At 34.6% G+C, this 72,089-nt stretch overlaps 1 protein-coding gene, 1 long non-coding RNA gene and 1 other non-coding gene across 5 annotated transcripts; 2 read left to right on the top strand and 1 right to left on the bottom strand.

Moving 5' to 3' along the window:
* Nucleotides 1-9,126: 9,126 nt before the first annotated feature.
* LOC127789261 (probably inactive leucine-rich repeat receptor-like protein kinase At5g06940) lies at nt 9,127-12,979 on the top strand. Its single transcript, XM_052318123.1, has 2 exons — nt 9,127-11,797; nt 12,244-12,979. The coding sequence occupies exons 1-2, from the start codon at nt 9,502-9,504 to the stop codon at nt 12,618-12,620; spliced, it is 2,673 nt and encodes an 890-aa protein (XP_052174083.1). The 5' UTR covers nt 9,127-9,501; the 3' UTR covers nt 12,621-12,979.
* A 947-nt stretch (nt 12,980-13,926) lies between these two features.
* On the top strand, nt 13,927-13,998 carry TRNAD-GUC (transfer RNA aspartic acid (anticodon GUC)). Its single transcript has one exon. It is a non-coding gene; the product is annotated as a tRNA-Asp (tRNA).
* Nucleotides 13,999-27,020: 13,022 nt separating this feature from the next.
* LOC127789080 (uncharacterized) lies at nt 27,021-65,277 on the bottom strand. Of its 3 annotated transcripts, none has more exons than XR_008020488.1 (6): nt 64,417-65,277; nt 64,096-64,210; nt 57,577-57,650; nt 57,444-57,483; nt 56,907-57,117; nt 27,021-27,103 (listed from the first exon to the last, which is right to left on the bottom strand). It is a non-coding gene; the product is annotated as an uncharacterized LOC127789080 (long non-coding RNA). The 3 variants fall into 3 exon arrangements; XR_008020487.1 differs by lacking the exon at nt 27,021-27,103 and adding an exon at nt 53,500-53,849; XR_008020489.1 differs by lacking the exons at nt 27,021-27,103; nt 56,907-57,117 and adding an exon at nt 36,512-36,639.
* Nucleotides 65,278-72,089: the final 6,812 nt, after the last annotated feature.

Raw genomic sequence — 72,089 nt, 5'->3', positions numbered from 1 at the left:
TTGATATGTAGATGCAGGGTGTAATTAGAATAAGGAAAAGTTCAAATGATGAAAAAAAAAGGAAATTTACATGACAAAGATATAGATTTGGCATTCTCCTACCCTTCCATACCCCTTTAAACGTGCATCGGCTTCCCCTGTGAAGTGGTATGCTTGGAGCGCATTTTATCATGAAGTCCAGAACTTAACCATAGTTTGCCATTTCAGTTACCTTATACACAATTAGGTTACCCTAGATAGAAATAAAGGGGGAGAGTTAGAATTCAAGTGGTCAACTCCAATCCAATCTCATGGAATAAGATAACGGCCCAATATTTGTTGTTTTTAGCATTCTAGCAGGCATTTATCAGTGTGATGACTTGAGAAGATACCATGCATCAAGCAGGCAGGCAGGCAGGGAGATGGCCATGTTATCGAGCCTCGCAGGGGTGGTTGATTAAAAACGGTTCCTTCTTTTTTTTTTTTTGTCAATTTGTAATATCACCAAATAGACTGTTTGAATTAGGAGCCTTCAAATGGTCCAAATAGACTAAGAAATTAATTCAGACTGATATGATTGATGCTTGCTTGTTTGGCCACCAACCTTGTTTAGTTTTGATTTTTTTTTTATTTTTAATATCAGGTGGAATTGGGGTTAGACATGATTGGATTTATTTATATAAATAATATTATAATTCGTTGTTTGTTAATGTGTCCTTATATTTGTGATTATTTTGTCTCCAAAATTTATGTTATAAAGGGCTGAGGTGAGTATTTAGTTGGTTTGGATATCGAATCAATTGAAATATTAAAATCAAAATAATTGAATTTATGTTAAAAATTAAATTAATTCTATCAAATAAATATGAAAATTAAACACATCCCAAACTAAAAAATTTGAATAAATATGAAAAAATAAATTAATAAAAAAATAAAAAATAATATTTTTGATACTTTAGTTATTTTAATTTTTTCAATATAAAAATTAAATTAAAATAATTAAACTTAAAAATTAAATCAAACTGATCCTTAGTTTGAATTGAATTAAATAGATAATTTTAATTGATTTAATTAAGGTATTTCGATTAAATTAAAATTTTACTTACCCCTACTTATAGATTTTAATATTTTTGATGTATTATAAGTTTTTCATAATAAATGACAATTTAAATACTACTTAAATTATAATCAAATCACCACATATTTTAAATCACTCAAATTATAATTTAGCCATTTGGGCTATTTGAAAAATATAAGAAATATAGTCACTGAAGTTCAAAATTTAATACTCACTTACAATTAAAATAATCTTATGAAACATTAAATATTACAAAATACATAAAGCTCTAAGTTAAAAAAAAAAAAACTTTTATATGTTAATGTGTTCAAATTATTACAACCTTCGGAATTAATGATTGCAGGGGTTTTTTAAGGGCATAGACGATCGATTTTATACATCAATTTATGAAGAAAAAAAAAAAAGTAACATAGTTGGTTTTTTTTTTTTTCCCAAAAAAGGTATTATAAGTTCATTTTATACATAGATTTTGGAATAATCTTATATATATGAATATAGGTTAAAGTCTTAGGACTATATTATTAGTGGAATATCCACTCATTACATGATCTATAAGTTATAGCACCCTTCATATGACTTTAATAGGGTTTTCTCAAATGTCTTAAAAGGAAAAAAACCATAATTTTGTTGCCTTTAGTAGAATGGAATGGAATAGAAAAGAAAAGGGAAGGGAAGGAAGGTGAAAACTGTAAAGTGGGGGGAACATGGGAAGCAGAATAAATAGGAGGAGGCTGGTGCCCCCACTGAGGAATGCAACGCTGCTACTGATTATTGTTATTGTTATTATTGTGATTGTGATGATGGTTGGTTCAAGCTTTCTTCATCTCAATGATAATAACAATAATAATAAGTGGAAATTAATATTTTGGATGAATGATTGGGACACCTTTTTTGGGTCACCCCCCACCCCACCCCCAAAACCTGCATCCATGTCTTGCTTTCTTCACCACACATCAAAACCTATCCTTTCACTCCATTGTCGCCACTCCAGGCTCCTTGTTTTCCAGGGCAGGGAATATTTCAAGTATGATGTTATATGTACTAATAGGATAGTAGGTTCGATGATCGAGTCAGATTTTATGATCGAAACTTTATTTTGGACGATTGAACTTGTTTCATGAAGCTCGATTAGACTTCTTCTAGAGACGACATGAGGCAACAACAAGATGCAACGATGATCGTGCGAGACATTGAAGTAGGGAGACGATAGGATGCAGTTACGATCGCGCAAGGTATTGCAGTGAGACAATAAGAGGATACATCGACAATCAACAAAGCGACGCAAGGCAGAACTTATTGAAGGTAGCCATAACAAAAAGGGGCGGATTTAAGGGGGCAAGAACGGGCTGCAGCCCTCCCTCCCCCAGATTTATTAGAAATAATTAGAACTCCCCCCTCTCCAACCTCATTAATGGCTTATGGATCTGGGGCTAGCCCTCTCCCAGATCTGTTCCTACATTCGCCTCTGATAGCAAATGAGAGAAGAGGTGGCCAAGGCCATCATTACCCATTAGTTTTAAAACTTAAAAATTATAATTAAATCATTCAGTTTCAGTTTTAATCATGATTTTTTTAATTTGATCCATACTTGTTAGGTTTTATTTTTATTTTTAAATATTTAATTAGTTATTTTTATTAATAATTATTTGATTGATAAAAATAAAATAATTTAAGATTAGGTTTTATTTTTATTTGTTAATTAATTTATAAATATTAAATATTTTATATATTTGTAATGCATTAGTCAATATATATTATGTGTATATATAATATAATATATTATATATGTATATTCGGTTCGTTCGGTTATCCACGCATTCGGTTCGATTTTGATTCGAATTTTAGTTTGGATTTAATAAAAATTATAACCGAATCATACCCATTAAAATAGTATTTGGTTTTTTTCCAAACCAAACTATTACCCAATCAAATGGTTTTTAACAGTACTGGCCGATTCGGTTCATCACAATTTCAGTTGTAATTGCTATCCCTAATCTACAAATTGAATAAGGACATTTTTATTATTAAATACCTTTAATCATCTTCTCAGTAATTTAATTATCCCTACCAGTAGCATTTTTCATATTTCAAACACTCATGTGACCCCCAACACCCCCATGTCTCTCTATCTCTGGGGGAATATTACAATACCCACGGAACACAAACACAACACGCCCCCGCCCCCCCTCCCTCTCTATATATAAATATCTTTGACCCACCCAGTTTGGGGAGTGATGGGCCGTAGATTTTTAAAAGGGTAAGATAGTTTTGGCCAAAAATTGTACATTAATTGGGGTCTCTTGTCTTTCCTATATTAAAAATATATATAAATATCACTAAAATGTTATAATTAAGTGTCAAAGCATTTTCAGTTATAATATTTGTTATATGCATTGCTTTGCCACATTGAAATGCTAACAAATGGAGTGCGTACAAAACTTTTTGGAAGGAACAAAAGTAAACGCTTGGATTTTCAAAGGAAACAATTGTTTAAGAGACTTTACAAATCTCAATCAACCATTGCTCACTAAACTACACATTTGGGCACTAATCTTGATTATAAAAAAAGTGCCCTTTTTTGGATTTTACGAACGATTAGTTAATTAGATCCTAAAGTTTAGTTACTTTCAAAGTTTAGTTACTTTCAATAGTGGAACACGATTACCAATTAAACATTCAACCACGAAGAATCTATTTATTTTAGGGTAAATTACATGAAACCTCCTTATATTTAGGGTCATGTGTAACTTATCCCCCTGTGCTTTCGATTGCATCAAAAAATCCTCACGCACTTTCAAAATGTTGCAATCAGCCACAATTTGTTGTTATTTTATATAATTTTGTGTAATTTACTGGTTAATTAATACAAAATTTTATATTTTTTTATATATTGAAATTATGTGTGTAGAATTACGTATTTTATATATGAATTATTATACAAAATTATAAAATAACAACAAATTTTGATTAATTGCAATATTTTGAAAGTGCAAGGGATTTTTTTGATGCAATCGAAAGTACAGGAGGGTAAGTTGCACATGACCTTAAGTGTAGGAGATTTTATGTAATTTACCCTTTATTTTATTATTATTATTATTATTAAAATATAATAATTAATTTTTATAATTATGAGAAAGTATTTATTTTTAATTTTTAGTCTTCGAAAAATCTGTAAAATAAAAGACAATTAAGATGTGAGATGTCTCCCACCCCCATCCTTTCAATGCTTAAGTTTGTCTTAGTTGGAAAATAATTAAGTATTTAAGGAGTTATTACGTACCTTAATCGAAGAGATGATTTTGTATGTATAGAGATTAAGATTGACGGGTGGATGAGCATTCGTGTCTTTTGAGGTAGTTTGTTATTGATCTATAAATAAAGATCTCGTAAATGAATTAATGTATTTTTGATGACCATAATTTAGAGGGTCTCTTAAAGAATATATATTTGGAACATAAGAGTGAGTCTTACGAGGTAGTTTGTTATTGATCTATAAACAAAGATCTCATAAATGAATTAATGTATTTTTGACTACCATAATTTAGAGAGTCTCTTAGAGAATAATATATTTGGGACATAAGAGTGACTCTCAAGACTCAAAAAAGGTCCTAAAGAGGGCTCTTTGCTGTATCGAGAAAGTCTTTAAATCTCTTTTCTTTGAACTTTTTTCTTTTAAGTATGTCTTGAAAGTAGACTCACTTTATTGGACACATCAATTATACAAGTAAATATTGTATTTAATTAAAAAATGATAACACTTTATTGGTGAAAGTTTTGTTAAAATTTGATAATTTTTAAAAAATGTGAAATAAATTATCAGTGCAAAAAAATAAATTATTTAATTTTTAAGCGATTCTAAACAAATTTAGTGCAAATATATATATATATATATACAACTAAGAATTACACACACATCTTATATGTCTTTAATAAAATTAAAAAATTAAATTAGAACAAATATTACAATTTAATAATTATAATAATAAAAAAATAATTTATTAATAAAGTAATAATATAATTTATTTTAGATTTTTTTTTTTTTTGGGGGGGGGGGGGGGGGGGGGTGGTGGAGATACTTTTTCACATGGGAAGAGAGGACAGGTAGATTTAGTCTTGGATTGTTGGCAGAAGAGTGTCATAATTACTTCTGCAAATGTCAAAAGCCTACCCCACAAAAAGTCAACAGTTTGTAGCCCCCTGCTGGCTACTGCCACTCCCCTGTTATATTACGTTTTTGCCCCTCCTCTCCACTCCTTTGTTGATTGGGTAAATCGATATTTTCCCTTGTAATTTAATTTTTTGTGATAATTTAAATTTTTTTTTTATAATTTTAATTCAATTTAATTTTTATATTTTAATATTTTTATGTGATAAATCGAACTTTTGGAACTGGTTCCTATTATAATGTGTAAAAAAAAAATTAAATAAACATTTATTAGATGATATTTGATAGTTATAATTTATTTTTTATAATTTTTTAGACAAAATGTTAAACAAAAATAATTTTTTGATCTTGTTAATGAAATTGATTTTTATTTTTAATTAATATATATAAATAATATTAAAAAAAGACTTTATTAACAGAATATCGTAATACAAAAAGTGGATGTTTGCTTATATAATAATATAGATTATTTATCTATTTGTTTATTTAGTTTTGAGTACACAAAAAATAAATAAAAAAAAATATTCACATTGAGCTGAAATAAAATTTAACTCATAGATATAAATTTATATCATTAACCAAAGACTTAAAGCATCAAAATGTCTCTAAATTTTGTCATTTTGGTTGTGGTACTCTTAATTCAAAATTTGACCCATTGAGCCCCTCAAGTATTTAATTTTACAATAATTAGACGTTTCTCTATCCGCGTAATTGTAAGCATTGTATGATAATATTTGATTAGTATTATAACAAAATTTGTTGAATATTATATTATCTTTATAACTACAAATGTTACATTGATAAATGTCATCAGTCATGTCTTATAGCATTATTTTTAGACAAAGAATAATGTTACAGGGCATGACTGATGACAATCATTAAAATATGTGGTAGTTGTACGAGAGTGTTCGGTTGGTATTATAACAAAATTTATTGAGTATCTTTCTATCTTTTTAATTAAAAATTGTCATGTGACTACTACATGTACCGATGATTGTCATTAGTCATGTTCTATAACATTATTCTTTTTCTAAAAATAATGTTATAGGACATGACTAATGACAATTATCAATATGTATGATAGTCATATAATAGTATTTAATTTAATTAGTATTATAACAATATTTGTTGAGAGCATCTCCAAAGAAAAAGTGTCATTTTAGAGTGTTAAATTACTTATTTATAATTTTGAATAGTATTATAGCACTTCTAAAAAATAAATTTGCTCTAATGGTAAATGCCAAAATAGAAGCATCATTAATATTTTAATATTTTTTTAATTAAATTTTAAATTCAAATAATTAATATTTTATAATAAAAATTGAAATAGACCAATTAAAAATGATGATCGGAGTTTGGATCTCTTTCTTTTTTTCTCTCCAAATGTTGTAAAAATGACACTTCAAGATAGTTGTTGCCATTTTACAACCCCATATTCCACTCCCATTGGAGTGGTTAATTTTTAATCTGAGGTGTTATTTTGACGGTTATAGAAATGACACCCCATATACCACTCCCCATTTGAGATGTTATGTGTATTTTTTTATTTTTTTATTTTTCTAACTAAAAATTCTCATCTGGCGCTGCGTGCGCTACATGTACTGATAATTGTTCTATAACAGTACCCTTATACGAAGGGATGTTTAATTGTTATAAAATTTGATAATTGTGAAACACAATAAGTCAAAATATAAGTTAAAATGGCACACCATGAAAATGACAAAGTTTAGAGCCATTTGTATGCTTTCTGCCAATTTTCTTTAACCGAACAAATGTGAGCCATGCATCTGCGTCAGTCGAATCTAAACCGTTTGATTAAATGGGAAAGCACAATCCAAAAGTGGGCCCCACTTTGATGGAGTCAGCGGTGATCTTGGCCGCATCTTCGTAAGATTGCAATTCATATATTATATAAAATATGATATATTAATATATTATTATTATTACTGTAAAATAAAAATAAAAATAAATTTCATAATATATTTAAATAAATTCAAGAAAAAATTAAAAATTTTGATTATGTCTCTAACCTATTCACAAAAACTAATTTTTAAATTTAAAACACGTTTTTAATATTTTTTTAATATTATAAAATGGACTTAAAATATTTTTAAAATTATAAAAATGGTTTAAAAAAATATATTTTTTTGTGTTTCTCCACCTTTAAATATAATAATTTTGTCGATCATTTTAAGATAAATAAAATATTATTATTTTTTAATATTATATAATTAATATTAAAAATGTATTAATTAAATACAAGAGATTTTGATGGCGTTGACAGGAGCAGGCACAAAGGGGATGGCACGTGCCAAGCAGAGTCCTTCTGCCACTGCTGTGCTGTCGTCTCATCTCATCAGCCAAACCCACTCACGGGTGAGCCTCTGCAATTTTGGATCTTTTCCATTTTATTATTATTATTATTATTATTTTTGTTGTCTTCTGGTGCCCATTTCCCTGCTTAATAATTGGGTTTCGATTTCGATTTTTTATATTTTATTTTAATAATTGGGTATGAGTATTTTTCATTTAGTTAATTTGGTTTAATTTTGATTTTTCATATATGCATAAAATAATTTATTTTAGTTTTAAAACTATTATTATTTTACAAATATATAAATAAAATTTGATCTCAATGCCATTTGGAGCACTCTTTCAAAGAACAAATGATTCGGCCGGGGAATAATTATATTTGACTATTCCTTTAGTTAAATGATTATAGATGGGGGAGCAATTATTTAAAAAGAATTAATTACAAAAATTAATAATAAAATTAAAAAAACAAATCAACTATTCTATCGCCACTCTTATTATTATTATCATTATTATTATTATGGTTTAACCAATTAATTTTAAGATAAAAAATATTTATTTAAATTAACATGAGCTAATTTAAATAAGGGATAATCACACAAATATATATAAGAGATAGTGTGGATGAAGAGGATTATGCATGTGATAGAACAAATAATTCAAATTTTGAGTATATTTATGTTTAATTTAAGTTTTAATTGAAAAAAGAAAGAAGGAAGAAGAAGAATGTGATCGAGAAAGTTAGGAAAAGTTTCAAAGATTCAAGTTCGGTGATTACGGATTTAATTTGATGGTGCTAATTTTTTGCATTTTTTGTGTGAATACGATGAAAGATTATGTTTGTGTTAGTTTGTTTTATGGTTGTTTTTAGTTTTTTTTTTTATTCTTGGTCAAGAATATGCCATAGCATAAGTTATTAATGCTTTGTGATTTTTTCTTTTAATATACACTTATTTACAAAAACTAGTTTTTAATAAAATTATAAGAATTATTTCTAAATCTCAAACCCTAAACACTAAAATTTAAACTGATATAAAACAATTATCTTATCCCGATTAAACCCTTTTAACAACTCCAAAATAATATTTGAGACTCGTATATTACTAACAATTACTTATAAATCTCAAAACCTAAACAATAAACCTTAAACTGATATAAAATAACTATCTTGCCATAATGAAACCTTTTAGCAACTCCAAAATGACATTTAACACTCATGTGCTATTTTTTTGGATTTATTTCAAAGTCTCTAAGACTACAGTTTAAGTTTTAATATTTTTTCATTTTAATCCCCATGTAGTGTAAACATAATCCACTTAGTTACAATATCTTATTTCACAATTTTTTTAAAAAAATTAATAAAAGCGGATATTATATTAAAATGGTGACTTTTTAATTATTATTTTGAATAATAATTGTGTATAATAATTTGATTAAATTTGACAGTCTGGTCTGGCCAGGAATTACATGTGGGTATGCTTTGTCATCATGGCTTCGACCGAAAACAAGGGTGGATTGGTGAGGTAGACTGAAAGTTCATTGTATGCGAGTTACACTGTAGATATACTCCTCCTCCTCCCACAAGTCACAACAAGGTGGGAAAAATAGTAATCTGGTACTGGTAGGTGACTAGTCAAATCTTAATATAATCAAACCTTCTTAGGATCCCCTCTCCTCTCTCTTCATAACCTGTCTGTTATCTTCTCTCACGGATTGTTGCATGGCACAACACCAACAAAAACAACAGTTCAAATCAATGAAAAGTTGAAACCCAGAAACCCACGATTCAATTTCATCATTCATCAATGTCTGTGTGAGGAAGAAGAGGAAGAAGATGATGCCTAGCTTTGAGACTTGAAAGTTTAAGCTTGAAACTACTGTTGTTTGTTTGTTGTTGTCGTTGTTGTTGTTGTTGTTGCTGCTGCTGCTGTTGTTGTTGCCTTTTCGTCTCTTAGTCTGGCCTCCAATGGCTGCCTCCACCGCAGCTTTAGTACTCTTTCTGTCTTTGACATTCTCGTCAGTCTTCGTTCTCAGCTCCTCTGGTTTGTCTGAATCGGATATTCTTCTTGCATTCAAGGACTCCATTGATGACCCATTGAACTATCTTTCAAGCTGGTCTGGAACTCAGAGAACCCATTACTGTAACTGGACTGGAGTGAGCTGCTCAGCTTCACTTTCAGTTTCCTCTCTGACCCTCCGTGGCCTGAATCTCTCCGGAGAGATTTCGTCGTCCATTTGCGAGCTTCCCAATCTCGCTACCCTCGACCTCGCCGGAAACCTCTTCAACAAGCCGATTCCGCTCCATCTCTCCGCCAGCTGTGGCTCTCTGGAAGTTTTTAATGTCAGCAACAATCTTATCTGGGGAACAATCCCGGACCAGATTTCCCAGTTCGGCTCTCTGAAAGTTCTCGATCTCAGCAACAACCATGTCGAAGGGAAGATTCCAGAAGGCATTGGGTCGTTGAAGAAGCTCCAAGTTCTCAACTTGGCCAACAACTTGCTCTCCAGCAATCTTCCTCTGGTTTTCGGTAACTTCACCGAGCTTTTAACGCTGGATTTGTCTCAAAATCCTTTCCTGGTCAGTGAGATTCCGGCCGATATCGGGCGGCTGAATAAGCTTCGAAATCTTCGTTTACAAAACTCTGGCTTCAACGGCTCAATCCCTGAATCTTTTCTGGGTTTAGTTAGCTTGGAGATTTTGGACCTTTCCCAGAACAATCTCACCGGCCAAATACCTCTGAAACTTGGATTTTCTCTGGGAAAGTTGGTTTCTTTCGACGTCTCTCAGAACAAACTTTCCGGGCCCTTTCCGAGCGGGATTTGTAATGCCAAAGCCCTGAGAAACCTCGCTCTCCCCACGAATTTCTTCAATGGCGCCATACCCGGAAACTCCATGGATGAATGCTTGAGTCTCGAGAGGTTTCAGGTTCAGAACAATGCGTTTTCCGGGGATTTCCCAAATGGGTTGTGGTCTTTGCCCAAGATCAGGCTCGTCCGGGCGGAAAACAATCAGTTCTCCGGCGAGATACCGGATTCAATCTCCATGGCCGGTCAGTTGGAGCAAGTTCAGATCGATAACAACAGCTTTACTGGTAATATTCCCCAGGGTTTTGGAATGGTTAAGAGCTTGTATAGGTTCTCTGCTTCTCTTAATAACTTCCATGGCCAAATCCCTCCTAATTTTTGTGATTCCCCTGTTATGAGCATCATCAATCTGTCCCACAATTCTCTTTCCGGCCCCATTCCGGAGCTGAGAAAATGCAGGAAATTAGTCTCATTGTCTCTGGCTGACAACAGCCTAAAGGGGGAAATTCCCCCATCACTTGCTGAATTGCCAGTGCTTACTTACCTCGATCTCTCGGACAATAATCTCACCGGTCCAATCCCGCTGGAGCTTCAGAACCTGAAGCTAGCCCTCTTCAATGTGTCCTTCAACCAGCTGTCAGGCATCGTTCCATCGTCCCTCATTTCTGGCCTTCCGGCCTCCTATCTGCAGGGAAATCCCGGCCTTTGTGGGCCGGGGCTTCCCGATCGGTGCAGTGATGGCAAGCCAAGTCCTAAAATGTCTGGGATATCGAAACTGGCATGTGCCCTCATCTCTGTAGGCTTATCTGTTGGAATACTGATTCTTGCTGTTGGGTTCTATGTGATTCGATTTCGATCCTCCAAGCCAGGATCAAAACCCCGCACTTGGCGCTCGGTCTTCTTTTACCCTCTTAGGATCACTGAGCACGACTTGGTGACCGCCATGGATGAGAAGACAGCTGCTGGAAGCAGGGGAGTCTTAGGTAGAGTCCACATTGTAGCCCTGCCAAGTGGTGAACTTGTTGCTGTGAAGAAGATAGTTAACTTTGGAAGCCAATCTTCCAAAGTTCTCAAGGCTGAGATCAAGACACTGGCCAAGATCAGGCACAAGAATGTGGCTAAAATTCTGGGCTTCTGCCATTCTGACGACGCTATATTTCTGATTTACGAGTACTTACAGAAGGGAAGCCTCGGGGACTTGATCAACAGGCCGGATTTTAGGCTGCCATGGAGTGCTAGATTGAGGATTGCCATTGGAATTGCTCAGGGATTAGCTTACCTTCACAAGGATTATGTCCCTCACATACTGCACCGGAATATCAAATCGACCAATATTGTTTTGGATGCAGATTTGGAGGCTAAACTCACAGATTTTGCTCTTGATCGGATCGTGGGTGAAGCTGCATTTCAGTCTTCGTTGGCATCAGAACCTGGTGTGTCCTGTTATATGGCTCCAGGTATAGGCTTTGCCCTTTAATTTTCTCCCGAATTAACTTGAAATTTGCTTCACATTGCTCTCAACTGGTTACTAATATGGGAATGAAACTTGCTTGACAATGTTAGTCGAACCTACTCCACCTTAACATTTTAGTAATCAAAGCTAACTTTGAACCCGATATGGTCATAGATAGAGATGATCGCCAAGCTAGAAAGACTTCATATAGTTGACGTGCTGCTGTTGTGACTACTCATGGCTAGCTTTAGATTCGACACATAACTAACCAACGTTGGCTATAGTTCAAGTTCTCATAGGCTACCTTTCACTTTCACTGTACCGTCAAATCTCTTCATTTTGATCTCTACTTTGGGGTCCCACTCGATCAAAAGCCAAAAATAGGGACTATTGTGGAGCCCTATATAGTGAAATTAAGGTTTGATATTTCTCAATATTGCTTTCATGCAGAATGCGGATACTGTAAAAAGGCCAGCGAGCAAATGGACACGTACAGCTTCGGCATGGTGCTGCTGGAGCTAGTGACCGGCCGGCCGGCAGAGCGGGCAGAATCAGAGGGAGAGCCCCTTGATCTGGTCAAATGGGTACGCCGGAAAATCAACTTATCAAACGGGGCATTCCAGGTTCTTGACAACAAGATATCAAACTCCTCTCAACAAGAGATGCTGGCAGCTCTCAACCTGGCCCTCCGCTGCACGTCCGTGATGCCGGAGAAGCGGCCACCGATGCCTGAAGTCGTCAGGGCGCTTCAGGTCCTCGACTCCAGAACCGGTCATCTTCCAAACATGGAGTATTCTGCCTCTGATGAGGCCTCAGTTCCAGTCTGAGAACTCTCTTAATTTCAGTGTTGCTCTACTTGAAGCTTCTGTAAATGCAAACTTTGATTCCAAATGGGTTCTTTTTGGGGTAAACCTTTTTGTTTGAGAATGGCCTCTTTCTTGCTGGGAAGAAGGTGGGATTGGGAAGGATGAAGCATATGTTTGGAAATGTTTTTGTTGTTTCCTTACTGTGATCTGTTTGGGGATTTGACAGGAAGAGAACAAAACCAAGTTTTTGCCAGTTTGTTCTGCTACATTTTCACTGTCCAAAGTTGAAAATACACATGAGTTTGGTTATGCAATTGTATCAGCCATGAAAGAGGCTTTTAGCCTCAAATTTGCATGGAGCTTGGTGTTTGGGAAGTGGGAAAATATAAAATCATGTTTTCATATGCTTTCTTATATTATGTTAAGTAAGGAGACTATACGTGAAAACTCCTTGATTAGATAATTTTATATTTTGAAAAACTCAACCGATAAAGTTTCAGAACACTAAAACCTCATCACTTGTTGGGTTTTAGCTATGAATTAGATCTTCACTGATGAGCGCTACCACCAAAAACAAAAAAAAAAAAAAAAAAAAAAAAAAGCCACAAAAAAAAACCTCTTTACCATCAAAATGATGTAAGACAGGCCAATCTTTTTCTCCTCTATCCCTACCTTTCTCACTTTGTTGGTGAAACTTTATAGGACCTTTTCGTGATGCTAATGGAGCCATGCAATAGTCCATTGTAAGTTTTTTTTTTTTTTTTTTTCAATATTTATATGCTAGGTTACACCAAATTGAAAACAAAAAATAATACGATAAAAAAATAAAAAATAATATTTTTTTAAAAAATAGGAAACATATATATGTGGGGGAAACACAAAAATTAAAAAAAATTAAAAATATTTTTTATATAAAAAATTATAAAAAAATGTCATTCAATCTAGAAATAAATATAAATTTCATAATGTATTCAAACAAAATTTTAAAAAAATTAAAAATTTTGAGTTAGAGAATGAAAAATTCTAACTTCGAAACATATTTTTGATATTTTTTTTAATATTACGAAATAGCTTGAAATGTTTTTAAAATTATAAAAACAGTTTGAAAATATTTTTTGATGTTCTAGAAACGAAAACATCTATGTGCATCATCGCTTTTATATATATTAAAAATTATAATAAAAATTTTACTTTATTTTTTCCTAGTGATTAAAATATTGTAGTTTCTTTTATATGTATATATTATATCCGGAAATGAAGATGTTGTTTGTTCACAAAAACAATGTAAGCTATGAAATAATTAGAACTATGCCTTCGATGTCAACTTGTCGTTGTAGTATAGTGGTGAGTATTCCCGCCTGTCACGCGGGTGACCCGGGTTCGATCCCCGGCAACGGCGATATTCTTTTTTGTCTCTCAGAATCCACTCCTCCGAAGTGGCTTCAATGGCGGAATCAGAGGAAGAGAAATCGGACGGTCTTGGTGCTCACATCTATCTGAAATATCAATTAATTTGTCCTCTAGCAGGTGAGGGATTCACGGAAGCCTTGTTTGTTCAAACAATGGCACCTCTTACTTCACGGATATTCCTATTGTTTCCGAAATTCCCCAATTTTGGTGGGTTTCCCTTTGTTTCCTCTCATCAGCAGCGGTCGCCCTCTCGGTAGTGAAGGATCCCTGGCTTTTGGTCTGCATCTTCCTCGTCTTCGATGAGTTCATGGCCTACTTATCTGGTGGCAGGTTGCTATGTGGGTTGCAGCGGTGGTAATCTCCTTCTTCCTCAGTAGCAGCAGCATCACCTCTGTTTATTTAGTCTTAAGAATATGACTTTGTTCTGCCATGCCCTTCTTTTTGGTTCTATAAATCTACTCTAAATTTCTGTACCACAGATGTTTGATCAGTAACATATAGGAATAGTTTTTGAACGGAGCATAACGGGTCCAAACACAAGTTACAATTTAAATATTGGGTTGGTTATGAACCGGTGAGATATCTTGTTGAATTATTAACTACAATCTCGTCTAAAAACTTAAGTTGATATATGGTAAGATAATTTTATTTTTTATATTATTATTTTTACTCGTAACAAATATAAATGTAATCAAGAACTCAATAGTGGTGGGCTTGATGGAAGCTTACTATAGAGGAATGTGAGAGTTTTTGGCTGGTTGGCATGAATGTAAAAAATTGAATCGAGTTGAAATATTCAGTTCGGTTCAGTTCAGTTTTCAATACGGGTCGGTTTGGTTTGTTTTGGTTCGATGTTTGGGAAAACCAAGGAGTTTTGTTTGGTTTTGGATATGGATGTTCCTGAAATGAAAATGGAATCGAAGTCAAAAGAACTGAACCAAACCTGAACCCCTCCATTATTCGTCATTTGTTTTTCATCTGAATTTTCTGATAGCGTTTTCAATTGGTACAGGCAATCAACCACTCTGATAGCATTAAGCTTATTTGATTTGCTATTTTCAGATTCAACTACTAATTAGCAAAATTACTGTTTCATGCAGGAGCTAGGAGACATGATCAGATACGAAGAGAGAGAGAAAGAGAGAGAGAGAGAGCAGAGAAGTTCCTTTAATTTGATGGAAGAATGGGTTATCGAATGGGTTATCTCCTTTCTCCATCTTCCATTTCAAAGTACAGTTCTTCTGTTTCTTGAATAATTTCTTTAGCGTGAAACTGAGTTTTCACTGTCTTTTATAGATAGTTGATTTGCTTCATTTTGTTGATGGCTTTCAGATTTTTAAGGGTTTTGATGTTGAGCTAATCTGAAGAAATTCTCATTTCTCCCTCCAAGGTGTGCTGCACTTGAGTTTGATTTGTTGTTCTAACATTTCTTTTCTTGAAAAAGTATGGTAATGTATCTGAAACTTTGATTTCAACATCAATTTTGCTTTCAAGAGGTAAATCTTAATATATATTTAGATGGTGATGTATTGGATCCTTTTATGTACATTGTTTTAACGATTGATGTGATGCTGTGTGAAGGGGGATGAGGTGGGAGATTCTTAATAAACCTTTTATAAAAAGTTCATGCCCTCGTAAGAATGTTCATTGATTTCGTTTGTTTAGTTTAGAATTTCAATTTTGATTTATATGTTGTATGATCAAAGTGGTTTCCTCCCCTCCTGATCGCCGCAGATTGATTCACCTCTTTCTCCCTCATCTCCTTCTGATCAATTCCTCATTCCATCCTGTTCCTTCCACCTGTCTGTCTACTTTGACACAGGCTCACAGATCACCTTTATCCAAGCCCCCTAGCTTGCCTTCACCTCTTCTCCCTGCCCCTGATCAAGCCCCTTCCAACCTCACCTCTGATCACCTTTGTTATACTTCGCCTTGCTTCTGGTCAAGAACCTCTCTTCTTGTCTCTAGTAACCGTTGGAAAGTTGGCATCTGTTCGAGATCTTCTGCCCTGTATACTGATATGTCATCTAGATTTTCTTAGCTTTGGTTTAGATCTGGTGATTTGGCCATGGGATCCAGGGATAGATCTAGTGATTTGGCTCCTGTTATCGAAACCTGACTATGACAACACTACATTTGAAAGTGATTCCAAAAAGATGGTTTGGCATAGGAAAGTAATGTAGTCGAATTACTGGAAATGCTTCTGAAAATGGCGTTATATCGCTGAGAAATCCTTGCAAACGTCAACTGGATGATGATTATTCATTGCTCAAAGTACTGAAGATGGGAATTCGATATTGTAATAGGCTCAAAACAAATCCCCGGAAACAGCTGAACAATACCAACTCAACCAGTTCTTGCAAGTTTAACATCCACATTTCTCCTTTTCAATTTAGATTTGTGTATCTTTTCCTATTGAATTGCTAAGAAATCTTTATGATCAGTCCTTTTGGGGTAGGGGGTGAGCACTTTGCTTCCATACCACAGCACCAAGCATTCAGTTCTCAGCCTTGGCCAACCTTGGAATCAACAGGCATATTTCTTTTCTTTTTGCTATTACAATAGGTGATTTTTAAATACATTTCTTTTTTGAAATATGCAGGAATTATTCAAACATAGTTAAAGGAAAAATAGGTTATCATTTTAATTCGATGGTTAACATGGTTTTATGTCATTTCATGTTTTTTGTTTTCACTTTCAATTAGTTATCTTTTAATTTCTCTCATGGTTTTGATTTTTTCTTTTGGGCCACTTTATGTAGTTCTTTTCTTCATGGTTTTGAAAGCAAAATGTTTTTGCAACAATTTCTTTGTTTGTGTCTTTCTTGATATGACAGCTTGTGGATTTGAAAGAAAGAGGAACCTGCTGGGGTTACAAGAGGTCTTGACGCAAGGAGTCTTCTTCAACGGATAAGGTAGCATGTTTCGATTGACTCTTAATTCAGTATTCATTCACAAATTGAAAGCTAGAATTCACTGAACTTCTCTTGTCGCAGGCATCAAAATCTGAAGATGAACTTCCATTTCTAGGTAAGCTCTTTACTGATCAAGTATTTCTTTAGTTCTTGTGAAGTAGTAATTGAATAGTCTGGTTCATTGCATTCCTTTACATTTTATCTCATGAAACCATCACCAAGAGTGGATACTTAATATTGTGAATTCATTAGAAAAATGATTGATCATTAAGCATCCATTTTTGGTAGTTCTTTTAATCATGGGCCACTCTAGTGAAACTAGGCATCATCAAATCCAAAGATAAATGCCCATGTAGATGCAAATGGTCGTTGATTGATAAGAATAGATTGGTCGAAATTATTTGCTACTACATTGTGTAGACATGATAATTGTTTTTCTTGCACAAATCCAGAAGTGATTTTTTTGGGGTCAACATGAAAAGAAGTATGGTCATCTATTTTTTCTTTCTGCCCAATACTATTATGCTTGGAATTGCTTTCATTGTCTAAACCGTCAAGTATGACAGCAAGACCAATTTCAAGCTCTAACTCTAGTCCTTCAAAAGTACTTTTATGCTCTAGACCCCCGTAAGTCTCTGTATCGTTATAGGACACAAGAGGAGACAAATGATTTTGAAATTCAAAAAGATTATCGTTTTGAAATGGTGGATCATTAACTGGTGTAGATCGTCCAGTGGAGATTTCTAGAATTTGGGAAAAATGAAGTCATTTGAGTCCCTGAAGTTTATTGTAATCTTTTATAACATTTAACCCTACAAAGATAATAAGATATTTATTTGAAAGAAGTCTTGCTCTCATACTCGACGCTTGGCAAAATGAAAAAATAGGTGACCATACTTCTTTTCATGTTTGATTCAATGTGTTTTCCTTTCGCTTTCAATTATCGTTCAATTACCCATTTCTTGGTTTTTATTTTTTTATTTTTGTCACTACATGCAGTTCTCATATCTTCATTACTTGGTAATTAAATAATTTCATTTGATATTCACAGCAGACCAGGCTACTTGGTGTAGTGTTAACCTTTTTATGCTTTCTTTTTGGGGCGAAAAATGCAATCTTAAATGTTCATATTTTTGTGCTACAATCGTGCTCTATTTCCACAAAGTTTAAATTTTTAAGATTATAAATTTTAATTATTATTTTTTTAAGAGAATAATGCAATCTTAGCAATTGATCTTCTTGTGCGATAGTCGTGCTCTACCTCTAATAAATTTAAAATTTTTAAGATTATAAATTTTAATTCTTATATTTTTGAAAATAAAAAAATACAATAATGACGTGGGAAACGAGCTCTTTTTTTCTATAATGGCTTGGAGAGGTCAGGCGGGAGAAGGCCCATCTTTTTCTTTTCAATTTTTTTTGTTTTTGTTTTTTATATTTAAATCAAATTAAAAGTATGAATAAAGAAATTATATAAATATATAATCAAAAAAAAATTTGAAAACAAATTATATATAGTTGGCTAACGACACATTAGGTTCTCCAGCAAAAAAAAAAAAAAAAAAAAAAAAAAACCACGTCAGGCTTTAATAGGAATAGCAGTACGATGAGAGTGAGGGGGCGTGGAGGGCTACTGCATTTACCTCTTTCACGGTCAGCGGCTTGCCTAAGTTCAAGGGGGTCAGATGAAGGGTCGAGTGCTTGTGTTGGTGATGTGGAGATGCCACTGGCAGAGGAGCCTTACTAGCGATGTTTGACCTCCAGTGAAGGGGAATTAGGGGAGTGTGACTCATCTAATGATGGCATGAGACATAATAATTTAAGTAGGCCTGCAGGGTTTGATGTGTGTCAGATCGGTAAGGGCCAATTGGATATGAAAAGCATCCCGAATAAAACACTCATTTTGTTGTGCTGAGTTTTATCAAACTTTAGTTATTTTTAAAATACATTTCACATATTTTATCATCAAAATTACAAAACTAAAATTTATATTTTGAAATTTAGAGAAGAGTGGGGTTACCTATTTTATCATTTTTTTTAAATTTTTGTTTGAAACTTAAAAAATTCAAAATTCCCTAGTTATTTATTAGATTATTTGAATAAATTTAAAATAAAAAACTAAAATTTGTATTTTAAAATTTATAATTATTAAAGAATTAATTATTTAATATCCCTGTCCACTTCTCAAAATTTTTAGATATTATAATTAATTAAAAATTTGGAAAAAAATGAGTCCCAAGTCTTTAAAAAAATTGCCCTTAATGAATTGGATCAGATTAATTATTGACATGCCCCACACTATCAAAATTGCAATAACAATTAATTTGTAAAAATTTATAATTTGTAAATATTATAATTAATTTAAAATAAAAAACTAATCCCACGTTATTCTTCTATTCTATTATCAATCAATTATTCGGTTCTACTATTTAAGTAAAAACCCATTTTGATATAATAAAGTCTTAAATTCTTCAAAGTACCCATGTTAGTTATATATTAGATTAGATAATAGAATAAAATTAAAATTTAAACAAAAAACTAAACTTTGAATTAGAAATTTTGCTATTTTAAAAATTTGTTACAATTTAAAATTTTTAAAATGCCCAGTTATTGGTTATATTAGATATTAGAATAAATTTAAAATTTAAATAAAATGATAAAATTGACAATTTTTAAATTTAATAATTTTTTTGTAAATAAGAATTTCATTAAATGAAAAACCACAAAAACGTCTACATTTTTATAGTAGGAGATATCTTGAGCATGACAACAAACGACTAAATATGTAGTGGCTCATTCCCGGATAGTCCCGCTAGCATAGGATATCCGAAAGGAGGTCATCACAAGTGTGATATAGAACAATAACATACAACACTATAATACTATCCTTAGATAAATTCAACGGAAGCTAACATAAAGGTTTACAATATCTTGGACCATAGTCTACACAAAATGAAATACAAGGGCATTAACAAATTTTATAACATAAAATTTTCTCACACATGCCCTCATCACAAACAATAACATGGACCATCTAGTTTGGAAGGTCTCTGTACACCTCTAACACTGGGCTTTAGCCCTATTGGACTCGCCCTTAACCACTGTTTTACATTTACTTGGAATGACATGAGAGTAAACAAGCTGAGTCACAAGGCTCAACAAGTATATTTATGAAGCATGGGGATATAGAATCAAAGGCATGGATAATCAAGATAGAGTAAACAACAACTCTATGAGAAGATATCAGTATAACACAACTCATAAGTTTTCCATTTACGTTAATTTCCTATGCTATGATTATTATACATATCATGTAGTCATTTCCATGCTTACGCACATGCACCAACAATAAGGAATTTTCCACATAATTCCCAAGGCTCCCACAACCAATATATCCATGTATCATGAAAATACATCAACAAAAAATAATAATGTGAGCCTCGCCTACCAGGTTGATGGCTACCTTACCCGCGTCAAGCATTCATAAGATATCATTTCTTACCCACGGACATAGTAACCGCATAAAATAACAAGCATCACATATGCATATCCCAATTTCATATCAATTCTCAATGATTAAGAAAAATCTCAATTCATGCTTATCATGTACAATTACATAAATTAAGATGTGCACTATCTTATGATCACATGGTAAATTTTAATGCATTTATTTACTCATACTTATAGAAATGCGCAACCAATATTTACGGTATATTTTTATCCCAATAATAACCACAAGGAATCAAAATTTATACATGCAAGAAACAACAAATCTTTCATGACACTAGACCCTAATCAAGAAATGTCATTCCTTAAGAAATATAGGGTGACACAAAACCCTATTTAGATTTTAGCAATGTTCATCAAAAAAGCCAATTAATATTGTAAGATTTATCGAAATAAGGAGAATAAAACCCTTTTATCCAAAAATGAGGGTTATCAAGAATAATTCAAAAAATGGAAGAAACTAGACAAAAATCATAATTTTAAACATAGGAAGGATAGACTACATAGGAAGAATTGAATAACAACATTTTTCAGAAATTTCCAGATTTCAAGCATATTTTCAAAAAATCTGATCCAGGCTCAATATTTGGTCAAATACCACAAACGATATACCAAATCAAAGCCTAATGAGTCTAGTTTCTAGAACAACAACTGGATTTGAAATCTGAAATAACCTTAAGGAGATATTCCATAAAAACTGAAACAAGGTAGAATTCGTAAGAGTAACTTACAGAATTCTAGATAGAATTCAACAATGTTGTTATGGGTCCAAATCATAAACAAAAATTTTAAATCTTATACTGAATTGAATCCTATGATGTCTAATTTATATAAAAATAAATGGATCACAATTCGAATGTAACCACAGAGCGTTATACTTCAAAAACCGAAGCAAGAATAGGTTATCCAAAAACATAGCAGAAAATTTTCAGATTCTGGGCAAAAATTAACAAGGATTTTGTAGGCTGAAAACGCAGCCAAAAATTCTAAACAATTTACCAAACTAAGATTATCAAGTCTAGTTTACACAGAAATAAACAGATCTTGAATCGGATATAACCACAGAGAGTTATACCCTAAAGAGTACAACAAGGTTAGTTTACTCGAAAGCAGTAAAATTTTCAGATCTTAGCGGGGATTTATAAGGCTATCACGGGCTGAAATCTTAGTCAAAAAATTTGATTCTTGTGTCTAAAATTAATTTTAAGATGTCTAGTTTAAAACCCAATAAACGGATCTCAATTTGGATATAACCACAAGAAGTTATGGGTCAAAGAACATAGCATGGTTAGTGAATCCAAAAATAAGAATTTAAGAGCAACAACTTAAAATTGAAGGAACTAAGCCTTCTAAGATGGAAACAAGGTTGAAGAACTTGCATTAAAAGATAAACAAGAGAAGAAGAGCTTACACAATCATAAGGAGAAGAAGAAGAAGATCTTGCATATGAAACAAGAAGGAAGAGAACTTGCCTTAGATGGTTGCAAATCCACAGAGATGAAGACACCCCTTCAAATTGGAAATTCTCCACTTGAAGCTCCAATGAAGAAGAACAGTGGAGGAAGAAGAGACAATCGGGAGAGGGAGAAGGAGAAGGGAACAAGAAAGTAAGAAGGAAGAAAATGAGAGGGAAATGGAGGAGACTTGTCTCCCAACACCCTCCAATCCATCTCCCTTTTGGTTTCCCTAATTTACCCCTCATACTAACACACACAATTCAATTATCTCTTACCCCTTTTGGTCATTTTGCTATTTTCTTAATCTTTTTTTCTTTTTAATTAAGATACCATTCTCTATGCCCTTGGTCAAAGCCCAAGTCAAAATATATGGCCCAATCCAACTAAGGCCTAATGGACTTTCCTTGAGATTTGGATTTAACCCAATTCATTTACACTTAAAATTTAATTATTTATCAATGGCCTAATTTAAATAAGGTCTAAACCCATTTAGCCCACAACTTTGAGGCTTTTCCACACTTTATTTATACTCACAAAGACATTGATTCACCTAATTTATCTTCCCACAAAAATATTATTTTAATTAATTTGCTCCATTACCAATGCATATAATATTTTTAACAATTAATTAATAAATGCGACAACTCTATTGTGCAAACTAAAATACCCATAACACCTAAACCCACAAACGGGTCGTTACAAAACAAGCTCACAAAAAAGGTCCTCTACACAAAGAAACAATAAAAAGAAAACTATATAATTACTTACGATAATCAGAGGATATCTTTTGAAAAACTGCCCCAATAAAATTATCAAAATTTAATAGTTTACAAATTTATATTTTTAATTTTATTTTGATTTTATTTTGTTGTTCTTGAAATACATTAATTAAAATTTATAATCTTGAAAATTTGGACTTTATGGAGGTAGAACATGACTGTAGGACAAGTAGGTTAATAGTTAAAATTATACTTTTCTCCCTTGAATAAAAAAGTAATAATTAAAATTTATTATCTTGAAAATTTAGACTTTGTGGAGATAGAGCATGACTGTAGCATGAGAAAATCAATAGTTAAGACTTCACTTTTCTCTCCCACTCGCAAAAATTAAAAAAAAATAAAAATCACAAAAAGGTTGAGGCTACACCAAGCAGTCTATGAAAGATTAGCCATTCTAATCTAGCTTGAAGAGATCCAAACCTTCGTATTTTCTTTTCTAATTTCTTGAAGCTTCAAAAGTACCCTAGGATGCTTGACCCCTCAATGATAGGTTTGCAATTCTTGGTGATCTCCTAACAATTTCTGATTGTATTGAAGTTGCCTTGGACCTGCGGGAGGTTCTTCTTGTTGACTTGCTTGGTACCACAGGCTGCAAGGAAGTGCCCTTAGAGATGGAGATTCCTTTGCTCTCGCTAAAATAATAAGACAAGTTTGAACTATAAAATTAGTAGTTTTCAACAAAGAAATAATATTGCATATGAATTTATACAAGAGGAGAACTCTTGTCACCTCTATCTAGACAATGCAGTCACAAAGAATTACACTAATTAAGGTGACCAATGACAAAAAGGGAACACTAATTAAGAATGTGTGATTAATTAATTTTTTATTAACTCACAATCCAAGTATTTACTCTCTTTAACATGGATTCAAGAGATAAAATGCAAATGAATGCAAGAAACTAGATTATTTACTAAATACTTTCTAAGCACTAAAGTAATATTGCAGTGAAGACCTTATCTAGAGATGAAAGTTCCATCCTGATCAGATTTTGGAGCCTGCAACAAAAGAAGTGATTTAATGAATTTTAACTGTCAATTTGTTAATGGATATATGGAATTAAAATGCCAATCAAGACATATATACTACCTCACTTGTAGGAGAAGACTTGTAAGACCTCTTGCAAGCCTCAGTAGGGTCCTCTTTCTTCTCAAATCCACAGTCTATCATGTTAAGAAAGATGGAGATATAAAAAAGTAATTGTGCCCAAAATATTTGGCTTTCAAAGCTATATATATATATTGCATAACACAACTACTCTAAAAGTTAATAAAAATGCTGAAAAAGCACATGATTGCAATGTGAACTACAAATTGTTTTTTTAAAGGGAACAAAACACATAAAACATTTGCAAACAAAACACATAAAAATAGCTGCAAAAGTTGTTAATCCATTGAAAAATCTAGTGCCAACTTAGTGCTTAAGATGAATGACATAATTCTTGTCCCAACTCATACTATAGTAAGAAGGAAACCTAATCATTTTCTCCAAACGCTTTCAGCACAAAAGAAAATTAGAAAAGCATGGATAATAGCAAGAAAGTTGAGGATAGAGCTGAGCTAATTTCGTGCCCTTTTCAAAAAATAACATGATAAAATTCTTACTCTATTTGTTTTTACTTAATTATTCATTTATTTTTTTTTGTCAAAAATTGAAATTAATTATTTGATTACCAAGTAATGAAGATATACGAACTGCACGTAGTGACCAAAAAGAAAAAAATAAAAATCAAGAAAGAAGTAATTAAACGATAATTGAAAGCAAAAAGAAAACACATTAAATCAACATGAAAAGAAGTATGGTCATCTTTCTGCCCAATACTATTATGCTTGGAATTGCTTTCGTTGTCTAAACTGTCAAGTATGACAGCAAGACCATTTTCATGCTCAAACTCTAGTCCTACAAAAGTACTTTTATGCTCTAGACCCCCATAAGTCTCCGTATTGTTATAGGACACAAGAGGAGATAAATGATTTTGAAATTCAAAAAGATTATCGTTTTGAAATGGTGGATCATTAACTGGTGTAGATCGTCCAGTGGAGATTTCCAAAATTTGGGAAAAATGAAGTCATTTGAGTCCCTGGAGTTCATTGTAACCTTTTATAACATTTAACCCTGCAAAGACAATAAGATATTTATTTGAAAGTGGTCTCGCTCTCATACTCGACGCTTGGCAGAATGAAAAAATAGGTGACCATACTTCTTTTCATGTTGATTCAATGTGTTTTCCTTTTGCTTTCAATTATTGTCCAATTACTCCTTTCTTGGTTTTTATTTTTTTATTTTTGGTCACTACATGCAGTTCTTATATCTTCATTACCTGGTAATCAAATAATTTCATTTGATATTCACCACAGACCAGACTGCTTGGTGTAGTGTTGACCTTTTTGTGCTTTCTTTTTGGGCTAAAAATGCAGTCTTAAATGTTGATATTCTTGTGCTACAATCGTGCTCTATCTCCACAAAGTCTAAATTTTTAAGATTATAAATTTTAATTGTTAATTTGTTTAGAGAAAAGTGCAATATCTTAACTATTGATCATCTTGTGCTATAGTCGTGCTCTACCTCCACAAAGTTTCAATTTTTAAGATTATAAATTTTAATTCTTGTATTTTTGAAAATAACAAAATACAACAATGGCGTTGGAAACGAGCTCTTTTGTTCTGTAATGGCTTGGAGAGGTTAGGCGGGAGAAGGCCCATCTTTTCCTTTTCATTTTTTTTTTTGTTCTTGTTTTTTTATATTTAAATCAAATTAAAAGTATGAATAAAGAAATTATACAAATATATAATCGAAAACAAAACTGAAAACGAATCATATATAGTTGGCTGATGTCACATTAGATTCTCCAGCAAAAAAAAAAAAAAAAAAAAAAAACCACGTTAAGCTTTAATAGGAATAGCAGTACGACGAGAGTGAGGGAGCGTGGAGGGCTACCGCATTTACTTCTTTCACGGTCAACGACTTGCCTAAGTTCGGGGGGTTGGATGAAGGGTCGAGTGCTTGTGTTGGTGATGTGGAGATGCCACTGGCAAACAAGCCCTGCTCGCGATGTTTGACCTCCAATAAGGGGGAATCTAGGGAGTGTGACTCATCTGATGGTGGCACGAGGCATAATGATTTGGGCAGGCCTATAGGGTTTGATGTGTGTCAAACCAGTGAGCATGCTAGCTAGGGCCAGGGCCAATTGGATATGGAAAGCATCTTGAATAAAACACCCATTTTGTTGTGCTAAGTTTTATCAAACTTTTGTTATTTTTAAAATACCTTTCACATATTTTATTATCAAAATTCTAAACTAAAATTTATATTTTGAAATTTAGAGAAGAGTCGAGTTACATATTTTATCTTTTTTTTTTAAATTTTTGTTTGAAACTTAAAAATATTCAAAATTCCCTAGTTATTTATTAGATTATTTGAATAAATTTAAAATAAAAAACTAAAATTTGTATTTTGAAATTTATAATTATTAAATAATTAATTATTTATTATCATGGCCCACTTCTCAAAATTTTCAGATATTATAATTAATTAAAAATTTGGAAAAAAAATGAGTCCCAAGTCTTTAAAAAAATTGCCCTTAATGAATTGAATCAGATTAATTATCGACATGCCCCACACTATCAAAATTGCAATAACAATTAATTTGTAAAAATTTATAATTTGTAAATATTATAGTTAATTTAAAATAAAAAACTAATCCCACGTTATTCTTCTATTCTATTATCAATCTATTCTTCTGTTCTATTATTTAAGTAAAAATGCATTTTGATATAATAAATTCTTAAATTTTTCAAAGTACCCATGTTAGTTATATATTAGATTAGATAATAGAATAAAATTAAAATTTAAACAAAAAACTAAACTTTGAATTAGAAATTTTGCTATTTTAAAAATTTGTTACAATTTAAAATTTTTAAAATGCCTAGTTATTGGATATATTAGATATTAGAATAAATTTAAAATTTAAATAAAACGATAAAATTGACAATTTTAAAATTTAATAATTTTTTTGTAAATAAGAATTTTATTAAATGAAAAACCACAAAAATGTCTACATTTTTATAGTAGGAGATATCTCGAGCATGACAACAAACAACTAAATATGTAGTGGCCTACTGCCGGATAGTCCCGATAGCATAGAATATCCGAAAGGAGGTCATCACAAGTGTGATATAGAACAATAACATACAACACCATAATACTATCCTTAGATAAATTCAATGGAAGCTAACATAAATGTTTACAACATCTTGGACCATAGTCTACACAAAATGAAATACAAGGGCATTAACAAATTTATAACATAAAATTTTCTCACACATGCCCTCGTCACAAACACTAGCATGGACCATCTAGTTTGGAAGGTCTCTGTACACCTCTAATCCTGGGCTTTAGCCTCATTGGACTCGCCCTCAACCATTGCTTTACATTTACCTGGAATGACACGAGAGTAACCAAGCCATTGCTTGACGCGGGTGAGGTGACTCAGCAAGTATATTTATGAAGCATGGAGATATAGAATCAAAGACATGGATAATCAATATAGAGTAAACAATAACTCTATGAGAAGATATCAGTATAACACAACTCATAAGTTTTCCATTTACGTTAATTTCCTATGCTATGATTATTATACATATCATGTAGTCATTTCCATGCTTATGCACATGCACCAACAATAAGGAATTTTCCACATAATTCCCAAGGCTCCCACAACCAATATATCCATGTATCATGAAAATACATCAACAAAAAATAATAATGTGAGCCTTGCCTACCGGATTGATGGCCACCTCACCCGCGTCAAGCACTCATAAGATATCCTTTTTTACCCACGGACATAGCCGCCGCACAAAATAATAGTTGCGCTAATCAGTATAATCAAGCATCACATATGCATATCCCAATTTCATATCAATCCTTAATGATTAAGAAAAATCTCAATTCATGCTTATCATGTGCAATTACATAAATTAAGATGTGCACTATCTTATGATCACATGATAAATTTTAATGCATTTATTTACTCATATTTATAGAAATGCCCAACTAATATTTACGGTATATTTTTACCCCAATAATAACCACAAGGAATCAAAATTTATACATGCGAGAAACACCAAATCTTGCATGACACTAGACCCTAATCAAGAAATGTCATTCCTTAAGAAATGTAAGGTGACACAAAACCCTATTTAGATTTTAGCAATGTTCATCAAGAAAGCCAATTAATATTGCAAGATTTATCGAAATAAGGAGAATAAAACCCTTTTATCAAAAAATGAGGGTTATCAAGAATAATTCAAAAAATGGAAGAAACTAGACAAAAACAATAATTTTAAACATAGGAAGGATAGACTATATAGGAAGAATTGAATAACAACATTTTTCAGAAATTTTCAGATTTCAAGCATATTTTCAAAAAATCTGATCGGGGCTCAATATTTGGTCAAATACCACAAACGACATACCAAATCAAAGCCTAATGAGTCTAGTTTCTGGAACAACAACTGGATTTGAAATCGGAAATAACCTTAAGGAGATATTCCATAAAAACCGAAACAAGGCAGAATTCATAAGAGTAATTTACAGAATTCTAGAAAGAATTCAACAAGGTTGTTACGGGTCCAAATCATAACCAAAAATTTTAAATCTTATACTGAATTGAATCCTATGATGTCTAGTTTATAGAAAAATAAACGGATCACAATTCGGATATAACCAGAGAGCGTTATACTCTAAAAACTGAAGCAAGAACAGGTTATCCAAAAACAGAGCAGAAAATTTCCAGATTCTGGGAAAGAATTAACAAGGATGCTGTAGGCTCAAAACGAAGCCAAAAATTCTAAAAAATTTACCAAACTAAGATTATCGAGTCTAGTTTACACAGAAATAAACAGATTTTGAATCGGATATAACCACAGAGAATTATACCCTAAAGAGTACAACAAGGTTAGTTTACTCGAAAGCAGTAAAATTTTCAGATTTTAGCAGGGATTTATAAGGTTATCATGGGCTCAAATCTTAGTCAAAAAATTCAATTCTTGTGTCTAAAATGAATCTTAAGATGTCTAGTTTACAACCCAATAAACGTATCTCAATTTGGATATAACCACAGGAAGTTATGGGTCAATGAATACAGCATGGTTAGTGAATCCGAAAATAAGAACTTAAGAGCAACAACTTAAAATTGATGGAACCAAGCCTTCTAAGATGGAAACAAGGTTGCAGAACTTGCATTAAAAGATAAACAAGAGAAGAAGAGCTTACACAATCATAAGGAGGAGAAGAAGAAGATCTTGCATATGAAACAAGAAGGAAGAGAACTTGCCTTAGATGGTTGCAAATCCAAAGAGATGAAGACATCCCTTCAAATTGGAAATTCTCCACTTGAAGCTCCAATGAAGAAGACTAATGGAGGAAGAAGAGACAATCGGGAGAGGGAGAAGGAGAAGGGAACAAGAAACTAAGAAGGAAGAAAAGGAGGGGGAAATGGGGGAGACTTGTTTCCCAATTCCCTCCAATCCATCTCCCTTTTGGTTTCCCTAATTTGCCACTCATACTAACACACACAATTCAATTATCTCTTTCCCTTTTTGGTCATTTTGCCATTTTCTTAATATCTTTTCTTTTTAATTAAGATACCACTCTCTATGCCCATGGTCTAAGCCCGAGTCAAAATATATGACCCAAGCCCAAGTCAAAATATATGGCTCAATCCAACTAAGGGCCAATGGACTTTCCATGAGATTTGGATTCAATCCAATTCATTTACACTTAAAATTTAATTATTTATCAATGGCCTAATTCAAATAAGGTCTAAACCCATTTAGCCCACAACTTTGAGGCTTTTCCACACACTTTATTTATATTCACAAAGACATTGATTCACCTACATTTATCTTCCCACAAAAATATTATTTTCATTAATTTGCCCCATTACCAATGCATATAATATTTTCAACAATTAATTAATAAAGGCAACAATTCTAATGTGCAAACTAAAATACCCAATACACTTAGACCCACGAACGGGTCGTTACAAAACAAGCTCACAAAAAAGGTCCTCTATACAAAGAAACAATAAAAAGAAAACTATATAATTACTTACAATAATCAGAGGATATCTTTTGAAAGATTGCCCCAATAAAATCAACAAAATTTAATAGTTTACATATTTATATTTTTAATTTTATTTTGTTGTTATTGAAATACAATAATTAAAATTTATAATCTTGAAAATTTGAACTTTATGGAGGTAGAACATGACTATAGGACAAGTAGGTCAATAGTTAAAATTATACTTTTCTTCCTTAAATAAAAAAACAATAATTAAAATTTATTATCTTGAAAATTTAGACTTTGTGGAGGTAGAGCACGACTGTAGCACGAAAAAATCAATAGTTAAGACTTCACTTTTCTCTCGCACTCGCAAAAATTAAAAAAAATAAAAATCACAAAAAGGTTGAGGCTACACCAAGCAGTTTATGAAAGATTAGCCACTCTAATCTAGCTTGAAGAGATCCTGTAGCGGCCCTCTCCCGGATCATCCCGTTAGCATAGGAAATCCGAAAGGAGGTCGTCACAAAATGGATACAGAAATAATAACTCGAATTTCTCACCAATTCATTTTTTTTTTACTTGCTCACTGATCATCAGGAGCCAAAATAAAACATCTCTATATTTGCTCACTATCAATAGGAGCTCAAATTAAATATTACACACCCTTAACATTATCATCCTAGGCTTACCACCCATACATTTTTCAAATAAAAAGGGCACTAAGGTTCTAACAACAAATTGAACCCTCTATTTCCTATCCTCAACATTACACCCATAAATCTTGAGGCTGGGATATCTCTGTACACAACTAAACTCGGGCTCTAGCCTCATTGAACTCGCCCTTAGCAATAGCTTATCCCTTACCTGGAAAGACAAGAATAAGCAAGATGAGCCACAAGGCTCAGCAAGTATATATATTACAACAATAAGGACAATAGAGTCAAGGCATGGATAAACCAAAATGGAATAAACCCGACTTCCCACGTATGAGTAATGTAATATCCCATATTCGTATAAAGTTGTCACGTAATTTCGATGAGTTTAGGATACCGAAAAATTGACTTAATAGCAATTATTAGTACCGAATCGACTGTAGGGAATGCCTCGGAGTGAAATTGTCTAAGGAAAATTATATGGTTTTGATGAGCATTCCGAGATAGGATTTATGGTATCGAAAGAAATCGAATCGGGAACAGTTTTTGGTACAGCTAAAATGCAGCTGCTATTTAGGCTGCAAAACCGAATCATTGTAGGAGACTCCCAAAAAATTAACGGAACCCTAGGGGGGCTCCGATTTTTCGTAATAAGCAACCCTTCAGTAGTTTCGAGATGAAACAATAGGCCGGTGAGGACACTGGGGCAAAATCGTCCAAATCGAGTAACTTTAAAATTATTAATTTTGCGTTTTCGGTATTATAATGTCAATTAATTCAGAATTTGAGGATATTATTGTAATTAGAGAATTATTCTAATAAATTTATGATAAAATTTGAAGTTTAAAGACATAAAATTGTTATTAATATAATATAATATATATAACATTATATATATATATATTGATATGTATGTACGTAGCAGCGCCTGCAACCTTCATACCTCCAAAAATCTCCATGCCTTGATAACTTTAAGTCTATGCCTTGCTGCAATCAGCCATCAGCCACGTCTCTCCAACATTTAGAAAGATTTTCACGCAAAGAAAATGGCCACGCCTCTGCAAGCTTCGCCCATACCCCTGCCGCAACAGCCACGTCCTCTGCAATTTTCTCCCATTCCCTGCAAATCCATCCCATGTTCTGCAAGCCATGATTTATGGGAGATTTTGTACGCTAAGAGAGTTTTTCACGCAAGTAGGTAGGGGCATGGCAGTGAGGGAGCGGCGGGGAGGCTATAAATTGCAGCAAGGAGAAGTGAGGGAAGCAGAGAGTTTGAGAGAAATGCTTGGCCGAGGGAAGCAGAGGAAAGAGAGATTGAGAGAGGAAGCTTGGGCTGAGCCAAGGCCGAGAGCAAGCGAGAGAGCTCGCGAGAGAGGGATCGACCGAGAAAGAGTAGAAGATCGAGAAGGAGAAGCTAGGGGCCAATCGTTGGCTGCAACAGCTTGCGGCAGCCATGGCCGCGAGCTTCCAGCAAGTAGGCGCAGCCGGCAGCGGTAGCGACGGAGGTTGGTAAGGGCTCGAGCAGCTGTTGGCGAGGCCGCGGTGGCCGGTGACGGGCGGAGCAGGCGGCGGTGGCGGCTGGGCATCGCGGAGGGGCTGGTCGCAGGTGCTGGATGCATGCGCAGGCATTGCAGAAGAAGAAGAAGAAGAAGAAGGAGGAGGAAGGAAGGAAGGAAGGAAGGAGAAGAAGAAAAAGAAGCAAAAAAGAAAAAAAAAAGAAAGAGAAAAGGAAATAAAGAAGAAAGAAAAGAAAAAAATGATGGCATGGTTGCTGGAGAAGAAGCAGTGGCGCGAATAAGATGAAGTGGGGGAAAAAAGGAAAAAAGAAAAGAAAAGAAAAGAAAAGAAAAATGAAAAAAAAATAGAGAAAATGTGTAAAAAAATTCTGAAAAATAGCAAATAGAGTTTTATGGTTATTCCGAAGATTTTGGGTGAGAAAATGATTCGGGCACGTATTTTGAGGATATGACACGCATAACGAGGAAGTCAAAGAAGCTAAGTTAAGGTAAGTAAAATTTCTTAGAAAATTTCAGAAATTCAAGAATATTATTTTATAAATTATCGTAGTGAAATATTTGAGAAAATATTTTAGAAATATTTAATCTGGATTTATTGAGGAAAAATATGAAGAAATAGAGAACAAATTATAGAAAATTCAAGAAATTATGAAAAATTAGGTTTTAATGTTTATTATGGTGATTAGGATACTTTGAGGTTGAAGTTGAAGAAACTCGTGCAAATTTTGAGGTTGGCACGCAAATCGAGGCAAAGCACGAATATCGAGGTAGCCCGATAAGCTTGAGAAGGTAAGTGGTTCTTCCTCGAAAATGTTTTCATCATACTGACATACTTTGATATGTATCCATCACGTAGACTGCATACATGACATGACTATGTAATGCATAAATACACGTTGATATCATTGATCACTCGCATTTGAGGCCGTAGGGAGTACGAACTGGCACCGCTACTTTACCAAGGGTGCACTCATACACCTCAGCTTCGAAAGAGGGGGCCGCAAAAATGGTAAGTAGCATGAGGGGTGTAGTTGACACCTACGATGAAAGACATTGCATACACACATGACATAGCATTATGTACCCTTACTTAGATGGTTCATCATCTAATTTGGGTTTTGCTCCTGGAATATTCAAACGTTCCAGGAGGAAATTGTCGCAGATACAAGGATAAATGAGGCATGAAATGACATTTAGCAAAGTGCAGGAAGAATGAAATGTAGGTTATGTAGCCCATGTATTTTTGATTCTGCTACTTTAGATTCTGAACGTTTTGAGAAATGTCGAACATATAAGAATTTATTTATGATTAATGTTAAGATATCAGGTTTAGATCATTACTTCCGCATTTGATGTGTATAGTGATTCTCTTTCGAGAAAAAAATGATTGGAAGTTCTGGGACCGATTTGAGGTATGATGTGGTTTAGCTTTAGTGTTTGAAAGAAAAAAAATTATTATCCCAGAATTGTCCCAAATTATAACGCGCCCGAAAAAGTGGGGCGTTACAAGTAACATTTCCCATTAGATCCCATTATTATTGTCATTCCCATGCCATTGTCATTATGCATTTCATGCACCATTTCATTTCTCAATCATTATGATCATTTCCATGCCATTGGCATTATGCAATTCATGCATCATTTCATTTCTCAATCATTATGATCATTTCCATGCAGCATATCGGCCCTCAAGGCCTTTCATTCACGTGCATGCATACATATACATAGAAAAATCATTTAGTCATTCACTTGGCTTGAGCATCACCTATCGGGTTTATGGCCACCTTACCTGCGTCACGCGCTCTTTAGGATATCCTTTTCTCACCCTGCGGTACATAGTCGCCGCGCAAAATAATAAGTGCGCAAATAATAATGCCATGCAATACTCATGTAGGTTTCAAGTAAGCATATCAAACATGCTACATTATTAGCAATGTTCTCCTCATAATCATCATGCGGATTTAGCCATTTCAAGATTATATCCTCACATGAGCCAATGATATTTTCATCACATGATTTGGCATCATTCATTGAGATTCATTTCCATACCATAAATAATAATACCATGCAATGTTCATGAAGGTTTTCAAGCAAGCATATAGACATGCTTCATTATTAGAAATGTTTTCATCATGATCATCATACACATTTAGACATTTCAAGATTATATCATCACATGAGCTAATGGTATTTTCACCATGCGATTTAGCATTATTCATTGGGATTCATTTCATACTATTTCTCAAGGTCAAACAAGTTGGTTACATGAATTCACCATTTAAAAACTCATGATTTTCATCTTTAATTCCCACCATTAATTAACTTCCCCATTTTTGGGACACTTACATATCCACGAGATGATTTCGAAGTCAACTAAAACATCACAAGAGCTTTGGGGAAGAATTTCAAGCATTAGAAAAGAATCGGACCAAAAAGAAAGAATCATTGCATTCTATTAGTTAACCGAATAAAAGAGTTAGTCAATCGACTGAGGACTTAGTCAACCCATGAAGAAGGCTTAGTCGACTAAATAGGGACTTGGTCGACTGAGTAAAAACACTTGGTCAACTAACAGAAGTTTAAATTATCACTTGGTTGACCGACTGAAATACTTGGTCGACTAACAGAGGCTTATATTATCACTTGGTTGACCGATTAAAACACTTGGTCCACCGACTGAAATACTTGATCGACTAACAGAGGCTTATATTATCACTTAGTCGACCTACTGAAACCACTTGGTCGACTAACAGCCCACTTGGTCAACCGACTAAAACACTTGGTTGATCGACTAAAATACTTGGTCGATTAACAGAGGCTTATATTATTACTTGGTCGACTAACAGAGGCTTATATTATCACTTGGTCGACCGACTAAAACACTTGGTCGATCGACTAAAATACTTGGTCGACCAACAGAGAACAAAACACATATTTGGTCGATCGATAGAAATACTTGGTCGACCAACAAAGGCTTGAAACTTAAAAATAACAACGATAACCCACAAAACTCAACCTCCCGAGCAAGATACACCAAATCTTGCTTCTCTAACATTTCTAATCAATTAAGTGTCATTCCTTTCAGAATTTAGGGTGAACTAAACCCTAATGAAAACTCACAAAAAGACCCACCAATGATAAAACACCAAGTTAAGGAAATGAGAAAATAATCCACCAATCAATATAAACTCATGATTAGATTTTCTAATAAAATAGAAGAATTCGAAGACAAGGAAACCAAGAAGGAAACCAACTTGAACCAAGAGGAAAAAGAACCAAGGCTTACATTAACAAGGAAAATCAACATGAACTTGCATGGAAACAACATAGAAGGAATAATAACTTGCATTTAGAATAAGAACTTACCTCTAAAAAGAATCAAGGAGGTAAGAGAACTTGTCATGAAAAAGAAATAGAGAAGAAACTTGCATAACCAAAAAGAAATGCAAGAAGAACTTGCCTTTGATGAAGAAAAATCCAAGGAGAAGAATGCACCCAACTGCAACTTCATTTCAAGCTTCCATGGACATCAAAATGGAGAAGAAGAAGAAAAGAAGAAGAAGAAGAAGAAGAAGAAGATGTTTCTGCCAAAGAGAAGAAGAAAGAGGAAGAAAAGAATGGAGAAAAAAATAAAAGAAAAGAAAGCACGGGGGAGGGATGGCCACCCATCAACTTTCCAACCACTTCCTTGGCCAATTTACAACTTTGCCCATCTTGCACACTCACACAATTCAAAATATCAAATGCCCATTTTTGGAATTTCTCATTTTCCTTATTTCTCTCTCCTTTTCTTTATTCAACCTCATTATGAAATTCCATAATTGCCCTCACCTTTTTCAATAAAGCAAGGACCATTTGGTCATTTTGTATTTTACAATTCTTTTCTTCTTTTCTTTTAATCCACAAAATACAAATATATATATATATAATTTCATTTATTAAATTCCATCTCTCATTTTTACACATGGGCCTAACCCCAATTCAAAAATCCACTCATACACTTACATAGGCCCAAGCCCAACTCATTGGCTCAATTAATTATAATGACCCATTTCCATTAGCCCACCAAAAGGGCCTCAACATAACATTAAGCCCAATGGGCTTCACAACCATACAACACTTGCCATATACAAAGTCTCCCCTTGGGTTCAACCCAAGTTTTCAAACACCAATCCATAAATTTAATACATCATTTATTTATATAAATTTTTTCACATCAAGATATGCACACACATACACACACACACACACACACACATATATATATATATATATAATGCCCATGCCCACTTTACTAATTGCCCAATTCATTTTAGGCCCATGGGATTTCTCTAAACCCATCATATTTATGGACCTTAAACACTTGGCCCAAATGGACAACCCAATTCATGAATTTAAATACATAAATTTTGACACTAATTAAGAATATTTCCCAACATTCAATTTAATAGAGCAAATCTCCAAATTTTCACAATTAAAATATTTATAAACTTCTAGACCCATTAACGGTCGTTACAGATCTAAACCTTCGTATTTTCTTTTCTAATTTCTTGAAGCTTCAAAAGTACCCTAGGATGCTTGACCCTTCAATGATAGGTTTGCTATTCTTGGTGATCTCCTAACAATTTCTGATTGTATTGAAGTTGCTTTGGACCTGCGGGAGGTTTTTCTTGTTGACTTGCTTGGTACCACAGGCTGCAAGGAAGTGCCCTCAGAGATGGAGATTCCTTTGCTCTCGCTAAAATAATAAGACATGTTTGAACTATAAAATTAGTAGTTTTCAACAAAGAAACAATATTGCATATGAATTTATTCAAGAGGAGAACTCTTGTCACCTCTATCTAGACAATGCAGTTACAAAGAATTACACTAATTAAGGTGACCAATGATAAAAGGGAACACTAATTAAGAATGTGTGATTAATTAATTTTTTATTGACTCACAATCCAAGTATTTACTCTCTTTAACATGGATTCAAGAGATAAAATGCAAATGAATGCAAGAAACTAGATTATTTACTAAATACTTTCTAAGCACTGAAGTAATATTGCAGTGAAGACCTTATCTATAGATGAAAGTTCCATCCTCAGATTTTGGAGCCTGCAACAAAAGAAGTGATTTAATGAATTTTAACTGTCAATTTGTTAATGGCTATATGGAATTAAAATGCCAATCAAGACATATATATACTACCTCACTTGTAGGAGAAGACTTGTCAGACCTCTTGCAAGCCTCAATAGGGTCCTCTTTCTTCTCATATCCACTGTCTAACATGTTAAGAAAGATGGGGATATAAATGAGTAAATTGTGCCCAAAATATTTGACTTTCAAAGCTATATATATATTTTGCATAACACAACTAGCTTAAAAGTTAAATAAAAATGCTGAAAAAGCACATGATTGCAATGTGAACTACAAATTGTTTTGTTTTTTAGGGGAACAAAACACACAAAATATTTGCAAACAAAACGCATAAAAATAGCTGCAAATTGTTAATCCCTTGAAAAATCTAGTGCCAACTTAGTGCTTAAGATGAATGACATAATTCTTTTCCCAACTCATACTCTAGTAAGAAGGAAACCTAATCATTTTCTCCAAACGCTTTCAGCACAAAAGTAAATTAGAAAAGCATGGATAATGGCAAGAAAGTCAATGATAGAGCTGAGCTAATTTCGTGCCCTTTTCAAAAAATAACATGATAAAATTCTTGCTCTATTTGTTTTTACTTAACTATTCATTTAATTTTTTTTGTCAAAAATTGAAATTAATTATTTGATTACCAAGTAATGAAGATATATGAACTGCATGTGGTGACCAAAAAGAAAAAAATAAAAATCAAGAAAGGAGTAATTAAAAGATAATTGAAAGCAAAAAGAAAACACATTAAATCAACATGAAAAGAAGTATGGTCACCTGTTTTTTCTTTCTACCCAAGACTATTATGCTTGGAATTGCTTTCGTTGTCTAAACCGTCAAGCATGATAGCAAGACCATTTTCAAGCTCTAACTCCAGTCCTTCAAAAGTACTTTTATGCTTTAGACCCCTGTAAGTCTCCGTATTGTTATAGGACACAAGAGGAGACAAATGATTTTGAAATTCAAAAAGATTATCGTTTTGAAATGGTGGATCACTAATTGGTGTAGATCGTCCAGTGGAGATTTCCAGAATTTGGGAAAAATGAAGTCATTTGAGTCCCTGGAGTTCATTGTAACCTTTTATAACATTTAACCCTGCAAAGACAATAAGATATTTATTTGAAAGTGGTCTTGCTCTAATACTCGACGCTTGGTAGAATGAAAAAACAGGTGACCATTACTTCTTTTGATGTTGATTAAATGTGTTTTCCTTTTGCTTTCAATTATTATCGTCCAATTACTCCTTTCTTTGTTTTTTTTATTTTTATTTTTGGTCACTACATGTAATTCTTATATCTTCGTTACCTGGTAATCAAATAATTTCATTTGATATTCACCACAGACTAGACTGCTTGGTGTAGTCTTGACCTTTTTGTGCTTTTTTTTGGGGGCAAAAAATGCAGTCTTAAATGTAGATATTCTTGTGCTACAATCGTGCTCTATCTCCACAAAGTCTAAGTTTTTAAGATTATAAATTTTAATTGTTAATTTTTTTAGAGAAAAGTGCAATTTTAACTATTGATCTTGTTGTGCTATAGTCGTGTTCTACCTTCACAAAGTTTAAATTTTTAAGATTATAAATTTTAATTCTTGTATTTTAAGAAATAACAAAATACAACAATGGTGTTGGAAACGAGATCTTTTATTCTGTAATGGCTTGGAGAGGTTAGGCAGGAGAAGGCCCATCTTTTCCTTTTCATTTTTTGTTTGTTTATATTTAAATCAAATTAAAAGTATGAATAAAGAAATTATATAAATATATAATCAAAAACAAAATTAAAAATGAATCATATATAGTCAGATGAAGGGGAGTGCTTGTGTTGGTGATGTAGAGATGCCACTGGCAAAGAAGCCCTGCTAGCGATGTTCGACCTCCAATAAGGGGAATCAGAGGAGTGTGACTCATCTGATGGTGGCACGAGGCATAATGATTTGGGCAGGCCTATAGGGTTTGATGCGTGTCAGACTAGTGAGCATGCTGGCTAGTGTAACGCCTCGCTTTCCCTGACGTGTTATATCTTGGGACAATTTCAAGACAATAATTTTTTTTTCTTTCAAGAACTAAACCTAAATCACATCATTCTTCAAATCCGTCCCAGAATTCCCATACATTAATCTCGAAAGAGAATCACTTACACATCAAATGCGGAAGCAATGATCGAAACCTGATATCTTAACATTAATCATAAATAAATTCTTACATCTTCAACATTCCTGAAAAAGTTCAAAATCTAAAGTAGTAGAACTTAAATACAGGGGCTACGTTACATACATTTCATTTCTCATGCACTCTGCTAAGTGCCATTTCATGCCTTATTTATCCTCGTATCTTCTACAATCTCCACTTGGAACGTTTGAATATTCTTGGGGCAAAGTCCAAATTAGATGATGAATCATCTAAGTAAGGGTACAGAAAACATATTTCGTGCATGAATGCAATGTCTTTCATCATAGGTGTCAACCGCACCCTTCATGCTACCTACCATTTTTGCGGCCCTCTCTTTCGAAGCCGAGGTGTATGGGTGCACCCTTGGTAAAGTAGTGGTACTAGTTCGTACTCCCTACTGCCTCAAATGCGAGTGATCAATGATATCAACGTGTATTTATGCATTTCATAGTCATGTCATGTATGCAGTCTACGTGATGGATTCATATCAAGGCATGTCAATATGATGAAAACATTTTCGAGGAACATAAACCACTTACTAACCAAGCATTTTCTATAAAACTAACTTCAATTGGGGAGTATCACTTACCTTCTCAAGCTTATCGGGCTACTTCGATATTCGTGCCTTACCTCGATTTGCGTGCCAACCTCAAAATTTGACAAGTCACTTCAACTTGTTCCTCAAAGCATCCTAATCACCATAATTATTTAAATAAACATTAAAACCTATTTTTCCATAATTTCTGGCATTTTCTATAATTTTCTCTCTATTTCTTCCTATTTTTCCTCAATAATTCCAAATTAAATATTTATAAAAATATTTTCTCAAATATTTCACTAGGAAAATTCATAAAATAATATTCTAAAATTTCTGAAATTTTCTAGAAAATTTTACTTACCTTGACTTAACATCTCTGACTTCCTCGGTATGCGTGTCGTATCCTCGAAACGCGTGCCCGAATTATTTTCTTGCCCAAAATCTCTGAGATATTACCGAAATATAATTTTCTATTTTCTGGGATTTTTCTAAGAATTTTTTGACATTTTTCTCTATTTTTTCTAATTTTTTTTTCTTTCTTCCTCCACTATTCATCTTCTTCTTCCTTCCTTTCTCCTCTGTGTGCAACCTCTTCTTCTTTCTTTCTTTTTTTCTTCTTCTTTTCTTTTCTTTTCTTTCTTCCTTTTCTTCTTCCCCTTCCTTCCTCATCCTTCTTCTTCTTCCTTTTTCTTTCCTCCCCCTGCTTTTGCGTGCGCGAACCAGCGCTTGCGCGCTGCCATGGCTGAAACCAGCCATCCCGGCCACCTCCGATCACCCCTGCTGCCTCTGATCGCCTCCGCACCGCCTGCCATCGCGGCCGCCTCCACCGCTCCCGCTGCCTGCGGCCATGGCCGCTCCTGGTTGCTGCAACAGCAGCTTCGCGGCTGCCATGGCCACACCTTACTGCTCCATCTCTCCCTGCTCTCGATCTTTTTCTCTTTTCCCTCAACCCAAGCTCTCTCTCTCTCTCTCTCTCTCTCTCGGCTGAATCTCTCATGGCTCACTGCCACTTCTTGCTTCATTTGCTTCCCTCAATTTCTCCATTCTTAGTCCATTTATAGGCTCACCCCACAACCCTCACGCCTGTCTCAGCCATTCTCTATTGCGTGCAAAATCTTCCTTGCGTGTAAAATCTTCCAAATCATGCAGAGACGTGATTTTAATCTTGCAGGGGGCGTGGCTGATTGTAACAGGGCATGGGTAAAGGTTGCAGGGCATGGACTTAAAGTTATCTAAGGCATGGGTTGCGTTTTACAGAGGCATGGCCTCTGCCATGCGTGTACACATATATTATATATAAATTGCATATAAATTACATTATAAAAAATGAATATATATTTAAATGCCCAATTTAACCCTAAATTTATTAAAATAATTCTCTAATTACGATAATATCCTCAAACATTGAATTATTTGGCATTAAAATACCGAAAACACAAAATTAATAATTCAAGATTACTTGATATTGGCAATTCCATCCCGGTGTCCTCACCGGGCTGTCGTTTCATCCCGAAACCACTGAAGGGTTATTCATTACGCAAAACCGAAGCCCCCCTAGGGTTCTGTTAATTTTTCGGGAGTCTCCTACCACGATTCGGTTTTATAGCCTAAATGACAGCTGTATTTTAGCTGTACCAAAAATTGTTCCCGATCTGATTTCTTTTGATATCATAAATCCTAACTCGGAACGCATATCGAGACTATATTATTTTCTTTAGACAATTTCACTCCGAGGCATTCCCTGCAGTTGATTCGGTACTTATAATTGCTATCAAGCCAATTTTTCGATATCTTAAACTCATCGAAATTACGTGACAACTTCATACGAACATGAGGTATTACATTCTCCCCTCCTTACAAAAATTTCGTCCTCGAAATTTGCTACATATCCTAAATCTCAAAATTTCATTATCGGAATCAACACCTGATTGATCAAATAAAGAAGATCCCACTTGAAACTCGTGAATATCAATGCACATATCAAAATCCGAACCCTTAGACTTACCATACCCATCAACCTATAGACAAGTACACTTGTCAACCATGCATACCTTTCATATTATAATCGCATAACTCGGTCCTTGGGCCACGAGTCTCCACTCGAGCTCCTATCTAAGTCGGTACTCACATCATCATAATGAGCCCGCGGCTCTCATATCCACATTCTCAATTTTCAATTTTCTTAAGTCATCCAATCGATATCACGACATTTCTTTAATTCTGATTTCCTATGACGTCATTTATTTTGAATCAATCAATCATGCTTTGACAATTGACACAACTCACATGTCATCACACTCTTAGGGTTCCTTGTCCCGTCTCTGTGAGTTCCATTAGTTACACCACTACCACCTCATCAATTGACACAACTCACCTGTCATCACTTGACCACTTTCGGTCTCTTGCTTAACTCAATCCATTGGATCCTTGATCTTACACATCTTACTTCTAAGACACTAAATGGTTCTTGAAATACTTATCATTCGATCTTAAACATAACAGCTACGCTATGTCATATCAGACTAATCATCCATGACTTAATCATTTTTGATAACTACCAGCTATCCTATCATTCATCGCAATGATTTCAACTAATGACCTCAAATCAACAGTCTCTACATCTCTTGGATCCATAATTATGGTTACCGAGTTAACCTTACACCTGAATCATATCATCGGTTCCTAACTTCAATAACTAGATCATTGAACTAGTTTCCATCAAGCTTTTACTATTCACCAAGAATAGTAATCGTATACTGAATAGTGTCTGTACGTGAATAGTACACCAGGTAAGTTCCCAGGAAAGAGAGGTGGGTCACAAATGGACACATTTAAATACCAAGTCTTTCCTTAGCCAGAACTTGCCTAGACATGCACTTCCACTACTCAACACTAAAATCCAGTAACCTCTAAGCCTTCAACCGATAATCCCTGAATCTCCTAAATAGGGATTTAATCTTACGAACCCTTGTCTCTTTTCCTAAGCCTCCACTTGGGGTTCCTACTAACTGGTTCCATCAATACTAGATACCCTTAAGTCTCCAAATTGTTATTTCCTAATTCTCTAGATAGGATTTACTTTGATATCAACTATATCCGAGTCACTTAAGGCTTCCAATCAACTTAAGCTCTAATACCAACTGTAACGCCCCGCTTTCCCAGGCGCGTTATATCTTGGGATAATTCCGAGATAATATTTTTTTTTTCTTTCAAGCACTAAACCTAAATCACATCATTCCTCAAATCCGTCCCAGAATTCCCATACATTAATCTCGAAAGAGAATCACTTACACATCAAATGCGGAAGCAATGATCGAAACCTGATATCTTAACATTAATCATAAATAAATTCTTACATCTTCAACATTCCTGAAAACGTTCAAAATCTAAAGTAGCAGAACTTAAATACAGGGGCTACGTTACATACATTTCATTTCTCATGCACTCTGCTAAGTGCCATTTCATGCCTCATTTATCCTCGTATCTTCTACAATCTCCACTTGGAACGTTTGAATATTCTAGGGGCAAAGCCCAAATTAGATGATGAATCATCTAAGTAAGGGTACAGAAAACATATTTCGTGCATGAATGCAATGTCTTTCATCATAGGTGTCAACCGCACCCTTCATGCTACCTACCATTTTTGCGGCCCTCTCTTTCGAAGCCGAGGTGTATGGGTGCACCCTTGGTAAAGCAGCGGTGCCAGTTCGTACTCCCTACTGCCTCAAATGCGAGTGATCAATGATATCAACGTGTATTTATGCATTTTATAGTCATGTCATGTATGCAGTCTATGTGATGGATTCATATCAAGGCATGTCAATATGATGAAAACATTTTCGAGGAACATAAACCACTTACTAACCAAGCATTTTCCATAAAACTAACTTTAATTGGGGAGTATCACTTACATTCTCAAGCTTATCGGGCTACTTCGATTTGCGTGCCAACCTCAAAATTTGACAAGTCACTTCAACTTATTCCTCAAAGCATCCTAATCACCATAATTATTTAAATAAACATTAAAACCTATTTTTCCATAATTTCTGGCATTTTCTATAATTTTCTCTCTATTTCTTCCTATTTTTCCTCAATAATTCCAAACTAAATATTTATAAAAATATTTTCTCAAATATTTCACTATGAAAATTCATAAAAAATTATTCTATAATTTCTGGAATTTTCTAGAAAATTTTACTTACCTTGACTTAGCATCTCCGACTTCCTCGGTATGCGTGTTGTATCCTCGAAACGCGTTCCCGAACTATTTTCTTACCCAAAATCTCTGGGATATTACCGAAATATAATTTTCTATTTTCTAGAATTTTTCTGAGAATGTTTTGACATTTTTCTCTATTTTTTCTAAATTTCTTTTTTTTTTCTTTCTTCCTCCACTATTCATCTTCTTCTTCCTTCCTTTCTCCTCTGCGTGCAACCTTTTCTTCTTTCTTTCTTTTTTTTCTTCTTTTCTTTTCTTTCTTCCTTTTCTTCTTTTCTTCTTCCCCTTCTTTCCTCATTCTTTTTCTTCCTTTTTCTTTCCTTCCTCTGCTTCTGTGTGCGCGAACCAGCGCTTGCGCGCTACCATGGCTGAAACCAGCCATCTTGACCACCTTCGATCGCCCCTGTTGCCTCCGATCACCTCCGCCGCTCCCGCTGCCGGCGGCCATGGCCGCGCCTGGCTGCTGCAACAGCAGCTTCGCGGTTGCCATGGCCGTACCTTACTGCTCCATCTCTCCCTGCTCTCGATCTTTTTCTCTCTTCCCTCAACCCAAGCTCGAACTCTCTCTCTCTCGGCCGAATCTCTCATGGCTCACTGCCACTTCTTGCTTCATTTGCTTCCCTCAATCTCTCCATTCTTAGTTTATTTATAGGCTCACCCCACAACCCTCACGCCTGCCTCGGCCATTCTCTATTGCGTGCAAAATCTTCATTGCGTGTAAAATCTTTCAAATCATGCAGAGACGTGATTTTAATCTTGCAGGGGGCGTGGCTGATTGCAACAGGGCATGGGTAAAGGTTGCAGGGCATGGACTTAAAGTTATCTAAGGCATGGGTTGCGTTTTACAGAGGCATGGCCTCTACCATACGTGTACACATATAATATATATATATTACATATAAATTACAATATAAAAAATGAATATATATTTAAATGCCCAATTTTAACCCTACATTTATTAAAATAATTCTCTAATTACGATAATATCCTCAAACACTGAATTATTTGGCATTAAAATATCGAAAACACAAAATTAATAATTCAAGATTACTTGATATTGGCAATTCCATCCCGGTGTCCTCACCGGGCTGTCGTTTCATCCTGAAACCACTGAAGGGTTATTCATTACGCAAAATCGGAGCCCCCCTAGGGTTCCGTTGATTTTTTGGGAGTCTCCTACCACGATTCGGTTTTACAGCCTAAATGGCAGCTGTATTTTAGCTGTACCGAAAACTGTCCCCGATCCGATTTCTTTTGATACCATAAATCCTAACTCGGAATGCATATCGAGACCATATTATTTTCTTTAGACAATTTCACTCTGAGGCATTCCCTACAGTTGATTCGGTACTTATAATTGCTATTAAGCCAATTTTTTGGTATCTTAAACTTATCGAAATTACGTGGCAACTTCGTACGAACATGGGGTATTACAGCTAGGGTTAGGGACAATTGGATATGGAAAACATCCCGAATAAAACACCCATTTTGTTGTGCTAAGTTTTATCAAAGTTTCGTTATTTTTAAAATACCTTTCACATATTTTATCATCAAAATTACGAAACTAAAATTTATATTTTGAAATTTAGAGAAGAGTCGGGTTACATATTTTATCTTTTTTTTTTTTAAATTTTTGTTTGAAACTTAAAAAAATTCAAAATTCCCTAGTTATGGTCACTTATTTTTTCATTCTACCCAAGACTATTTGCTTGGAATTGCTTTCGTTGTCTAAAGGGTCAAGTATGACAGCAAGACCATTTTCAAGCTCGACTCCTTCAAAAGTACTTTTATGCTCTAGACCCCCATAAGTCTCCGTATTGTTATAGGAACACAAGAGGAGACAAATGATTTTGAAATTCAAGAAGACTTATCATTTTGAAATGGTGGATCATTAACACTACAAGAAATTCGGCATTTAGCGAAGCAATATTTCCGTCGCTAAAGCCCAAAAATCTATCTCTAAATCAGTTTAGCGACAAAACATATCCGTTGCTGAATTCCTTGTGGCTAAATTTTGTAACGACGGATCCGTCAGCTGGTAGATCCATTAGCTAAATTTTGTAGCGACGGAACATATCCGTTAATTGGTAGATCCTCCAGGAGAGATTTCCAGAATTCGGGAAAAATGAAGTCATTTGAGTCCCTGGAGTTCATTGTAACCTTTTATAACATTTAGCCCTACAAAGACAATAAGATATTTATTTGAAAATGGTCTCGCTATCATACTTGACGCTTGGCAGAATGAAAAAACAAGTGACCATACTTCTTTTCATGTTGATTCAATGTGTTTTCCTTTTGCTTTCAATTATCGTTCAATTACTCCTTTCTTGGTTTTTATTTTTTTCTTTTTGGTCACTATATGCAGTTCTTATATCTTCATTACCTGGTAATCAAATAATTTCATTTGATATTCACCGCAGACCAGACTACTTGGTGTAGTCTTAACCTTTTTGTGCTTTTTTTTGGGGCAAAAAATGCAGTCTTAAATGTTTATATTCTTGTGTTATTGTCGTGCTTTATCTCCAGAAAGTCTAAATTTTTAAGATTATAAATTTTAATTGTTATTTTTTAGAGAAAAGTGCAATCTTAACTGTTGATTTTCTCGTGCTCTACCTCCACAAAGTTTAAATTTCTAAGATTATAAATTTTAATTCTTGTATTTTTAGAAATAAAAAAATACAACAATGGCGTTGGGAATGAGCTCTTTTGTTCAGTAATGGCTTGGAGAGGTCAGGCTGGAGAAGGCCTATCTTTTCCTTTTCTTTTTGTTTTTTTATATTTAAATCAAATTAAAAGTATGAATAAAGAAATTATATAAATATATAATTGAAAACAAAATTGAAAAGGAATCATATATAGTTAGCTGACGGCACATTAGGTTTTCCAGCAAAAAATTAAAAAAAATAAAACCACGTCAGGCTTTAATAAGAATAGTAGTACGATGACGATAAATGGGCGTGGAGGGCTACCCCATTTACCTCTTTCTTGGTTAGTGGCTTGCCTAAGTTCAGGGGTCGGATGATGGGTCGAGTGCTTGTGTTGGTGATGTGGAGATGCGACTGGCAGACGAGCCCTACTCGTGATGTTTGACCTCCAGTGGAGGGAAATCAAAGGAGTGTGACTCATCTGATGATGGCACGAGGTATAATGATTTGGGTATGCTTGCAGGATTTGATGTGTCATATCAGTGAGCATAGAAGCTAGGGTCGGGGCCAATTGGATATGGAAAGCATCCAGAATAAAACACCCATTTTGTTGTGCTAAGTTTTATCAAACTTTAGTTATTTTTAAAATACCTTTCACATATTTTATCATCAAAATTACAAAACTAAATTTTGTATTTTGAAATTTAGAGAAGAGTGGGGTTACATATTTTATCTTTTTTTTATTTTTTTTATTTTTGTTTGAAACTTAAAAAAATTCAAAATTCCCTAGTTATTTATTAGATTATTTGAATAAATTTAAAAAAAACTAAAATTAGTATTTTGAAATTTATAATTATTAAAGAATTAATTATTTATTATCATGGTCCACTTCTCAAAATTTCCAGATATTATAATTAATTAAAAAATTGGAAAACATTGAGTCCCAAGTCTTTAAAAAAATTGCCCTTAATAAATTGAATCAGATTAATTATTGACATGCCCCACACTATAGAAATTGCAAATAACAATTAATTTGTAAAGATTTATAATTTGTAAATATTATAATTAATTTAAAATAAAAAACTTATCCCACGTTATTCTTCTATTCTATTATCAATCTATTCTTTTGTTCTATTATTTAAGTAAAAAGCCATTTCGATATACTAAAGTCTTAAATTTTTCAAAGTACCCATGTTAGTTATATATTAGATTAGATAATAGAATAAAATTAAAATTTAAACAAAAAACCAAACTTTGAATTAGAAATTTTGCTATTTTAAAAATTTGCTACAATTTAAAAATTTAACAATGCCCAGTTATTGGTTATATTAGATATTAGAATAAATTTAAAATTTAAATAAAATGATAAGATTGACAATTTTAAAATTTAATTGTTTTCTGTAAATAAGAATTTCTTTAAAAGAAAAACCGTAAAAACATCTACGTTTTTATAGTAGGAGATATATCGAGCATAACAACAAATGACTAAGCAAGCTCACAAAAAATGTCCTCTACACAAAGGAACAATAAAAAGAAAACTATATAATTATTTACAATAATCAGATGATATCTTTTGAAAGACTGCCCAAATAAAATTAACAAAATCTAATAGTTTACATATTTATATTTTTAATTTAATTTATTATGGTTGAAATATAATAATTAAAATTTATAATCTTGAAAATTTGGACTTTATGGAGGTAGAGCACGACTGTAGTACGAGTAGGTCAATAGTCAAAATTACACTTTTCTCTCCCAAATAAAAAAAATAACAATTAAAATTTATTATCTTGAAAATTTAGACTTTGTGGAGGTAGAGCAATGTAGCACAAGAAGATCAATAGTTAAGACTTCACTTTTCTCTCTCACCCGCAAAAATTTAAAAAAATAAAACAAACAAAAGGGTTGAGGCTACACCAAGCAGTCTATGAAAGATTAGCCATTCTAATCTAGCTTGAAGAGATCCAAACCTTCGTATTCTCCTTTCTAATTTCTTGAAGCTTCAAAAGTACCCTGGGATGCTTGACCCCTCAATGATAGGTTTGCTATTCTTGGTGATCTCATAACAATTTCTAATTGTGTTGAAGTGGCCTTGGACCTACGGGAGGTTCTACTTGTTGACTTGCTTGGTACCACAGGCTGCAAGGAACTGCCCTCAGAGATGTAGTCCCAAGTCTTTAAAAAAATTGCCCTTAATGAATTGAATCAGATTAATTATTGACATGCCCCATACTATCAAAATTGCAATAACACTTAATTTGTAAAAATTATAATTAATTTAAAATAAAAAACTAATCCCATGTTATTCTTCTATTCTATTATCAATCTATTCTTTTGTTCTATTATTTAACTAAAAACCCATTTCGATATAATAAAGTCTTAAATTTTTCAAAGTACCCATGTTAGTTATTTATTAGATTAGATAATAAAATAAAATTAAAATTTAAAGAAAAAACTAAACTTTGAATTAGAAATTTTGCTATTTTAAAAATTTGCTACAATTTAAAAATTTTAGAATGCCCAGTTATTGGTTATATTAGATATTAGAATAAATTTAAAATTTAAATAAAATGATAAAATTGACAATTTTAAAATTTAATAGTTTTTTGTAAATAAGAATTTCGTCAAACGAAAAACTGCAAAAACCTCTACATTTTTATAATAGGAGATATCTCGAGCATAACAAACCACTAAACAAGCTCACAAAAAAGGTCCTCTACACAAAGAAACAATAAAAAGAAAACTATATAATTATTTACAATAATAAGAGGATATCTTTTGAAAGACTGCCCTAATAAAATTAACAAAAATTAATAGTTTACTTATTTGTATTTTTAATTTTATTTTTTATTATTGAAGTACAATAATTAAAATTTATAATCTTAAAAATTTGAACTTTATGGAGATAGAGCACGACTATAGCACAAATTGGTCAATAGTTAAAATTACATTTTTCTCCCCCAATTAAAAAAATAACAATTAAAATTTATTATCTTAAAAATTTAGACTTTGTGGAGGTAAAGCACGATTGTAGCACCATTGTAACACGAGAAGATCAATAGTTAAGACCTCACTTTTCTCTCCCACTCACAAAAAATAAAAAAATAAAAAACACAAAAAGGTTGAGGGTACACCAAGCAGTCTATGAAAGATTAGCCATTCTAATCTAGGTTGAAGAGATCCAAACCTTGGTATTCTCCTGTTTAATTTCTTGAAGCTTCAAAAGTACCCTAGGATGGTTGACCCCTCAATGATAGGTTTGCTATTCTTGGTGATCTCCTAACAATTTCTGATTGTGTTGAAGTTGCCTTGGACCCGCGGGAGGTTCTTCTTGTTGACTTGCTTGGTACCACAGGCTGCAAGGAAGTGCCCTCAGAGATGGAGACTCCTTTGCTCTCGCTAAAATAATAAGACAAGTTTGAACTGTAAGATTAGTAATTTTCAACAAAGAAATAATATTGCATATGAATTTATACAAGAGAAGAACTCTTGTCACCTCTATCTAGACAATGCAGCTACAAAGAATTACTCCACTCTGTTCTTCCCAATCGAGTTAGGTATCTGCAGCTACACATTAATCATTTATCCTTGGGGTTTGATCATGCTCAATTTGATCAAGGTGACCAATCATAAAGGGGAACACTAATTAAGAATGTGTGATTAATTAATTTTTTATTAACTAACAATCCAAGTATTTACTCTCTTTAACATGGATTCAAGAGATAAATGCAAATGAATGCAAGAAACTAGATTATTTACTAAATATTTTCTAAGCACTTAAGTAATATTGCAGTGAAGACCTTACCTAGAGATGAAAGTTCAATCCTCAGATTTTGGAGCCTGCAACAAAAGAAGTGATTTAATGAATTTTAACTGTCAATTTGTTAATGGATATATGGAATTAAAATGCCAATCAAGACATATATATACTACCTCACTTGTAGGAGAAGACTTGTCAGACCTCTTGCAAGCCTCAGTAGGGTCCTCTTTCTTCTCAAATCCACAGTCTAACATGTTAAGAAAGATGGAGATATAAATAAGTAATTGTGCCCAAAATATTTGGCTTTCAAAGCTATATATATATATATATATATATTGCATAACACAACTATTTTAAAAGTAAATAAAAATGCTGAAAAAGCACATGATTGCAATGTGAACTACAAATTGTTTTTTTTTAAGGGTACAAAACACATAAAATAGCTGCAAATTGTTAATCCATTGAAAAATCTAGTGCCAACTTAGTGCTTAAGATGAATGACAAAATTCTTTTCCCAACTCATATTCTAGTAAGAAGGAAACCTAATCACTTTCTCCAAACGCTTTCAGCACAAAAGTGAATTAGAAAAGCATGGATAATGGCAAGAAAGTCGATGATAGAGCTGAGCTAATTTCGTGCCCTTTTCAAAAAATAACATGATAAAATTCTTGCACTATTTGTTTTTACTTAATTATTCCTTTATTGTTTTTGTCAAAAGTTGAAATTAATTATTTGATTACCAAGTAATGAAGATATATGAACCGCATGTAGTGACCAAAAAGAATAAAATAAAAATCAAGAAAGGAGTAATTAAACGATAATTGAAAGCAAAAAGAAAACACATTAAATCAACATGAAAAGAAGTATGGTCACCTATTTTTTCTTTCTGCCCAATACTATTATGCTTGGAATTGCTTTCGTTGTCTAAAGGGTCAAGTATGACAGCAAGACCATTTTCAAGCTCTAACTCCAGTCCTTCAAAAGTACTTTTATGCTCTAGACCCTTGTAAGTCTCCGTATTGTTATAGGACATAAGAGGAGACAAATGATTTTGAAATTCAAAAAGATTATCATTTTGAAATGGTGGATCATTAACTGGTGTAGATCGTCCAGTGGAGATTTCCAGAATTTGGGAAAAATGAAGTCATTTGAGTCCTGGAGTTTATTGTAACATTTTATAACATTTAACCCTGCAAAGACAATAAGATATTTATTTGAAAGTGATCTTGCTCTCATACTCGACGCTTGGCAGAATGAAAAAACAGGTGACCATACTTCTTTTCATGTTGATTCAATGTGTTTTCCTTTTGCTTTCAATTATCGTTCAATTACTAATTTCTTGGTTTTTATTTTTTTATTTTTGTCACTACATGCAGTTCTTATATCTTCATTACCTAGTAATCAAATAATTTCATTTGATATTCACCACAGACCAGGCTGCTTGGTGTAGTCTTAACCTTTTTGTGCTTTTTTTTCGGGCGAAAAATGCAATCTTAAATGTTCATATTTTTGTGCTACAATCGTGCTCTATTTCCACAAAGTCTAAATTTTTAAGATTATAAATTTTAATTATTTTTTTTAAGAGGATAATGCAATCTTAACAATTGATCTTCTCGTGCGATAGTCATGCTCTACCACCAATAAATTTAAATTTTTATGATTATAAATTTTAATTCTTATATTTTTGGAAATAACAAAATACAACAATGGTGTTGGAAACGAGCTCTTTTTTTCTGTAATTGCTTGGAGAAGTTAGGCGGGAGAAGGCCCATCTTTTCCTTTTCAGTTTTTTTTGTTTTTATTTTTTATATTTAAATCAAATTAAAAGTACAAATAAAGAAATTATATAAATATATAATCGAAAACAAATTATATATAGTTGGCTAACGACACATTAGGTTCTCCAGCACAAAAAAAAAAAAAAAAAAAAAAACCACGTTAGGCTTTAATAGGAATAGCAGTACGATGAGAGTGAGGGGAGTGGAGGGCTACTGCGTTTACCTCTTTCACGGTCAACGGCTTGCCTAAGTTCAAGGGGGTCGGATGAAGGGTCGAGTGCTTGTGTTGGTGATGTGGAGATGCCACTGGTAGAGGAGCCGTGCTAGCGATGTTTGACCTCCAGTGAGAGGGAATTAGGGGAGTGTGACTCATTTGATGATGGCATGAGACATAATGATTTGGGTAGGCCTGTAGGGTTTGATGTGTGTCAGATCAATAAGCATGCAGGCTGGGGTAAGGGCAAATTGGATATGAAAAACATCCCGAATAAAACACTCATTTTGTTGTGCTGAGTTTTATCAAACTTTCGTTATTTTTAAAATACCTTTCACATATTTTATCATCAAAATTACAAAACTAAAATTTATATTTTGAAATTTAGAGAAGAGTGGGGTTACCTATTTTATCATTTTTTTAAATTTTCGTTTGAAACTTAAAAAATTCAAAATTCCCTAGTTATTTATTAGATTATTTGAATAAATTTAAAATAAAAAACTAAAATTTGTATTTTGAAATTTATAATTATTAAAGAACTAATTATTTAATATCCCTGCCCACTTCTCAAAATTTTCAGATATTATAATTTATTAAAAATTTGGAAAAAAATGAGTCCCAAGTCTTTAAAAAAATTGCCCTTAATGAATTGAATCAGATTAATTATTGACATGCCCCACACTATCAAAATTGCAATAAAAATTAATTTGTAAAAATTTATAATTTGTAAATATTATAATTAATTTAAAATAAAAATCTAATCCCACGTTATTCTTCTATTCTATTATCAATCTATTATTCGGTTCTACTATTTAAGTAAAAACCCATTTTGATATAATAAAGTCATAAATTTTTCAAAGTACCCATGTTAGTTATATATTAGATTAGATAATAGAATAAAATTAAAATTTAAACAAAAAACTTAACTTTGAATTAGAAATTTTGCTATTTTAAAAATTTGCTACAATTTAAAAAGGCCCAGTTATTGGTTATATTAGATATTAGAATAAATTTAAAATTTAAATAAAATGACAAAATTGACAATTTTAAAATTTAATATTCTTTTTGTAAATAAGAATTTGATTAAATGAAAAACCACAAAAACGTCTACATTTTTATAGTAGGAGATATCTCAAGCATGACAACAAACGACTAAATATGTAGTGGCCCACTCTCGGATAGTTCCGCTAGTATAGGATATCCGAAAGGAGGTCATCACAAGTGTGATATAAAACAATAACATACAACACCATAATACTATCCTTAGATAAATTCAGCGGAAGCTAACATAAAGGTTTACAACATCTTGGACCATAGTCTACACAAAATGAAATACAAGGGCATTAACAAATTTTACAACATAAAAATTTTCTCACACATGCCCTCATCACAAACACTAACATGGACCACTAGTTTGGAAGGTCTTTGTACACCTCTAATCCTGGGCTTTAGCCCCATTGGACTCGCCCTGAACTACTGCTTTACATTTACCTGGAATGACACGAGAGTAAACAAGGTGAGCCACAAGGCTCAATAAGTATATTTATGAAGCATGGAGATATAGAATCAAAGGCATGGATAATCAATATAGAGTAAACAACAATTCTATGAGAAGATATCAGTATAACACAACTCATAAGTTTTCCATTTACGTTAATTTCCTATGCTATGATTATTAAACATATCATGTAGTCATTTCCATGCTTATGCACATGCACCAATAATAAGGAATTTTCCACATAATTCCCAAGGCTCCCACAACCAATACATCCATGTATCATAAAAATACATCAACAAAAAATAATAATGTGAGCCTCGCCTACTGGGTTGATGGCCACCTCACCCGCGTCAAGCAGTCATAAGATATCCTTTCTTACCCACGGACATAGCAGCCGCATAAAATAATAGGTGCGCAAATTAGTATAATCAAGCATCACTTATGCATATCCCAATTTCATATCAATCCTCAATGATTAAGAAAAATCTCAATTCATGCTTATCATGCACAATTACATAAATTAAGGTGTGCACTATCTTATGATCACATGATAAATTTTAATGCATTTATTTACTCATACTTATAGAAATGCCCAACCAATATTTACGGTATATTTTTACCCCAATAATAATCATAAGGAATCAAAATTTATACATGCAAGAAACAACAAATCTTGCATGACACTAGACCCTAATCAAGAAATGTCATTCCTTAAGAAATGTAGGGTGACACAAAACCCTATTTAGATTTTAGCAATGTTCATCAAAAAAGCCAATTAATATTGCAAGATTTATCGAAATAAGGAGAATAAAACCATTTTATCCAAAAATGAGGGTTATCAAGAATAATTCAAAAAATGGAAGAAACTAGACAAAAATCGTAATTTTAAACATAGGAAGGATAGACTACATAGGAAGAATTGAATAACAACATTTTTTAGAAATTTCCAGATTTCAAGCATATTTTCAAAAAATCTGATCCGGGCTCAATATTTGGTGAAATACCACAAACGATATACCAAATCAAAGCCTAATGAGTCTAGTTTCTATAACAACAACTGGGTTTGAAATCTGAAATAACCTTAAGGAGATATTCCATACAAATCGAAACAAGGCAGAATTCGTAAGAGTAATTTACAGAATTCTAGATAGAATTCAACAAGTTTGTTATGGGTCCAAATCATAAACAAAAATTTTAAATCTTATACTGAATTGAATCCTATGATGTCTAATTTATATAAAAATAAATGGATCACAATTCGAATATAACCACAGAGCGTTATAATTCAAAAACCGAAGCAAGAACAGGTTATCCAAAAACAGAGCAGAAAATTTTCAGATTCTGGGCAAGAATTAACAAGTATTCTGTAGGCCCAAATGCAACCAAAAATTCTAAAAAATTTACCAAGCTAAGATTATCGAGTCTAGTTTACACAAAAATAAACAGATATTGAATTGGATATAACCACAGAGAGTTATACCCTAAAGAGTACAACAAGGTCAGTTTACTCAAAAGCAGTAAAATTTTCAGATCTTAACAGGGATTTATAAGCCTATCATGGGCTGAAATCTTAGTCCAAAAATTTGATTCTTGTGTCTAAAATGAATCTTAAGATGTCTAGTTTACAACCCAATAAACGGATCTCAATTTGGATATAACCACAAGAAGTTATGGGTCAAAGAACATAGCATGGTTAGTGAATCCGAAAATAAGAATTTAAGAGCAACAACTTAAAATTGAAGGAACCAAGCCTTCTAAGATGGAAACAAGGTTGAAGAACTTGCATTAAAAGATAAACAAGAGAAGAAGAGCTTACACAATCATAAGGAGAAGAAGAAGAAGATCTTGCATATGAAACAAGAAGGAAGAGAACTTGCCTTAGATGGTTGCAAATCCACAGAGATGAAAACACCCCTTCAAATTGGAAATTCTCCACTTGAAGCTCCAATGAAGAAGAACAATGGAGGAAGAAGAGACAATCGGGAGAGGGAGAAGGAGAAGGGAACAAGAAAGTAAAAAGGAAGAAAATGAGGGGGAAATGGGGGAGACTTGTCTCCCAACTCCCTCCAATCCATCTCCCTTTTGGTTTCCCTAATTTGCCCCTCATACTAACACACACAATTCAATTATCTCTTACCCCTTTTGGTCATTTTGCTATTTTCTTAATCTTTTTTTCTTTTTAATTAAGATACCATTCTCTATGCCCATGGTCCAAGCCCAAGTCAAAATATATGACCCAATCCAACTAAGGCCCAATGGACTTTCCTTGAGATTTGGATTCAACCCAATTCATTTACACTTAAAATTTAATTATTTATCAATGGCCTAATTCAAATAAGGTCTAAACCCATTTAGCCCACAACTTTGAGGCTTTTCCACACACTTTATTTATACTCACAAAGACATTGATCCACCTACATTTATCTTCCCACAAAAATATTATTTTCATTAATTTTCCCAATTACCAATGCATATAATATTTTCAACAATTATTTAATAAAGACAACAACTCTATTGTGCAAACTAAAATACCTATAACACCTAGACCCACAAACCGGTCGTTACAAAACAAGCTCACAAAAAAGGTCCTCTATACAAAGAAACAATAAAAAGAAAACTATATAATTACTTACAATAATCAGAGGATATCTTTTGAAAGACTGCCCAATAAAATTAACAAAATTTAATAGTTTACATATTTATATTTTTAATTTTATTTTGTTGTTCTGAAATACAATAATTAAAATTTATAATCTTGAAAATTTGGACTTTATGGAGGTAGAACACGATTGTAGGACAAGTAGGTCAATAGTTAAAATTATACTTTTATCCCTTAAATAAAAAAACAATAATTAAAATTTATTATCTTGAAAATTTAGACTTTGTGGAGGTAGAGCACGACTATAGCAGGAGAAAATCAATAGTTAAGACTTCACTTTTCTCTCCCACTCGCAAAAATTAAAAACAATAAAAATCACAAAAAGGTTGAGGCTACACCAAGCAGTCTATGAAAGATTAGCCATTGTAATCTAGCTTGAAGAGATCCAAACCTTCATATTTTCTTTTCTAGTTTCTTGAAGCTTCAAAAGTACCCTAGGATGGTTGACCTCTCAATGATAGGTTTGCTATTCTTGGTGATCTCCTAACAATTTCTGATTGTATTGAAGTTGCCTTGGACCTGCGGGAGGTTCTTCTTGTTGACTTGCTTGGTACCACAGGCTGCAAGGAAGTGCCCTCAAGATGGAGATTCCTTTGCTCTCGCTAAAATAATAAGACAAGGTTGAACTATAAAATTAGTAGTTTTCAACAAAGAAATAATATTGCATATGAATTTATACAAGAGGAGAACTCTTGTCACCTCTATCTAGACAATGCAGCCACAAAGAATTACACTAATTAAGGTGACCAATGACAAAAAGGGAACACTAATTAAGAATAATGTGGGATTAATTAATTTTTTATTGACTCACAATCCAAGTATTTACTCTCTTTAGCATGGATTGAAGAGATAAAATGCAAATGAATGCAAGAAACTAGATTATTTACTAAATACTTTCTAAGCACTGAAGTAATATTGCAGTGAAGACCTTATCTAGAGATGAAAGTTCCATCCTCAGATTTTGGAGCCTGCAACAAAAGAAGTGATTTAATGAATTTTAATTGTCAATTTGTGAATGGATATATGGAATTAAAATGCCAATCAAGACATATATATACTACCTCACTTGTAGAAGAAGACTCGTCAGACCTCTTGCAAGCCTCAATAGGGTCCTCTTTCTTCTCATATCCACTGTCTAACATGTTAAGAAAGATGGAGATATAAATGAGTAAATTGTGCCAAATATTTGACTTTCAAAGCTATATATATATATATATATATATTGCATAACACAACTACTTTAAAAGTTAAATAAAAATGCTGAAAAAGCACATGATTGCAATGTGAACTACAAATTGTTTTGTTTTTTAGGGGAACAAAACACACAAAATATTTGCGAACAAAACGCATAAACATAGCTGCAAATTGTTAGTCCATTGAAAAATCTAGTGCCAACTTAGTGCTTAAGATGAATGCCATAATTCTTTTCCGAACTCATACTCTAGTAAGAAGGAAACCTAATCATTTTCTGCAAACGCTTTCAGCACAAAAGTAAATTAGAAAAGCATGGATAATGGCAAGAAAGTCGATGATAGAGCTGAGCTAATTTCGTGCCCTTTTCAAAAAATAACATGATAAAATTCTTGCTCTATTTGTTTTTACTTAATTATTCATTTAATTTTTTTTGGTCAAAAATTGAAATTAATTATTTGATTACCAAGTAATGAAGATATATGAACTGCAGGTAGGTGACCAAAAAGAAAAAAATAAAAATCAAGAAAGGAGTAATTAAACGATAATTGAAAGCAAAAAGAAAACACATTAAATCAACATGAAAAGAAGTATGGTCACCTGTTTTTTCTTTCTGCCCAATACTATTATGCTTGGAATTGCTTTCGTTGTCTAAAGGGTCAAGTATGACAGCAAGACCATTTTCAAGCTCTAACTCCAGTACTTCAAAAGTACTTTTATGCTCTAGACCCTCGTAAGTCTCCGTATTGTTATAGGACATAAGAGGAGACAAATGATTTTGAAATTCAAAAAGATTATCGTTTTGAAATGGTGAATCATTAACTGGTGTAGATTGTCCAGTGGAGATTTCCAGAATTTGGGAAAAATGAAGTCATTTGAGTCCCTGGAGTTCATTGTAACCTTTTATAACATTTAACCCTACAAAGACAATAAGATATTTATTTGAAAGTGGTCTTGCTCTCATACTCGACGCTTGGTAGAATGAAAAAATAGGTGACCATACTTCTTTTTGTTGGGTTTTGTGTTTCCTAATGAAGCCCAAGGTGATGACGATTGTTTGGGTTAGCTTCATAGGCTTCGGCCCGGGATTGAAGCTGTAACGACCCGATCGAGCGATAGGAAGGACCGGAACAACTTACCCTGATGGGCCTACGCGAACTTCCCAGGGGGGTCACCCATCCCTGGATTACCCCAGGTTAAGCACGCTTAACTTGGGAGGTTTTTGCCAACATTCAGCCCAAAATGTATCCAGCTGGTGTTGTTTTCTTTCTTACACTATTCTCAATATATACTAACTTCTCTGGGCTCTCGGGGTATTACATTCTCCCCCCCTTAAGCTCATGACGTCCTCGTCATGCGACCTTACAACCGGTCCCAGATCTCCCCCTTTGCATGGCTGATGTGGGATTCGCCTAAGGTGCCTACATGCACCCCCATAGGGGCCTACACACACCCCCCTCGGGACTCAGCCTCCTCGCTGAGGTTTGCCCCACCACCGCGCTCAGAGGCTCGGGGGTCGGCTCTGATACCACCTGTAATGACCCGATCGAGCGATAGGAAGGACTGAAACAACTTACCCTGATGGGCTTACGCGAACTTCCCAAGGGGGTCACCCATCCCTGGATTACCCCAGGTTAAGCACACTTAACTTGGGAATTCTTTGCCAACATTCAGCCCAAAAGGTATCCAGCTGGTGTTGTTTCATTTCTTACACTATTCTCAATATATACTAACTTCTCTGGGCTCTCGGGGTATTACATCGACTAAATTTGCATTTTAATACTGAAAATCCACAATTAATAATTCAATTCTTAGTTGAAAAGGACGATTTCGCCCCAGTGACCTACTGGACTGTTGTTTAATCCGGAAACCACTAAAGGGTTGCTTATTACTCAAAACCGGAGCCCCCCTAGGGTTCCGTTAATTTTTCGGGAGTCTTCTACAACGATTTGGTTTCACAGCCTAAATGACAGTTGTATTTTAGCTGTACCGAAAATTGTTTCCGATCCGATTTCTTTTGATACCATAAATCTTATCTCAGAACGCTCGTCGAGACCATATAATTTTCTTTAGACAATTTTGCTCGAGGCATTCCCTGTAGTTGATTCGGTACCTGAAATTGCTATAAAATTAATTTTTCGGTATTCTAAATCTATCGAAATTACGTGGCAACTTCATACGAACATGGGGTATTACATTCTCCCCTCCTTACAAAAATTTCGTCCTCGAAATTTGCTACATATCCTAAATTTCAAAATTTCATCATCGGAATCAACACCTGATTGATCAAATAAAGAAGATCCCACTCGAAACTCGTGAATACCAATACACATATCAAAATCCGAACTCTTAGACTGACCATACACATCAACCTCTAGACAAGTACACTTGTCAACCATGCATACCTTTCAAATTATAATCGCATAACTTGGTCCTTGGGCCATGAGTCTCTACTCGAGCTTCTATCTAAGTTGGTACTCACATCATAATGAGCCCGCGGCTCTCATGTTCGCATTCTCAATTTTCAATTTTCTTAAGTCATCCAATCGATATCACGACATTTCTTTAATTCTGATTTCCTACGACGTCATTTATTTTGAATCAATCAATTATGCTTTGACAATTTTCCAATCTTAACACAAAGTCCTTGATCTCGATACATCTTAACTTTTATCAAATCGATTCTCAAGAAATATTTTTATGTCGTCGAACTATTTCACGTACCCTTGGATTCAAAAATATCACAAATATACGTCATCACATATCCTTGAAACTAGCTATGCCTTACCTTAGGTCATCTCAAGCTTAGTCATTGCTTAATCTTTGCTCGAGCCGACCTATTCGAGGTTTCCTCAAAGAATATTAATAGATTTCATTTGTCTCCAAAAATTATTTTCGTAACTTAACCTTTAATATCGACCGAAATCTAACGTTGTCCTCCAAGTCTAGCAATACTAATATTCTTGTATCGCTTGCTCCTTTGTTACTTGGTCGCCAAACTTCTCGTACTTTTCAAAGTGATCCTCAAGTAACATTTTATATCATTAATCATTTAATCCTCAAATTACTCTTCTAGTAATAACGTTTTACGTCAACTAACTTTAATCATGCTCGATCCTTAAGGCACCATCTCGTGCTAATTGACTATAATCATACTTTACCAGAAATAAATCATTTGATTACTTTTCTCGTATCTGACCATTAGCTCTTTTGACTTCCAGTCAACCGTAGCACAAGTTCACTTGTCAACTCGCAATCTCTAGACTTGCTCCCTGACTCTAATGTCTAATCGTCTTTGACAATAGTGCTATCAACTTATTTGTATTATTCTAGCCTCTTAGTCCACACAATTTATGACATTATTATTATCCAATCAAAATCTTGGGACCATTTACTCTCAAGCATTACAATGAAGAGCGTCACACGTAACCTTAATATCGCAAATGTCTACTTTACTCCTTGATCGCGCATCAACCCTAGAAAATATCATAGTTTCTTGTTTACTCCTTGATCGCGCATCAACCCTAGAAAATATCATAGTTTCTTGTAGCTGTTTAATAATTCATCAAGTTTGAGGTAAAGATATTGACTCTTAGTTATCACTATTTTCAAACCTCGATAATTTACGTCTTCAATCAAACCACACATAGCTAAGCATCTAATAACCTCAATTTATCATTAAAAATAAATCCGAAAAACCTTCTGGGAATATTCTCTTGGCATTTTTTTTTTACACTTACTGGCATCATTTTAATCATCGCCCAGCTACACATCCTCGATTTGCCGACTAGGGCTATCTTAGACTAATCGTCTAACCTAACAGGACCTTTATTCTTCAAAATTGAAAATTCTAGATCTCCAATAGATTTTAATCTATTAAGAACGTGACATTTCTTACTGTAATCTGACATCCTGGCACATTTGCCATTACTTGTTTCTCTCAAGCATGCCAAAGACTCTCAAAGATATCTGTCCGTAACCATCTTGCTAACTGGAGTGGGTAAGTACCTACGTCTCCCATGGTACTCCAATCCCTAGCGGATTTCTACCTGAAAACTCTAAAGTTTCCTCATGAATCCTTATATCCCCAATCATGAATTCCTCAAGAATTATAAATCGATTTATCTCCCAAAAACCTCAAATCGGACCACGATATCTGGTTCTAATCATTTTCCAAGAACTTTGCAATGATTGCCCTAAATCCACCATTCCTCATGGTGCTTCCGAGTTCTTCTCGTTGGGTTGACCGCTGACAACTTTACCTGATTTTGCAGGTCATAGTCTAGACTTTCCTATCATTCCTTTAGGGTCAATACGACCTATCAAGCAACTCTATTATTTTTCAATTCCCGAACTCTGCGTTGGACCGAGATTGCTATTTTACTACTTATCGTCAGGGCCTTGAACTATCCATGTTGAATTACCCGAAATCTCACTTACTGAGAATTCACTGACTCTCGTATTTTAGATCCCGCTGACTATTGATGCACAATCATTCATGATCTCACTAGATACTGAGGTATTCTACACCTTAAACTTCGCACTGTTCGTCATGTCACCCAATCCCAAGATGACCGCGAACCCTGATACAATTCTTTAAATAGGACACTTAGTCCATATTCAATCCACTTCATTTCGGGTTAATTCCCTAGGCTTCCGGTCTTGATCAGTCACAGCTAGTGGCACACTTTGCATCCTAGGCCATTGGAACTTAGACTCCATACAAGGTACAGACCCTACTGGACGGTCCTAGCTTTTCATCATCTGATCGTCTCCCAGGCAGTCTGACATGATGCTTCGATCGATGGGCTTCCCGTAACTTATCGCAAGCCATTCCTCAACCATCTGCACGTGGGTCCCTAGATCCAGATCTGTCACTACGAACACCGAACTAGTAGTGTCGTTACGCTTGCTAGAGTTCCTTATCCCCTTTCTGTTAGTCACATCGGTTGCACCACTATCACTGATTAATTGACACAACTCATACGCCATCATTTGACCATCTTTGGCCTCTTACTTAACCTAATCCGTTGGATCCCTGATCTTTACATCTCATTACCGGGACACTAAATGATCCTCGAAAAATATTTATCATTTGATCCTAACTCTCTAGCTAGGCTATGTCACATCAGACTAATCATCCATGATTAGATAACCACAGTTATCCTATCATTTCTCGTAATGATTTCGACTAATAACCTCAATCAACAGTCTCTAAATCTCTCGGATCTATAATCATGGTTACCGAGTCAATCTTACACCCGAATCATCTCATTGGATCCTAACTTCAATAGCTAGATCATTGTACTAGCTCCTATCAGGCTTTTACTATTCACCGAGAATAGTAATCGTATACCAGAATAGTGTTTATACGTGAAAGAGAGGTGGGTCACGAATGGACACACTTAAATACCAAGTCTTTCCTTAGCCAGAACTTACCTAGATATGCATTTCCACTACACAACACTTAAATCCAGTAACCTCTAAGTCTTCAACCGACAATCCCCAAATTTTTAAATAGGGATCTCGTTTTACGAACCATGAATTTCTTTCCCTTAAGCCTTTACTTGGGGGTCCTACTAACTGGTTCTGTCAGCATCGGATCCTCTTAAGTCTCCAATTCGCTCTTCCCTACTTTTCAAATATGGTTTAACTCTAATTTCACTATATCCGAGTCACTTAGGTCTTCCAATAAACTTAAGCTCTGATACCAACTGTAACAGCCCACTTCTTTAGGGCGTGTTATGCCTTAGGAAATTTGGTCTTTTCTTTTTTTTTTTATTATCCCGAAATTCCCTAAGACCTTATCTAGTGCGAGATATCTACACTAGAAAATAAATACAAAGCGGAAGCTGAATTGAACCTGCTCATACTAGACATGACATTCATTACAAAGTTAATTCATAAGCGTCTGACAATACAATGTACATAATTCTTAAACTACTCATATTACAACATAACATGGTACATTTACTTGCTTCTTGACCTCTCGCGTCACTACATATCACCAATCTCGGAAGCATCTTTGCAAGTCCCGGTTGGAACGTCGAATGTTCCAGGGGCGAACCCAAGTTAGATGATGAACCATCTAAATAAGGGTACTAAATGCAATGTCATGAGTGTATGCAATGTCTTTCATCGTAGGTGTCAACTGCACCCCTCATGCTGCCTATCATTTTAGCGGCCACCTCTTTCGAAGCCGGGGTGTATAGGTGCACCCTTGATAAGACAGCGGTGCCAGTTCGTACTCCCTACGGCCTCATATGCGTGTGATCAACAGTATCAACGTGTAATTATGCATTTCATAGTCATGTATGCAGTCTATGTGATAGATACATATCAGGGCATGTCAATATGATGAAAAACATTTTCAAGGAAGTACCACTTACCTTCTCAAGCTTATCGAGCTACCTCGATATTCGCGCCTTGCCTCTTGCATCGCCTTGATTTGCGTGCTAACCTCAAAATTCGCACCAGACACCTCAACTTTGATCTCAAAGCATCCTAATCATCATAGGTATTTAAATAAATATTAAATCATATTTTTTCCATAATTTTGGCATTTTCTTTAATTTCTCTCTATTTCTTCCTATTTTTCCTCAATAATTCCAAATTAAATATTTCTAGAAATATTTTCTCAAATATTTCACTACGAAATTCATAAAATAATATTCTTGAATTTCTGAAATTTTCTAAAAGATTTTACTTACCTTAACTCAGCATCTCCGATTTCCTCGATATGCGTGCTGTATTCTCGAAAAATGTGCCAGAGCCGTTTTTCTCACCAAAATCTTCAGGATATCACCGAAATATAGTTTTCTATCTTTTGTGATTTTTTAGGATTTTTCTCCATCATTTTCCTATTTTTCTTCTTTTTCTTTTCTTTTCTTTTTTTTTTTCCTTTTCCTTTCTTTTCTTTTCTTTTTTTCTTTTTCTTTTCCCTCCACTTCATCTTCTTCTTCCTCCTTCTCTCCCCTGCTTCCCGCGCAACCACCTGCAACTTCTTCTTCTTCTTCCTTCTTTTCCTTCTTTCTTCTTCCTTCTTTTCTTCTTCCTTCTCTTCTCCTTTCTTCTTCTTCTTCTTCCTCCCTTCTCTGTTTCAGCCTTGCGCGCGCGAACGAGCTTCGCCCAGCTACTGTGCCACCGCAATCATGGCCTCGCCGCCGCTTGCCAATGCTTCAGCGCCTCCGCCAGCCGCCCTCGCTCCATCGTGCGCGGTCGCAGCCACCGCTGTCGGCCTCACTGTGCGCAGCCACTGGCTGCGGCCACTACTACATACGCAACGGCTTGGCCGCTGCTTTCTTGCGCTTCCAGCGCATCCGGCCACCACAGCCTCGCCGGCCTCCATCGCGGTCCCTGCCCTGCTTGCGTCGTCCAGCTTACTGTCACGGTGGTTGCTGCTCGGCTGCCCCTACTCCACTTGATCTTGCGGCTATGGCCGCTTGAAGCTTGCGGCTATGGCCGCTTGCTACTTTGGGCTGCCACCAACCGGCCTCTTTCTCGATCTCCCTCTCTTACCCAGCCATTTCTCACGCTTTAACTTTCAGCCATAGCTCTCACTGCAACTCTCTGTTGCTTGCCCTGCTCAAACCCCTCAAACTCTCTTCTATTTATAACTAAGGAAGCTTGGCCACCACTTCAGCCAACTTGGCGTATGAAACACTCAAATTCCCTTTTGCAACTTGGCCGCCAAGCATATCAGAAAATCTCCACAATTTTTGCTGTCATTCCCTTAAATCTTGCTGGCAAAATCTCTCCAATTGCAGCCAAAATCGTGGCCATTAAAGCTTCTCAGAAGCTGGCCACGCGCATGCGCATAAATGAGATTATATATGTATAATTATGTATAGTACACTAATATTTATAAGAAATTATACCATTAAATTCTAATTATCACTTGGGTAACTTACTTATTACAATCATGCCCTCAAACATCGACTAAATTTGCATTTTAATACCGAAAATCTACAATTAATAATCCAATTCTTAGTTGAAAAGGACGATTTCGCCCCAGTGACCTACCAGACTGTTGTTTAATCCTGAAACCACTGAAGGGTTGCTTATTACTCAAAACCGGAGCCCCCCTAGGGTTCCGTTAATTTTTCGGGAGTCTTTTACAATGATTTGGTTTCACAGCCTAAATGACAGTTGTATTTTAGTTGTACCGAAAATTGTTCCCGATCTGATTTCTTTTGATACCATAAATCTTATCTCAGAACGCTCGTCGAGACCATATAATTTTCTTTAGACAATTTTGCTCCGAGGCATTCCCTATAGTTGATTCGGTACCTGAAATTGTTATAAAATTGATTTTTCGGTATTCTAAATCTATCGAAATTACGTGGCAACTTCATACGAACATGGGGTATTACAGAAGCAACGGTTCAACTCACTTATTGGCAGCCCATTTATAGAAGTTGGGCCATAAGCCCTTAACCCTTAATTTGGAGGAGAAATAGGCCTTGGCCCATTTGCTCAAGGGAGGGAGGAAGCCCATGAAGCCCGTTTCCCTTAGCCCATTTCTCTTTGTGCCCTAGGCCCTTAATATAAAAGGGATCATTTCCCTTTTTTGTGCCCTAGTTTGTGGCGACCGATTCTCTTCCTTGGGCGTCCTTGCTGAGGCCGATTGCTCATTTCCATTGATGGCCGATCCTCTTGGGATTTCTTTTCTTCTCAGTCAGATGCTTCTTTCCTTGTTGAGTGCTGCACTTTCCTTGTGCGTGGTGGCTGTTCGTCAATGGCATTTGCAACGCCTATTTAGTCCGAGTTGTTGTCTTTTCTTTAGGGTAAGTTTTTTCAGCCATTGTTGAACCCATATCTTCGTGATTACTCTCTGTCCCTTGGTGGATCCTACTGTGTTTGGAAGCTTGTGTGGCTTGTGTGAGGGGTGTCAATCGGTCGAGAGACTTGGGGGGGGGGGTTTGAGGGCTTCGGTTCTTGGGGCTTTTGGGCTCCTTTGTGGCTTGGTGTCTGTAACATCCCGCATCGAGCGATAGGAAGGACCGGAACAACTTACCCTGATGGGCCTACACGAACTTCCCAGGGGGGTCACCCATCCCTGGATTACCCCAGGTCAAGCACGCTTAACTTAGGAGTTCTTTGCCAACATTCAGCCCAAAAGGTATCCAGCTGGTGTTGTTTCCTTCCTTACACTATCCTCGATATATACTAACTTCTCTGGGCTCTTGGGGTATTACATTCTCCCCCCTTAAGCACATGATGTCCCCATCATGCGACCTTACAACTGGTCCCAGATCTCTCCCCCCTTGCATGGTCGATGTGGGATTCGCCTAAGGTGCCTACACGTACCCCCCATAAGGGCCTCATGCCCCCCTCGGGACTCAGCTTCCTCACTGAGGTTTGCCCCACCACCGCGCTCAAAGGCTCGGGGGTCGGCTCTGATACCACTTGTAACATCCCTCATCGAGCGATAGGAAGGACCGGAACAACTTACCCTGATGGGCCTACACGAACTTCCCAGGGGGGTCACCCATCCCTGGATTACCCCAGGTCAAGCACGCTTAACTTGGGAGTTCTTTGCCAACATTCAGCCCAAAAGGTATCCAGCTGGTGTTGTTTCCTTCCTTACACTATCCTCGATATATACTAACTTCTCTGGGCTCTTGGAGTATTACAGTGTCCCTATTCGTTGGTTGTTGCCTAAGTGGTGATTGAACGAGCCCAGATCTGAGCCTTGAAGTAGTCTTCATGACTGCCATTGTTGCTAAACAGGGAGTTTAATTTTCTGCCTTGATTTATTCTTGGATTCGGTTGTTTTGGTTTTATTTTGATTGAGTTCTAACCCACTATTTTGTAGAGTTTTTCTGCAACAATTGGTATTAGAGCCTTGTGTGGCTCCTAGGTTGTGCGAAATCAAAGCCTAATCGAAAAAAAAACCCTCTGGTTTTCTTGGTCAATTTCACGGTAAGGGTTTTATCAAAACCAAATTTGTGTTTCCTTGATTGCTGTGTGCAGGACTCGATTTGAGGGTGAAACAACCCATAGCTGAAAATCGATCGACCAAGGAAATTCCCCATAACCGGTGGTGGCTGGTGAGGAGCCGGCGACAGCAACGCGTGCCAACTCCAGCAGAGGCAGTGGTTCAAACTCTTTTCTGCTTACGGACTGTTAAAACAGCCCGCTCGATGAGAAATTTCCAAACCCTAGTTTAAATTTCCAGTAACTAGCAGCCATTGTGTGGGGGTGGCCATTAGGATTGGGGGTTACCCTGTGGTGGTAACCATTGCTTGTTGCTAGAATTAGGATTATTTGTGATTTTCTTGTGTTAGCATAACTTGTTTTGATGCGGTTAAGTCTTGCTTAGAAAATCAGTTGCTTAGTGCTGTGTGTGAATTCTGCCTGGTCTAATTCTTTGTGGGTTCCAGTGGTTGTTTATGATTTACTGTTATCTAAACTGCTTAGTGCCTTTTTTAGATATTACTGAGTAAACCTGTGCTAATCTGTGTGATTATTGAAATTGCTAAGTGCTTGAAGAATCTATTTCTAATCGATCTTTGATTCTTTGTGAATCTGCTGCCTAAGTTTTGTTTAAATTAAAACTTTGTGCTTTTCTTTTAAAATCTCCTTAGGTTGCATATCCTTTTTCTTATACTCTTAGTGGGTATCCAGTGTTTGTTTTAATATTTTATGTGTGATTTACTTGTGATTGTTTTTTAAACTGCTTAGTGCTTTAAAATTGTGCCTAGTAAATCAGTATTATCCCTGTTCAAATCTACCCTTGATTGAATCTGTTTTGTGCATATCCATTATATATTTAGGATATAGTGTGAAAAAAAAAAACTTAGTGTTTTCTAGGTTGCACTACTTATTTGTGTGTTGAGCATATTCTTTGAGAACATGGCTACACATTTTGAAATGGGGATGTTCAATGGGAATGGTGATTTTTCTATTTGGCAACAGAAAATGAAAGGGATTTTAGTTCAACAAAAAGTATCAAAAGCCATAGATGGCAAATATCCTGAAAACACAACAGTTGAACGGAAATTAGAAATAGATGAATTTGCCTATACTTCTATAATCTTGCATCTTTCTGATTCAGTGTTAAGGAAAGTAGGAAAACTTGACACAACTAAAGAACTTTGAGAAAAATTGGAAAAATTATATGTTAAGAAATCCACTCCCAATAAGATTTATTTGCTTGAAAGTTTCTTTAGTTTTAAGATTGACCCCTCTAGGGACCTAGATGACAACTTAGATGTCTTTAACAAGTTGGTTCAAGATATCACGAACTGTGGTGAAAAAGTGTCTGAGGAATATAAGGCTGTAATTCTTTTGACTGTCATTCCTGATGCCTTTAAGGAGGTAAAAAATGCCATTAAGTATGGTAGGGATACTCTAACACCAGAAATTATCATAGATTCTCTTAGGAGTAAAGAAATGGAACTTGAAAGTGAGAGAAAATATGGTGAGGTCCACGTGATAAGGGGTAGGTCTCAGTTAAAGAGTCAAGAGAAAGGTAGCAAGAATGGGAAAGGTAGGTCCAAGTCCAAAACCCAAGGGAAGGGTAAGAAGTGTTATGGTTGTGGGAAAATCGGACATTTTATTAAGGATTGTTATCTCAAGAAGGACAAACAAATGGGAAAAGAAAAAGAAGAGGCTAATGTAGTGACTTCCTATGACCCTAGTGAGGTTGGTGAGGTGTTCACACTCTTAGAGCATTTTTTGAGTGTCATGAATAGAACCTCAAGCAAGGTGGAGAGTCTTAGCCAACTCATTTTAAAGTGAGATCCTAACCTAAGTGGTACGATGAGTTAGATCCTAGACTAAGTGGGAGGATTAGAGAGATCCCAGCCTAAGTGGAAGGATGAGAGAAGGCCTTAAAAACATGTTTATGCATTTGTTGCATTTCCTATGTGGATAATATGCATTTGTTGCATTTCCTATATCGATGATATGCATTTGTTGCATTTCCTATGTGGATAATATGCATTTGTTGTAAGTTCATATTTAAGCATTTGTTGCTTGTCTAAGCATTTGTTGCCTATCCTATGCATTTGTTGCATGTGCTTGTTTCGTGTTGCCTGTGTGTGCTGGCTTATTAGGAATCAAGGTGGAGATTGTTGGGTTTTGTGTTTCCTAATGAGGTCCAAGGCGATGACGATGGTTCGAGTTAGCTTAATAGGCTTCGGCCCGTGATTGAAGCAACGGTTCAACCTACTTATTGGCAGCCCATTTATAGAAGTCGGGCCATAAGCCCTTAACCCTCCATTTGGAGGAGAAATAGGCCTTGGCCCATTTGCTCAAGGGAGGGAGGAAGCCCATGAAGCCCAAGCCCCTTAGCCCATTTCTCTTTGTGCCCTAGGCCCTTAATATAAAAGGGATCATTTCTCCTTTTTGTGCCCTAGTTTGTGGTGACCTATTCTCTTCCTTGGGCGTCCTTGCTGTGGCTGATTGCTCATTTCCATTGATGGCCGATCCTCTTGGAGTTTCTTTCCTTCTTAGTCAAATGCTTCTTTCCTTGCTGAGTGATGCACTTTCCTTGTGCGTGGTGGCTGTTCGTCAATGGCGTTTGCAACGCCTATTTAGTCCGAGTTGCTGTCTTCTCTTTGAGGTAAGTTTTTTCGGCCATTGTTGAACCCATATCTTCGTGATTACTCTCTGTCTCTTGGTGGATCCTACTATGTGTGGAAGCTTGTGTGGCTTGTGTGAGGGGTGTCGATCGACCGAGAGACTTGGGGGGGGGGGGGGAACTTTGAGGGCTTCGGTTCTTGGGGCTTTTGGGCTCCTTTGTGGCTTGGTGTCCCTATTCGTTGGTTGTTGCCTAAGTGGTGATTGAATGAGCCCAGATCTGAGCCTTGGAGTAGTCTTCGTGACTGCCATTGTTGCTAAACAGGGAGTTTAATTTTTTGCCTTGATTTGTTCTTGCATTCTGTTGTTTTGGTTTAATTTCGATTGAGTTCTAACCCACTATTTTGTAGAGTTTTTCCGCAACACTTTTCATGTTGATTCAATGTGTTTTCCTTTCGCTTTCAATTATCGTCCAATTACTCCTTTCTTTGTTTTTAGTTTTTTATTTTTGGTCACTACATGCAGTTCTTATATCTTCATTACCTTGTAATCAAATAATTTCATTTGATATTCACCATAGACTAGACTGCTTGGTGTAGTTTTGACCTTTTTGTGCTTTTTTTTTTGGGGGCAAAAATGCAGTCTTAAATGTTGATATTCTTGTGTTACAATTGTGCTCTATCTTCACAAAGTCTAAGTTTTTAAGATTATAAATTTTAATTGTTAATTTTTTTAGAGAAAAGTGCAATTTTAACTATTAGTCTTCTTGTGCTATAGTTGTGCTCTACCTCCATAAAGTTTAAATTTTTAAGATTATAAATTTTAATTCTTGTATTTTTGGAAATAACAAAATACAACAATTGCGTTGGAAACGAGATCTTTTGTTCTGTAATGACTTGGAGAGGTCAGGCGGGAGAAGGCCCATCTTTTCCTTTTCATTTTTTGTTTGTTTATATTTAAATCAAATTAAAAGTATGAATAAAAAAATTATATAAATATATAATCAAAAACAAAACTGAAAACGAATCATATATAGTTGGTTGATGACACATTAGATTCTCCAACAAAAAAAAAAAAAAAAAACAACGTTAAGCTTTAATAGGAATAGCAGTATGACGATAGTGAGGGGACGTGGAGGGCTACTGCATTTACCTCTTTCATGGTCAACGGCTTGCCTAAGTTCGGGGGGTCGAATGAAGGGGAGTGCTTGTGTTGGTGATGTGGAGATGCCACTGGCAAAGAAGCCCTGCTAGCGATGTTTGACCTCCAATAAGGGGGAATCAGAGGAGTGTGACTCATCTGATGGTGGCATGAGGCATAATGATTTGGGTAGGCCTATAGGGTTTGATGCGTGTGAGACTAGTGAGCATGCTGGCTAGGGTCAGGGCCAATTGGATATGAAAAACATCCTGAATAAAACACCCATTTTGTTGTGCTAAGTTTTATCAAACTTTCGTTATTTTTAAAATACCTTTCACATATTTTATCATCAAATTTATGAAACTAAAATTTATATTTTGAAATTTAGAGAAGAGTCGAGTTACATATTTTATCTTTTTTTTTTAATTTTTTGTTCGAAATGTAAAAAAATTCAAAATTCCCTAGTTATTTATTAGATTATTTGAATAAATTTAAAATAAAAAACTAAAATTAGTATTTTGAAATTTATAATTATGAAATAATTAATTATTTATTATCATGGCCCACTTCTCAAAATTTTCAGATATTATTATTAATTAAAAATTTGGAAAGAAAATGAGTCCCAAGTCTTTAAAAAAATTGACCTTAATGAATTCAATCAGATTAATTATTGACATGCCCCACACTATCAAAATTGCAATAAGAATTAATTTGT

The sequence above is a fragment of the Diospyros lotus genome, chromosome 13 (assembly GCF_014633365.1).
Source record: "Diospyros lotus cultivar Yz01 chromosome 13, ASM1463336v1, whole genome shotgun sequence".
NCBI classification, from domain to species: Eukaryota; Viridiplantae; Streptophyta; class Magnoliopsida; order Ericales; family Ebenaceae; genus Diospyros; species Diospyros lotus.
Note: the sequence above shows the minus strand (reverse complement) of the source record. Positions and strands in the feature narration are given on the sequence as shown.

Coding starts and splice junctions, on each gene's coding strand:
- LOC127789261 (XM_052318123.1), top strand. CDS start 9,502: ATGGCTGCCTCCACCGCAGCTTTAGTACTCTTTCTGTCTTTGACATTC. Junction 11,798..12,243: donor GTCCTGTTATATGGCTCCAG/GTATAGGCTTTG, acceptor GCTTTCATGCAG/AATGCGGATACTGTAAAAAG.